Raw genomic sequence first — 72,089 nt, forward strand, 5'->3', positions numbered from 1 at the left:
GAGAAGAAATTTAAGTGTCGGTGTGATTTTTTTATGGGCACTGCGCAAACCGAGGTTGATGAGAGAGAAATAAAAGGAGGAAATCAAACTAGTACCAAATCAAGCATAATCACCATACACGCACCGTTCAAAAAAAAAAGAGAATGTCGAGACATATCAAATGACACAGCGAAACAAATATTTTCACCACTGGAGTCAGCAACATGCATCGCTTGAAGACAAAAGAGTGGTTGAAGCGTGCTATTCATTTTTTATTTTTTAATGTATCAAAAAATAACATCATCTCCAGGACCAAATAGTTGTTACTAAGAAACCACTTGGAAATGATGAATTCGCCGTTGAAAAGACGCTTTGAGAATTTTCATTTTAAGGATGGTAGGGTCATTGCACTGGTCTTAAAAAGAGTGAAAAATCAAGAATACCCCTGGTTATAGATAAATGGAATTTTGTTTTTAAGGGTACTAAAGTAAATTCATTATATAAAAAGTTTATGAAAAGACAAAAATGCCCCTCAACAATTGTTTAATGACAAATGTACCCTGTAAAAATTCAAATCTACCTCTAAGCCAGTTCATATGAATTTTTTTAGGGGCAAAAACATAATTCTAATATTATAATCCATGGTAAATCACGTGGTGCTTTTCGCACATGTTAATGGCATAAAAATGCATCTATTAAATTAATGTATCATAGGATGAACTACTTTTAATAAAAAGAATAGCCTAGTTTTATTTTAAGAAACAATGATTTAGCTTTCGATGATTTTTAAAATATATTTTTTTAATGAGTTTGATTGATAGCTTACACTTTTTTTGTTGCATGTAATCTTTATTTTAACATATATTATAATATTTATTAAGAATATCTTTATATTTATATTTTTAAATATAAACGATACAAGTGGTATCATTTGAGTTATTTAGTTAACAATATATTTAATCTCATCAAACTAATTTTAAAAAAATCACGTGATCAAGTTTTATAAAATTTGAATAAATGTTTTCACCAATAGATGCTTGATCAAAACCTTATGAAAGATAAAAATAAAGATCTTTGTGTTTTTTTTTTAATTATTATTAACATAGGTGTTCGGGTCAGTTTAGGCGCATCTCGACTAATTTTACAAACCCTGAAGTTAACGATCATGTAAGTTTCTAGTAGTTTTGAGGTTTATGAGACTCGAACCGGTGATTTTTAGAAAACAAACTTAAATCTTGACCGGTTGAACTACCCTTTAAAATTAAATCTTTATGTTTTTCAGTGCACTTATTGTGCCTTTTATTTTATTTTAAAAAAACTATTATTCTATGAAAAAAAAACTTTTAACTAAGAAACCATTGCTCCTCTCCCATGCCTGTTCAAATTATTCCATTGAGCTCTGTATTAAAATATATAGTCAAATTCTAAGCCCGAGGTATAGTAATAGTTTTAACAAATCCTTCCCCTCGATTTTTTTTTTTTATCAAATCCCATGGAGGAAATATTTGATAACCAAACCCAACCACATCTGGCTACAATATAAAAATCCTCCCATGGCCCACCCAATCATTAAGGTTATGATTTCTTACGTCCAAATACCATGGTTAATAAACCAGGTGTCAAAAAACTGGATCTCGGGTTTCATAAGTTAACTCGGATCAACTTGGAAAAATTAAAATTAAAATTAAAGTTTTAATATTTTATATGAAAAAATTAAAAAAAAAAATCTATGTAAATATAAGCTATACATATTGTAAATATTAAAATTTAAAAGAATATTTTTTTAAAAAAATTTATTCCACATTAAAAGGATATCATGTTAAGCTTTTAAGTTAAAGTATTTAAATAATTTTTTTTATCCTACATTGAAAAAACATAATTTTTTTCTTGGAACATAGAGTATATATACTAATTGGTTTCAAATCCCACATTTGAAAAAAAAATCGAGTCTAGCCCGGGTCATGGGTTGACCCGTCAGGTCGTTGCACAGGCCGATCTTTTGACAAACCCGGACCGGTCCAGCCCCCGGATCGACCCGCCGGGCCGGTCCAGGTTTAATAACTATGCCAAATGCCCTCTTATCATTTACTCAAGTTATTTATGCCTTTATTTATTTTTGTGTTTTAAAAATATTTTTTTAAAAAAATATTTTTTTAGTATTTTCAGATCATATTGATGCGCTGATGTTAAAAATAATTTTTTTAAAATAAAAAAAAAATATTATTTTAATATTTTTTCAAGTAAAAAATATTTTAAAAAACAACCGCAACCACACTCTCAAACACACTAAAAATAATAATTTTACATTCTAAAAGATACATAAATCATCATTAAAAATTTAAAATTAAAATTAAAATGAATCTGGTGTTATTGGTGAAGGTAAACAAATCCTAAAAAATGTAAATTAATTACCCTTTTTTATTCAGAGCTTTGAAAAAAAAAACAAAAAAAACTTTTGCATTATCATTCTACTTAATGTAATCACAATAAATTCTTTAATTTTGGACCTATATGATTTTTATGCTTATCATTATCTTAAGAATCAAAACAAAACAAAACAAAACTAGTGTCAAAATACCTAATGGCTAGAGGAGATTTCCTTGAACATGCAAAACTAAATGATACATTTTTTTATTTTTTTATAATATCGATAAATAAATACTTGAAACCAAATTAAAATTGTTTAGATAATTTAATTTATATACTTAATAATCCGTTGGTTTTTTGAGTTTAATTTATATACTTGTTAATTAGATTAAAAAAATCAGATGCAATAAATTTACAAATGACATAATCTTAAAGAAACTAACAGAAATCATGTTACAATTCAACCAAAGGTGATTATTATTAAAAAAATAATATGAAATTACCCAAATCAATTTGAATAATGTTTTTTTAAAATCTCAAAAAATAATAATTAATCCAAACTTTTTTGGGATAATTCAAATAAGACTAAAAAATATGGAAAATTTGCACTATAACTCTTTTTTTTTTAATTCTTTAAAATTAATGAGTTTGTAATTTTTCTTGTACCCAATATTGGTTACTTATCATAATTGAGTTTTTATTTTAATAGGATAGGAGAAATGGATTTAGTGTTGGTGTAAAATTAAGAGATAAAATTATTAAACCAAATTAGAATTATGAGTTGAATGTGTTAATCTAAGTTAATTTAAATAATATTATTTTATTTTTTTAAAACTTAAATTAATATATTTTTGAATTTTTAAAAAAGTCAAAATAAATTTTGACGGGTTAATTACCTGAATTTATATAATTTAATAACAATAAAAAAAGAAAGAAATAATGCAGAACCCACCTCTAACCAGATAATAGTAATTTAACACCTAATCTTTATGACAGTATACAATCTTCATCTTTCTGTTTCAACATCTGACAGACACTTGGTTTTCTTTCTTCACAAACTTGTCTGACTTCAAATCTATCAATCTTCCTCCTAAATCCTCTTTTACTTATACCTGGAAAATCTGTTGCGCCTCAAAACAGAAAACCCATTTTTATGATCTCCAAGACTTGAGATTCTTTAACTCATGGCGGCTGCGACTATGGCGACGGCAGCGGGAGCAGCGCTGCTGCTGTATTACATATTAATCCGGAGACTAGCGGCAGCGAAGGGCGGTGATTTATCGAAATCGAGGTCGGGGAGGAGGATCCCCAGAAGACTGGTACAAGCGCCTGCCACTTGGCTGGAAACAATATCAACATTATCAGAGACGCTTAAGTTCACTTACTCTGAGACTTTAGGAAAATGGCCCATTGGTGACTTGGCTTTTGGCATCAATTATCTCTTAAGAAGACAGGTATCTATCTATCTAACTATCTATCTATCTATGTATATAAAAAGGAGTGTTTTTGTTTCGATTTATATGGGGTTGTGTTATATTTGGGTTTTGCTTTAAAGTTTGAGTCTTTTTGATTGAGTGTGTGAAGTTTAAGATGTTTTTATGCTTTCAGGTAATTTACTCGTGTAATCTTTTGTTGGTGAAGAGACAAAAGAGATAATTGCTAATTAGTATGTATTTTGTTGAAAATGTGCGGTCCATTTCAGTTATTTTTTGCTTTTCAACTACATTCAGTGCTTGCTTAGGGGAACGAAAAGTTGTTGTCTTTTTCATATTGTGTTAATTTCTAGGATTTTCGGTGTGTTGAGTTATATTTTACCTTTTTGTGCAAGAATTTAGAGTTAACTCGTTATGTAGTTGCTGGTTAGTGAGGAGAAAAGGAGTTAATTAGTGTTTTGGTTGCTGCTGTAATTAGTTATTTATACATTGCTTGGCCTTTTGTCTAAGATCAAGTGTAATTAGTTATTTATTTGTTGAAATTTGTATATTGAGGGAAATAATGCCAGCAGCACTGGATGCAGATGAAATTCCTTAATGTGAAACTTTGATTTGTTTTAATCTTGTCTTAGGCTTTTGGGGTTTGGTTAATGTGTTTAATTGATGATCTTTTGTGTAGGGTAATTTGCAAGTTGCAAGTGTATATGCTGGTAGTGATTCTGTACAGTTGAAAGGCCCGGAAATCATAGCAGAGATGTATGATCTATTGAGATTGTTGACCCTTTGCATGTATTTTTCGAAGAAGCCATTCCCAGTTTTCTTAGAGTTGGCTGGATTCTCTCAGGAGGATGTTCTTATTCAGAAGCCAAAAGCAGGGGTTAGTGACCATCTGTAATGCAATTTGTTGGGGTTTGCTTTGATTTCTTTATTTAAATGTCATGTAAAGCTGTGAACTTCTTTTACTTAGGGTTTTACATCTCGGTTTCTTTTCCTTTCTTTAGATATAGTTTAGCCTGTATTATGGGTGGTTATCGATTTTAAGTAGCTATTGCTGCATTTCAAATTCTGGCTGTTCTTTCTAAAATGGTGTGCATATGCTGCAGTTTCTTTTACATGTGAAGGATCTTCATTTTTCACCATGAAGAAGATTCCTTTACATGTGTAAGATCTTACTTTTTCACCATGAAGAAGATTCCTTTCATGATGCCCCTTGTGGAAATAAATTCACAGAGTCAGGAAACAAATAGCTGACTTTAAGCACCATGTTTTACTGTTTATAGCAATTACCTTTGGAAAGGAAAGAAATAGAAAGGTACACTAGTATTTGGCTTGCTCCAATTAGGAGACAAGCTGGATTACAGCCAGAACTAGATATAGCTGAAAATGCAAGACTGCTACCTTTTACCTGTACACTTCTCTTAGATTTACCTGTTCCTGAGAGGTCATGGCACTAAATTTATCTAAGATTCTTTTACCATGTTCAACTCAATTTTAAGCATCAACATGTGCTTGAAACTTTTTTCCCAGTGTCACAGTATATCCTGGAAGAACTTGTTTAGATAATGGTCCTCCCTTGTACTGCAATCTCTTTAGGATCCTACATTCTGCTTTATTTTTGTTTGAAATGTTAAATGAGTATTCCTCTAATTTCCACAAGTTTGGATGCAGCTTCTGAAGCCTGCTTTCACAATTATACATGATAGAAGGTCAAAATATTTCCTTCTACTGATTCGTGGTACTCATAGCATCAAAGATACACTAACAGCAGCAACTGGTGCAGTGGTCCCTTTTCACCATTCAGTTTTACATGATGGTGGGGTTAGTAATTTAGTTTTAGGATATGCACACTGTGGAATGGTTGCTGCAGCTCGTTGGATTGCCAAACTGATCTCCCCTTGCCTGCTTAAAGCACTTGGTGAATATCCTGACCACAAAATTAAGGTAATTGAATATACCTTTGGTATGAATTCATCTTACTCATATTTCTGTCTCAGGTATACTCTAACATGGTATTAGTGTAAGATGCTAATATGAGGTAACTTCATTTGATAAAGTCTACCTGTCTTTGAACCATGCTCTAATTGTTTGGTTATCATTTACAGATTGTTGGGCATTCACTTGGTGGTGGTACTGCAGCATTATTAACATACATTCTTCGAGAACAAAAGGAGTTCTCTTCTAGCACCTGTGTCACATTTGCCCCAGGCATGTAATTCTGACTCCTCGTGATCTTTCATTTTGTTTTGAAATTTATGTGGTACCATTTGTACTGGATTGTATACTTGTAATGCTTGCCTTTTGCATTTGCATACCACTATTAATTTCTGAAAAAAGAGATTCTGTGCAATAGATGCAATATTCTGTTATTAGGATCAACCTTTGGATTTTGTTTTTGTTACTTGTGAAATACTCTTTTAATTGTGATTCTAATGGAATGTCTTATTTGGTTGAAGAAGTGTATAACTCAGGGTTATATTGATATGCTCCTCTAAATGCCTTTCATTACTTTATTTGCAGCTGCATGTATGACATGGGATTTAGCTGAATCAGGCAAGCATTTCATTACCACTGTCATCAATGGATCCGATCTGGTGCCTACATTTTCTGCTGCCTCTGTTGATGATCTTCGCTCTGAGGTTCTGAAATTTGCTCCTGAGTCGAATATCATGTTCATTCTCTACCATCCACTGCCAAACTCCTAACTTTTAAATGTTTGTCATCCAGGTCACAGCATCTTCGTGGCTAAATGATTTGAGGGATCAGGTTGAGCATACCAGAGTCCTAAATGTTGTTTATCGCTCTGCCACTGCACTGGGATCTCGGCTACCATCCATAGCTAGTGCGAAAGCCAGGGTCGCTGGTGCAGGTGCACTTCTGCTACCCGTCTCCAGAAGCACCAAGGTAACATACATGTGCTTGTGAATTTATGGTCTAGAGACTTGTAGTCAAGCCCCTCATTATTTCTTTTAATTTGGAACTAGTAAAAACACTGGAATTTGGGTGAAATTTTTCTCTACCTTCATACCTCACATCATGTCTTCTAATTGATTCAGGAATAAAATGGGGTTTTCTAAATTTGAGAATTGTTTAATGTAGGTTGTGATGAAGCGAGCACAAGACGTTGCCCAAGCTGTCGTCAGAACACGCTCATCCCTGACATCATGGTCGTGTATAGGGCCACGTCGACGTTCTGTGGGCCCAACAATAAATTCTAATTCAGAGGATTTGCCTGAAGGGACTCTAGTATCTGGAAACTCTGAAGCTCTTGCGACTGAAGTCCAGACAAAAGACTCAGTGCAGATCAAACTTGAGAGTAGTGCAAGCAGTGGTTCAGGTCATGATGATACCGAGGAAGATGAGCCACTTTTATCCGACAATGGAGTCATAGCTTCATCAGTCATAGAGGAGGTTACTGAAGGTCAATTGTGGTATGAACTGGAGAGGGAGCTTCAAAGGCAAGATAGCGAAGTTGATATCCAAGCACAGGAGGAAGAAGCTGCTGCAGCAAAAGAAATTATTGAAGAGGAGAACGTTCTCGCCAATGCAGCTGAAGCAAAAAATCCCATCACTTCAGAGGACCTGTCAGAGAGCCAACTGTTATATCCTCCTGGCAGAATCATGCATGTCATTTCCATATCTTCCTCAGATACAACCAACTTAGAACTCGATGGACAGACGGAAGAACATATAGGTTTATATGAGACTCCTAGAGAACTGTACAGTAAGATACGACTTTCAAGAACGATGATCAATGATCATTACATGCCTATGTATAAGAAGATGATGGAATTAGTAATCCAGGAACTGGAAAACGATGAAGACTGTAGTTGTGCTATGTTACAAGATTAAATATATAATTGAAAACGAGTTTCAAATCAAGGTTATCAAATATCTATGTTTCTTTGTTCCTTGAATCGGTTGACATCAATAAGCTGACAGATTTTCAGCACTATTCTTACTACAAATTCCCTAGCAGCATGATGCGAACTCAAAAGAGATACTTTACTGGAGTTCGTGCGCCTCTCCCGGAGGCGAGGCTTCCAAAAATTAACGGGCAAGATCCACCGGATGTGAGGCGGATATCGCTCCCCTAGAAGATGGTGTTCGTTGCACAAGGTGTCGGCACGACCTGCCATCTCTGAACGATCATTGACATGTCGCCTTTCACCCCTGACAAGACAGGCTAATCTCATGTGTGTTGGAGTGCTTAGAACAAAATGTTTTTTCTATTTCTTTTTCCTTTCCAATAATAAATTGAAAAACATTTTTATTTGTTAAGATTGAAAATATATCAAGATTACAATTATTTTTTTTTATAAAAAATCAAAGCCATAACTTCACTGTGATAATCTAATTATAGAAAATTAATTTTATTTTATTCAAATTAAAAATTATCACGAAATAATTATATTATTAAATAAAAAAATCTTTATATTAAATTTGTAAGAAAAATTACATAATGATATTGAATAAATATGAAAATATGAAAAAGAAAATCTTTTACATTGTTATAAATTTCCTGTATATTGAAAAACAATGAAAATTTATAAAGACTAAGAACCTCTAAAATATGTCGTTATAAATTTAAAAATATTAAAAAAATTTATTTATTTTTCTAGATGGAAAAATACTAAACTTGAATAAAACATTTCAGGTATTTTTTTTAAATTGAAGTATTAAAGACTCATAGCTTTTTTTAAAATAGACATGACATAGGGATAACTCCATAGAAAAAAAAGTTCAAAAAATAACGATTACTAATTTCAACGAACCCAATGATAAATAATGGAATTAAAAAATAATTTTAAAAAAAATTAATTTTTTTTTTCAAAACTTGTGACACGGATCATGAGGCTAGATTACAACATAAAAGACAAACCCTAAAAAATGATAATGTCATTCCCAACCAATCAAAATAATTAGGGATAAAAATTGAAAAAATAAATTAAAAAAGGGATCGAAAAGAAAAACATTTTAGATTTGAAAAGAATGGGGATCAAATTTGATACAAAAAGAAAATCAAATAAAATCACAAGAGATGAAATTAAAAAAAATTAAGAAAAGGTAAAAACAATAATAGAAAGAATAAAGACTAAATTTGATATAAAGATCAAATGTCAAGGGATGAGATTGAAAAAAATAATAATTCAATACAAGATTCAAGACCAAATGCATTGAAATTAAAAGAATGAAAACTTAATTTGATTCAATAAATAAATAACAATTTTTGTTTTTTGACAACGGGCAACACATTTTTCTATGGAGGAGAGAGGAAAGAGAAAGGTAAGAAAAAACAGGTGTTTGAAGCTCAACCACTGATCTTCTGGTGGCACATATCCAACCACCATGACAGGGGAGGCAAAGCGCATTGAATGTCGCTTCTAGAGGTGGCATTCAGAGTTTTTACAGTGCCATACTCACCACCCGAAGAGCAAGAACGACGCCTATTTGTTGGCACGTGCTAGACATATGCTAGCCAACTTTTTATTTAAATTAAACTTTTTTATATATTAAAAGATCCAATAACCAGAATAACAAAAAAAACTAGAAGAAAATGATGAAAGTTCCCTTGAGTTCAAAGCCAAGAAAGTTTAATTTTGAGGGGCATTTAAGTCATTGTACTATACAAAAAATTAAAAAACCTAAAAAGCCTCTTGACTAATGAAGAATGTTTTTTTTCTTTTAAGAGTAATTTATTAATTACATTTGCAACAAAGATGTAAAAATACCGTTTAAACCTGTTTATTTTTGTAATAAATAAAGGGTCCCATGAAAAAAACCTTCCTACCTCTAAGGACAAGTTAAATAAATTTTTCTTTCAAAGATAAAATATTAATTTCATTGTGTGAATACACATTAAAATATGAGTGTATACACAATGAAATGTTGAGTCCTTTTAATTTTATTTTTTTGTAATGTGTGGTACCTTTTAGTCAAAGGTTGTGGGTTTGAGTGTCGAGGGGCAAACACTTTTTGTATTGTGACATATGTCTTGTCATCTATGAAATTTTTTTAAAAAACAAAAAGGTAGTTTGTTCGTAAGATAAAAAATACAAGTCCAGGCAGCCCAGATACACAAGCCAAGTCAACATACCTGGGCTTTTGTGTACCAGGCCATGATTTTTTTAATTGATCATTTGGTTTTTTTCTTCTCATTTTTCTTTTGTTTTTTTATTCCATCATTTAATGTTAGATTTTATCTTATAGTATTGAATTGATTATAAATTAATTTTTGTATTTTTTATTATATAATAAAATAAAAATCAAATTCAACCCAGTAAAGTCTATAACCCGGATTATAAATTTGGCAGATTGACAAGGGTGAACTTCGCTTATTTCTTTTTTTTTTGTTTGATTTTTTTTCATTGAACCTGTATAGTCAACAAGGTCATGACAACTCTTTCATAATTTAATTTAAAATATAGCTAAGTAAAAAGTCGGGTCAGAATTTTCTAAATTTAAAATATTCCATACTAAAAAAATTATAATAATCTAGATATTATCTTTTTTATATTCTGAGAATTTTTAGTCTAAGCAACAGCGATAACATGTGCAATAAACTAGTCTTCATTATACATCATATAAGTTTAGTGTGTCAAAGGGTTGTCTACAAAACATAACACTTAAAACCAAACCGTGGAGAATTGGGATTTTCTTATTCTATATTCCTTTCCAATTTGAAGATGTCACACTCACTAACATAAACTACAATACCGCAATGTCATTTCTTCGACTTAGAATTGATGACACGTCTATGACCTAGGCTTTTGAAAGCTTCATTTTAACAGGACATTAGAATCGGTTTAACTTGGTAGATTTATCTAGAATCTAGCCCGATCTAAGTTTCATAATAAATAAAGGGTTGATTTGGTGTGATTTAATTAAAAACCTAAGTTAATACATGACTCGATAAAAACCTATTAACTTTAAAAAAAAATTCAAAACAATATTCTTTTTATTTTTATTTTTAAAATTAACCTAAGTAAACCTAGGTTAATTCACCTGACCTGTGACCTTGACCTTGTCTTGAATTGACCTCAAGTGGGGTTTAATAATTATGATTTGGATAAATTACTCTCCGTATTCTTTGGCTTGATTTTTTTTTTTAAAACTTTGCAAGTAATTTTGTGAATATTACACTTTATATAATCTAAACTTTGAAGGCGAGTAACACTTTACATTCTCAGGAGTCGGTGCTAGAAAAAAATAAAAAAATATTTATTTAAAAAACTATCATTATATTTGAAATAACAAGTAAAAAATCCTCAAAGCCTAAAAATAACAAAAATATCACTAAGTTCCCTTTAATAAGCATATCCATAACTCAGCGAACTTCTTCGCCATTATGGAAGGCTATTATTTCCCTCAAGGATAAGATAGTTGCAGCCTGTGGCATCCAGCATCAAGCAATTGCTTTAATGTCCACTTGGGGCCGTGGTGAACTTTCTTTCACTGCCCAATCCTATGAATTCCTGCGTATCCGGTTCCTTGGGCTAAGGTGGTATGAGAATCTTGGTCTATGCCCAGATATAACTTCATTTTATGGCTGGCGGTTGTGGGCAAGCTGCGAACTTGTGACAGGCTTCGCTTCCTGCAACTCGACTCTTTGTGTGTTTTCTGTCTGGTTGATGAAGAGTCCCACAATCATCTATTTTTCAGCTGTTCATAGACCTCTCTTCTTTGGAGGATGATAAAATCTTGGCTTCATCGGCATAAAAGAATGTCGACCATTAATAGTGCAATTCATGATCTTTCTTCTAGCAAAAACAACACTGCTAGCAGAATGCGAAGAGTCTCCCTTGGTATTCGTATCTACTTGATTTGGGAAGAGAGAAACAAGAGAGTCTTTGATAATTCTTGCAATCCAGTCCCTTTTGTTTTTCACAGATTCCAAGTTCTGTTCTACATGATTTTACACTTTCATGAATAGTTTTTTAGCTACTGGTGTCTTTTGATTGGGCAAGCTTGTTTGTATGGCTGTTGTGCATTATTTTGGAGTTTGACTGTGTTACTTGTCTTGCTTTGGTGCTGTAGCTAAGAGCTCTTTTTTGTTCTGGTTCTCGTTGTTTATATTTTTTTGTGCTATGTGTTAGGTTCGACATTTTGTCCTTAATTAGGTTCCTCATCTAACCATTGTCAGCTAATAGATTCAAGGAGTATGTTCCCTCTTTTGTAAATATTGTATATGAACCTGCTGGTTTTCCAGCCTTGTATATTTTTTGATCTGATATATATTTACTTACCTTTGATAAAAAATAATAATAATGTAACATGTAAATAGATAAGCAATCCTCAATCCACCCTGCAAGATAATTTCCTATCTGAGTTGTGGAAAGTTAGCATGTAAAATTAAAAACATTTTGCAACAATAGCTAGGAGAAAGTTTTTCACTCAATTCAAACCAAAAGTGACTTTCTAGGACAAATTATGAATATTCGATTTATTCCACCATTTATTTGTATGCCAACAATATTTGCAACAACCAAGCACTTTCTTCAGCCCTATAAATTCTAGTTATGCTTGAAATGTTAGTAGAGAAACTCACACTACACATGTTCCATATTAGAGAATAATATAAATTATATCCTGAGACCTTTCCTAACAGCTTAAGCTATTGGGTTGAGTTAGTTTTTTGACATGGTATCAGAGCCTTAATGACCAAGCGGTCACGAGTTCGAATCTCACCATCCCCATTTATTTGATAAAAATTAAGCACAAGGTAATGTGGGCCTGTGCAAGTTTCAAGCCCAAAGGGCTTTCACTTGAGGGGGTGTGTTAGAGAATAATATAAATCATATCCTGGGATCTTTCCTAACAGCTTAAGCTATTGGGTTGAGTTGGTTCTTTGACATTCCATTCATACGAGGATGAAGGTTGGGCTGACATGGAGAAGGGTGGTGGATTGTGATTGTTGGGAGTTGTGGGCAGTCTGGATTTACTTAGGTTTTCTTGTTATTCATGAAGATTCATTGCTAAGGTTTGGATCTGCTGGGTTTTCTTGTTTTTTTTTTTTTGTTTTCTTGATAACTAATTGTTGATTTCTTACATTCAAAGGGGGAGAGTGAGAGATACTTTTGTTTTTGTTTTGTGTAGGCACATTCATTGGAGATGTCATGATATAATTTTCGATTTCTTCAAAATTATCTTTTTTCTTTTAAAATTCATAATAATAATAATAATAATAATAATAATAATAATAATAAGAGACTAACAACTTGACAAGAGCAGATTGAGAAGGGTTTCAAATGCATGAAAGAATGAAGCTGGAGTTTTGGACAAAATTAAGAGTCTAATTGTATCCCAATATATGCAAGACTGAAAAGACAATGAAGATTCAAGGTAAAATTAAATGATTATTAGACGAATCTGCAAAAAAAATTAAATATGAGGACTTAATAGGTCAATTTGATTTAATCATGGATCCAATTAAAGGTTTAATTATGTCTAAGAATTAATTTAGATCAAATCAAAAGATTTAATTAGGTGCAATGACTTAATTATATTTTTAATAGGGCAAATTAATTTTTATTAGGGACTTAATTTGTGAAAAAATAAGTTTGGAGGTCTGATTTAGTCTAAATTGAGAAGATTGAATTTTTAGAGGACCATATTTAATTCCTATAAAATCAATTAGGTGTAATCAATGATATAATTACAAGAAATCAAAGTTTGAGGATTAATTAAATGTCAAGTTGAAAAAAATTCAAAAAACACAATGAAGTTAGGGGACATTTTCAAAACTTTGCAGGTGTGAAATTGAATTAATTTTTAAAATTAAAATTTAATTAAGGATGGAATTAAATAAATTAAAAGATTAAAGACTAAAATAAATTTTTTTTAAAAAATTTAATTCAAATCTAAAGCGATAAAATAATATTTTTTTATTTAAATAAAAGGACACGTAATATTAATAATAATAAAAATATATAAAAAACAATATTGTTTAAGGAGGTATGATGAATTGTCTTCAACCTCTCCGTGAGAAATAACAAATAGGTGCTGATATTTCATAATTTTTGCAGGATTTAAAACTCTTTTCTCTCTCCTTTACACAAGACAAAAAAATACTCCCATCACACGCTGTCACTTATACTCTTGCCTATAAAAAATAGCCTATTTTACAGCATTGAACATGCAGCTACATGGAGCCAAAAACCCATTATCGAACTATTTTCATGTCACTATTCCTGTACTATGGTAACATCAAGGGAGGAGATGCAATGGGGATATATTAACGGCTGAAACGGGAAGTGAGGATTTTCCAAGACCGCTATAAAAAGAGAAGAAAATAAAATGGGGGAGCTTTTCTCTGGCATCAATTTTCTTTGGTCCAGAAAATAAAAAACACCATTAAAGAGACCCTCAACCTCTCATCTCACCATGAGCCTTCATTCCTCCATTGAAGCAACTTCCTGTTAGCTTTCTGTACCAACAACTTCTTCTCTATGGTCTAACACTGTGAACAACAAGTCTTCAGCTCAACATCGTGCTCCAGCTGCAACTCATCTCTTCTTTTTTTCTAGTAGAGCAACACTAGAATCACAAGGTAGCACAGATCCACTCCACATAGCAGCAGTTTAGTTGGAGCTCCAAAAGCAATAATAGTTGTTCTCAATCACACCATTAACAGCAATAACAGTAGAAGATCTTCCTCTAGTAGCAGCTCTACACCAACGTTGTGGACGAGAGCTACATCAGCAAAGTCTTCAGCAGCCCCACTGTGACCTCCTGTTCCAGCCATGAACGACAGCAACGACACCGTGAGCAGTGGAGAGCACCATGCCAGTAGCTTCTCTCTTGACTGAACCACCAACGTTGCCAGCAAGAAGGCCAGACCACCAGTTCCAGCGATATCTTGTCCAACAGCTCTCTTCTTTCCCAGCAGTGACAACACCGTGGACAGCATCTTGACCCATCTCCTTAAATAGCAGTATAGCACCTGAGCAGCGGCAGTATTTTGAAAGAGGAGCCCCACCGTGCACTTACGATTATGAAAAATAGAGGAACCGGGTCTCCGGTTGACAACTAATCAATTTACTGGAATAAGTTGAATTGATTGACCAGTTTAGAAATAGTCGATTGATTCATTCAGCATAATACAATTCATATTAGAATTAGAATAATATATATTAGTTTAATTCTTTGATTTTCTAAGACTTTATATCTATAAAAAAAACTTGTAATTCAGCATTATGAATAAACACAAAAAAAAAAGAGAATATATAAGAGAATTTAGAGAGAAACACTTGATAAAAGTATACCTTCCTATCAATCTTTTTCTTCTTGATTTTTGACTTTGCATTACTATTTTTGATCTTCTATAACACTCATCCTTCTTCCAACAAGAGGTATCGGAGCTTAGGTTTGATTATTTGATATGACTAATCCAAACTTCCCACTTCAATGTCCTAGGTTGACAAATGACAACTATGAAACTTAATGTATTTGAGTAAAAGTTTGGTTAAGTTCCCAAGATGTATGGAAGACAATTGAAAAAGGCTTTGAGAAACTTATAGATGGAGCAACATTGACTTCAGCCCAAATGAAGGCCATGCAAAAGGCACAAAAAAAGGATCAACAAGCACTAACAATCATCCACCAATATTTGGATGATGCCACTTTTGAGATAGTGGCCAATGCAACCACTGCCAAGCAACCATGAAAAGTTTTGCTAGAATCAAACCAAGAAGCTGACAATGTGAGAAAGGTATGTTTATAAAAGCTACGTTTATAAAAGCTACATGGTTGCTTTGAAAAGTTTTACATGCTTAAATCAGAGAACATGTCAAAATACTTTGCAAGGGTATTGGCCATATATAATCAAATGAAAAGATATGAGGAGAAGATGAAAGATACATATATGGTAGAGAAGATCTTATGCTCACTGCAAAAGAAGTTCCATTATGTGGTGGTTGCGATAGAAGAGTCGCAAAATATAGATGTTCTTTTAATCCTAGGTCTCATGGAAAAATTACAAGCCCATGAGAAAAGAGTCAATAAGATTCAAGAGGATGTGAGTGCAGAAGCACTTTTTACAAATCAAGATGGTTATGGATATTCTTAAAGGAGTAGAGGACATAGACTAAATAAATAAAGAGGAGGTTGTGACAGTCTCAACAGGTCAATCGGTCGACCGCATAAAGTAAACTGGTCGACTGGTTACATTGATAGTGGCATCTGAAATCCAGGTCTGACAAATCAAAAGTTAAATGCTATAATTGTCAAAAGGTAGGTCATTATGCTAGGGATTGTTGGAGTCCAACCAAGAAGGTTGAAGATAACACAAATCTAGTGATATAAGAGGAGAAGGAAGCCACCTTATTACTAGTGCATGATATGATAATGCAAGACAAAGAGAACATGTGGTATCTAGACAATGAAGCCAACAACCACATATGTGAAGACAAAGACAAGTTCATAGAGCTTGATGAAGTAATTAGAGGTAATGTCACCTTTACGGATCATTCAAAAGTTGTCATCAAAGGAAAATGTACGATTTTGATTAAATTGAAAGATAGAAGTCATCAATTTATTGGTGATGTCTATTATATACTAACAAAGAAAAGCAACATATTAAGCTTAGGATAATTATTGAAGAAAGGATATGAGATTAAAATGAAAAATCATATTTTGACATTACTTAACACTAAAGGAGCTATAATTGCGAAGTAGTCATGATAAAGAATAGAATGTTCTTGCTAAACATAGAGACAAATGTGCCTAAATGCATGTGTGAAGGATGAGACTTGGCTTTGGCATATGAGACTTGGGCATGTAAACTTTGATAGCTTGAAGATGATGGCACAAAAGGAGATGTTGAAGGGTTTGCCATCCATTATACATCCAAATAAGTTGTGTGAAGGATATTTAGCGGGCAAACAATTTTGTAAGAGCTTTCTAAAAGAGTCCACATCAAGAGCAAGTTAACCCCCACAAGAAATACATGTTAATATTTGTGGTCCTATCAAACCATGTTTGTTTGGTAAAAAAATTGTAATTTCTACTTTTTATTGATGATTATAGTAGAAAAACTTGGGTATACTTCTTAACAAAAAAAGTCTAATATGTTTAGTTGTTTTAAGAAGTTTAAGGCATTAGTTGAAAAAAAAAGTTATTCTATAAAATCATTTAGGATAGATAAGGGGGTGAATTTTGTTCTAATGATTTTAATGAGTTTTGTGAAGATTATGGTATAACGAGACTTCTAACGGTGCCTAGATCCCCACAACAAAATAACATGGTGGAGAGAAAAAATAAAAGCATACTTAACATGGCAAGAAACATACTCAAAACCAAGAAGATGCCTAAAGAGTTTTGAGTCAAAGTTGCAGATTGTGCTATCTACTTGTCAAATAGGTGTCCTACTAAAGGCTTAAATGACATGACTCCATAAGAAGCACGGAGTGGAAGAAAACCAAATGTCTCTCACTTGAAAAGTTTTAGGAACATTGACTATGTGCATGTAGATTATCAAATAAGGACCAAGTTAGATGATAAGAGCAAAAAAATGATCTTTATGGGCTATTATCAAAAGTCCAAAAGATACAATATAAAACCTCACAAAAATTTAGTCCTTGGCTAACCAATTTTAGGTAGAATTGAGAGATATAAACCGACCAACCTTAGAGAAAAAACATGGAGGAGGAAGGCCGACCTATCCTATGGGAGAATGGGAATAGAAACCAACCTAAAAAAACCCTAAAAAAGAGATAGGAATAACCTTATCCAACACCCAAACACCCAACCTCATTTAAAAGGGGGTATAAATACAAGGAGGAGAGAGGGAAGGTGACCCTTCCTCTTCCCAAAGACCGGTTACAACAGTTGCATGTGTCCAGCTGCATGCTTTTGCTCCTCTACCTCTTCTCCAAAGAAAACCAAACCCAGTCCAGCTGCATGTTCCCTTCATTGATTGTGTGAGTAAAAGGAGAGCTAGAGAGTAAGGTTAATGGCTGAAACCATGGAAGAGAGGGGGTGTAACTGATCGGCTGAACAATATAAGAAAGGAAGAAGAAAACCGAATAGAAGAAGAAAAGATACCATCGAAATCTACACTAGGAGCCTGTTAAAAATATGAGGTAAGGTTAACTTCATCTTTTGACTAAGGAATACCTCACAGTTTGGACAAGGAGAAAAGGGGGGCAAACCTAGATTTAGGAGATAAATGTTCTTGCACTTTAGCTCAAGAACTTGTAACCAAGGAGAAATAAAAGAGACCAAGATAAAACATTAAGGAAGAAAAGACTCATTTATAGACCATTTTTCAAAAAAGAAACATGATTGAAATTAAATGTCGAAACATGTGGAAGGGCCGACCAAGATGAAGGAATGATTAAATTCTGTATGAGATGAAGTAATTCATGAATGATGATGATTTTATTAGATTCATAGGGACAAATTGAAGCTAAAACATAATTTAAATTAATGGCTATGTCTGAATTCTCATAAATAATTGATGTAATTGTATGATATATGAAATGAAATGATGAAAATGATTGGTTGATGATCTTGTAAGATGTCTAGGGATATATTTGAACCAAAAATAGAATTATACAAGTGACAATGATGAAATTTCTGCATACTTGGTTGATGAAGTGATATGGAAATGTGTTGGAATGATGTGAGTGCAAATTTATGTTGTTATTAAACTTTGAGAAACAAGCTGCAACATGAACAAGAATTTCACTAGATAATACTTATGTTTTGTTGAGATGATGAATGGACATGTATGGGTGTGAATAAAGAGAATAGATATGTGTTTGTGAATTATGGTTGTGAGCATACTTATTATAAAACATGAAGAATTACATGTACTAATTTGGGAATAATGGGTAGCAATGTTTTCGGTCAAGGGGGGGAAGTAAGCCATATGCGTTGACGATTTCAACATCAGCTATGAAACTGTGTTGCATTGATGATTTTTTAGTCGGGAGCGACTCAGTTTTCGTCAATGATTTCTGAGTTAGCCGTAAACCATATGCGTTGACGATTTCAACGTCAATTATGAAACTGTGTTGCATTGATGATTTATGAGTCGGCAGCGACTCAGTTTTCATCAATGATTTCTAAAGTTTGCAGTAGCCTATATGCACTGGCAATTGCTGCTGAATTATGTGTCAACAACGAACCAGTTTTCGCTGTCAAATTTTGTTTCACCAACGAATCGGTTTTCGCTGCCAGATTCTGTGTCGGCAGCGAACTGATTTTCGCTGCCAAATTCTGTGTCGGCAGCGAACCATCTTTCACTGTCGATGTTCTGCGACAAACCTCCATAACAAAATTGACTTAAATGCTTGTAACGATTTCATGGTATAATTGTGTAATATGTGGAACACTTGAATGTGAACATGTGTATTCTTGAAATATGTATGGTGATGAGTTATGTGATTATTGAATACAAATATGCTAATTTGTGATCATTAATATGTTAGGTGGTACGACTAGGATCGATCTTCCAACCAGGCAAGGACACCCCACAGGGAGAACAGGTAGGTGGTCTTCACCTTCCTCTTATATAATGCTAATCTATGAAAAAAAATTTATTACGAATGACATAATATCGCGTTAGTATGAAAACCAAGTCGTCAAGGAATTGCTTGTCTTGTGATTAATGATTTGCTTCGGCTAATGGCATCCTAAATGGATGGTCGGGATGAATAATTGATTAGCTTCGGCTAATGGCATCCTAAGTGGATGACCGAGATGAATAGATGATTAGTTTTGGCTAATGGCATCCGAAGTGGATGGCCGGGTTGTAATTGATGATTAGTTTCAGCTAAAGTCGTCCTGAGAGGATGGCCGAAGTTGAAAGTTATAAGTTGGTTCCAAGAATTGATGCGCTCATGTGTACTACGTTTTGTATGTACCAAGTATATGAAAGAACTATGATTATGATGCTTTAAATAGAAAGTAAGGATAATGCTTTCCTTTAACTACTTATTTGCTTATCATTAATTATTTATAATTCTTGTAAATATTTGTACTACAGCAGGGACATCACACCAACAAGGTGTCTACAAACCCATTTCACGGGACCCTACTTTTGCAAAGAACATGTAGTCGTATTTTAGATCATGATGTATTTTGTATAAACAAAATGTAATAATTGTATAACTGTTATTTGATACTTTCATTTAAACTCGTAATGACTATTTTTAGTATAGGAATGCAAACTTGTAACTATGTACATATATTATAATGTAGACTTGTAATTAATTATGCAAATGTGATGTTATGTGTATCTGTTAGAACTACTTTTTATGAATATTGTTCGATGTTATTGCATATGGATTGTGCCTCGATAATGAGTGGAAATTGGTTTATTAATTTTTGGAATGATATGGTGGTGAACAACAAAACATTTACTATTGTTTTGGCTTTGAAAAAACCGAGTTGTTACATACAAGCCTTACAACCCTAATGAAAAAAAGATGGTGAGTAGTAGAGATGTTGAGTTCGATAAAGAAGGAGCATAGGATTAGAAGGTAGATGATGGTGAGAAACATGACTTCCTACCGATTATTGATGAAGAGGATGAAATATATGAAGATCATCAAGAAGATATAGTTACACCTCTACAAACATTAATGACCTCAAATTTCTTCTCTTTCTTCTTCTTCTTCTTCTTCTTCTTCTTTTTCTTCTAATGGAAGCTCATGTAGTGGCACTCCACCATGTCCACTAAGAAAGATGAAAAGCCTTGATGACTTGTATGAGGTAACTAATTCTATTGATGATGATGTAACACTATATTGTCATCTTGCTACATGTGATCCTATAGTGTTTGAAGAAGCAATAAAGGATGCAAAATGAAGAATTGTTATGGATGAGGAGATTGTATCAATTAAGAAGAATGACACATGGAGATTGGTTCCTAAACCAAATAAAAAGAAGCCAATAGGTTTCAAGTAGATCTATAAAGAGAAGAAAAATGCCAAATGAGAGGTGGAGAGATACAAGACAAAGTTAGTGGAAAACGGATATAGCCAAAAGCATGAGATTAACTATGATGAGGTTTTTACTAACATTGCTAGATTGGAGACCATTTAATTAATTATTTCCACCACTAACTAACATAGATGGAGAATCTATCAAATGGATGTCAAATCAGCCTTTATTAATAGTTTTCTTGAAGAGGAGGTATACATTGAGCAACCTATGAGATATGAGATAAAGGGACATAAAGACAAGGTATTAAAGTTGAACAAAACCTTGTATGGATTGAAGCAATCCCTAAGGGCTTGGTATAGTCGCATTGATGACTATTTCTTAAAAAATAGATTTGTTAAATGCCCTATAAATATGATATCTATATAAAGATCAAAGAGAGTGGTGATGCTCTTATTATATGTTTGTATGTGGATGATTTGATCTTTATAGGAAATAATCCAAAGATGTTTGAAGACTTCAAGCAAGCAATGATCAAGGAGTTTGAGATGATGAATATTGGTTTTATGTTCTACTACTTAGGGAGTGAGATCAAACAAGAAGAAGATGGAATCTTTGTAAGTCAAGAGAAGTTTGCAAGGGATGTTCTCATGAAGTTCAAGATGGAGGATTGTATAAGAGTAAATACTCCAGTTGAGTGTGGAGTAAAGATGTCAAAGAATGATGAAGGAGAGAAGATAAGCTCTATAACATTCAAGAGCTTAGTTGGGAGTTTGAGATATTTGACATACACTCGTGTGGACATTCTTTTTGGCGTAGGACTTGTGAGTAGATTTATGAAGACACCAGTTATGACACACTTCAAAGCATTGAAGCGAATTCTTTGATATATCAAAGGTACTGTTGATTTTGGCTTTTTCTATGGTTATTCTTATAGCTTTGAACTTGGGGATCATAGTGATAGTAATTGGGCTGGAGATATGGATGATAGAAAGAGCACTAAATATATTTTTTTTCTATATGGAAGACACAACATTAATATGGAGTTTAAAGAAGCAATCCATAATCACTTTGTCAACATGTGAAGCTAAATATGTAGTGACTACATCATGTGTTTGTCATTCAGCTAATGAGATTATTTAATGAATTATGAATGCCACAAAAGAAGCCTACTGCAATTTTTGTGGACTCATTAACCATTGCATTAGCAAAGAATCCAATATTTCATGATAGAAGTAAGTATATTGACACAAAATTTCATTAATTACGAGATTGCATTGCAAACTAGAAAGTTGAAGTCAAGTATGTGAAGATACAAAACCAAGTTGTGGATATATTCACAAAGCTATTCAAATATGATGTTTTTATCGAGATGAGTTTAAGTTCAAAACCCATTTTACTTAGTCCTTTTCTCTCTAAAAAATGATAATCAATTTTGATCAATACCAGAACAAATTCCCTTTATAATCAGCTTTGATTACCTATCATAATACTATAATTAATCTTGATAGTTTTGATTTTAAAGAGCTCGATAAATTATCCAAAACTATCTAGGTTTATGAAGAATCGATTCTGAAAAAATATAACTAAAGAAACTGATCAGACTTAATCCGTGGGTTAGACAAGATAATCTTTTATGGACTAGACCCGAGACTAAAATTAAGTTAGCAAAAAATAATTTTTTATAGTTCAAAAAATTATTTTACTTAAACCTAGACATCATTTATTAATTAAACCCAAGCCTAAAATTAAGTTAGAAAAAAAAAATCTTTTATAGCCCAAAGAGTTATTTTACTCAGACCTCAACTCAAGTCTTGTCATGCGTGTGTGGATTTAAACTCAAAGCCATAAATAATTAATTATGGTTAATCTTTTTGCTTATGTCATCTACTCTCTAAGAACTGATAAGAACTAGTTATGATTAATCTTTGATTACCTGCTATGATGCCATAATTAATCTTGATAGTTTTGGTCTTAAGAACTGCAGAAACTATAAAAAAACTATCCAAGTTTATAAAGAATCAGTTCTGGAAAAATAAAACTGAAGAAACTGGTTAGACTTAATCTAGGGGCTGAATAAGATAATCCTTTATGAATTAGACCCAAACTGAAAATTAAGTTAGTAAAAAATAATCTTTTATAGTTCAAAACATTATTTTAGCCAAATCCAGACCCTCATTTATAGACTAGTCGCAAGCCCAAAATTAAGTTATCAAAAATTATTTTACCTAGACCTGACCCAAGCTAGGCCATGTGCGTGCATGAGTTTAAGCCCAAAGACATAAATGATCAATTCTTATTAATTGTTTTTTCTTAGGCCCTCTCCTTTCTAAAAACTAATAAGAATTAACATCATAATAAATTTCATCCATAATCAGCTTTTTTAGAGAGCTTTGAGTTTTTTCAAAAACATATAAATAAAGAGCTTTGAAATCAATTCTTTATTTACTCATAATTTACTTTAATCATGTTAGTATTTAATGTTAAAAAGCTCATGTTACATGTTAAATTTCAATAAAATTGTAACCCAAAAAGTGAGTGTATTTCATTTTTAATTTGATATCAAATATACTCATTAATCATATTTTAAAAAAAATCCCAAGAGAATTAATAAGATGAAAAATTTACTCATTTATTATACATGTTAATTTTTTTTTGTTTTATCATAAAAAAAAAATACTTAGATCAACGTTTATATCAATTTAAACGGTGTAATTAAAGTAATATTAACTTATGGTTGGGAGTGCAGTGCTTCTAGTGCATTCAAAGCACTATGATTCAAGTGATTTTAACAGGAACAAAATGTTGGTCGGGCAGGGATCTTCAAGTTTGTCTACTAATACCATTTTATGATGGGTTTCACAACCTATGGAATTTTGCTAGAATTAGCTTAACCCGTTAAGGTTTTACCAGTTTGGTCAATACAACTATAGAGAATAAACTAGAACTCCTACTTAAAAATAAATTATTAAAAATAAAAATAAAATTTATCTCCCTCTCTCCTTGTAAAAAAATGATAATAAATAAAAAAATACAATAGAAACCCCCATTCTCTCATAGGACCGACCATAGTTATAAAACTCATGAATTGAATCGAGTCATAGATTGATCCGGGTTGGAAAAAAAAACATGAATGACTTAATTAAAAACTCAGATTGACCCCTATTAACTCGATGAAAACTTGCCCTCAACCTATTAGTTTTTTTTTTTTAAAAAAAGTTGTTTTCTATTTTCTCCACATTAAAGGATTGTGAATCTTTATTGTGTTTTAGTATTTTATGCTTCTTTTTGTTCCTCTACTTTTGTTCTAAAATGTGTCTTTTAATGTAATATATTGTTTTTTTTTTTATCAATATTTGTTTTTAAAGTTCGTTGTTGCCTTTCGATGTTTTAGATGATTTTCCTGTATGCTTTGTTGTTCATTGCTTCTCTAGGTTGTTTTTATTTGGTGAGAGTTTGTTTGTTGTTGGTGAATGCATATTAAGTTACTTGGTTGGACCTGATATTTAGAGGGTGTTTGAGAGTGTGTCAATGATTATTTTTTTAAAGTGTTTTTCGCTCGAAAATGCATTAAAATAATATTTTTATTTTTTAAAAATTATTTTTAATATCAGCATATCAAAATGATTTGAAAACATAAAAAAAATAATTTTAAAAAAATAATTTTAAAACATAAAAATAAATAAGTTATTATTATTATATTCACTTGTTTGGTTTTGGCTTTGTTAAAATTTATGCTGACACACGGCTTGCCTCTGCGCTATTTTTTTTTGTAGTTATGCTGCTTGATTTCAATTGTTTTGCTGGTGGAACTTCTTATTTATCACATCACTCTTCTTTCATTATCTGTTGATACCTTTTTCCCTTATATATATATATATATATATATATATATATATATATATATAAAAGAAAAAAATTAATGTGTTCTCTTCAAGAGAGCGCATTGTCGATGCTAGGCATTGGCTATGTTCTATTCTTTTATTTTTGTCATTCCGCTTGTATTAGGTCATATATCACCCTTAAAAGTTGCTTTCTTTTGTAACTCCTTTCTCTATGCCACTTAGAGGTGGCTTCGTTAAAGGACAATATTCCCAGCACTAGTTCTTAGAGAAGCATGACTTTCTACTTTGGATTTTACTTAAGTTGAAGTCTTGCAATGTTTCATATTCTTATTTTATTTTTTACAATTGCACTTTCAGCTTGCTACTTGTTCTTGTTTGGGGGTCTTGGTTTGCTGTCGTGTTTTTGTTCTATTCATTAGTGCTCTATTTTAGCTTTTTCAGTTTTTTTTTTTTTTTGATTTCTATTGAATCTTCAATTGAAGTTTTCCCCCTTCCTTATCTTGCCTTTTTACTGCCTTCCTTTTCTGATTGTGATTTCCAGTATCTTCTTTTTCTCGTGTGTCATTGTGCTATTTCCAAGTCATGATTAGTTGTTTCATTTCTTTTTTCACTTTCCTTTATTTAGCTCAGCCATGACCAATACAAGTAAGGAATGTGATTGAGCATTATGGATTTAGTGTTAACGATGGGGGTGATTTCAAAGGAAGAAGCTTGCAGCGCGCCTTTCCAGCGAGCACGCCTTCCCCGCCCTTGGAATCAACCGTCTTTGAGGAGAAATCCTTTCCTGAAGTTCAACAAGCTATTCGATTAGGGTAAGATAAGAAAGCTATAGGGTTTGGCATCTAAAGAGAGATCTGCACATGGTGCTTTCCTTCTTTCCATCGTTACGCAACTCACAATTAAAATTGAGATCTGATTCTAGAAAGCTGAAAGAGATCTGATAGGAGTGACACAATAAAAACCTGTTCTAAGACACAAGCACTATTGAAATGAAATCGAATGACATCACAAAGCCAGTTAATCTTTAATAAGTCAGATTCAATTCGTTCAAGAAACTTTCTCACATGTTAAAATTAAAAAGTTCAGAAGTATTATTCATCAATGACTGTCGAAATTTAGGCTTACATGTGCTTAAATAGTTCTGAAAAATTAACTCTAATGGATCTACCATTATGGACTGAATTGATCCACATACAAAAACTGATCCAAAACCTTTACTAGTAAGCTCAAATTTTGATCCAAATAAGCTTTAAGTTGTAGCTAACAAAATAAAAATAAAGCTTATAAGTCTTAAGTCTTTATCTACCATGAGATGAGAATAAAAAAAGAAAACATTGTAGGTCTGATACAAGACTTATTTATAGCCTATAATGTTGCTTACTAATCTTAGGAACTAAAGGAGAAGTTGTCGCCCCTTTGATTTCTAAGTTAGAATAGGATTCTGATCTCAACCTTATATTTATCATTTTTTTAGAAGGATAAGGAAGCTGTTTTAAATGCTCCTCTTTGCCACCTCTTGGTATTCCCATTTAGTGCTTTTAAAGTAGGCCTACTATTGTTTTAGTTTGTTTTCCATTTTTTCCTCTTGCTAGAAGCAACTGCTTCTTTTTCACTGATGTTGGTTTCTTCTTCTTACATTCATTTGGTAGATGCAATCTAGAATTTCATTATTTTATCTATCTTGCTTGTGGTTTGACTACTATGTTTGTGTTGGTTTTAACTTCCTCCATGCATGATTTTTCATTTTCCATTCCCTTTTTTTTTTGTCCTGACTGTTTTTTGCCCATATGGAACTGCCTTTTGTTTGATTGAACTTTCTTTTTTGTTAGCTGTGTCTTACAATATAATTGCTTTTGCATTACCTTGCCACATTTCATTTCCTTCGCTTGCAAATGCATCCATTTTTATTTTTTCATTATATATATTGGTATTTATAAGTCGTTCATTAATGCTTCTATCTTTTTTTTTGTATGCATCGATTCTTTTTTGTTTTGTTTTGTTTTCATAACATCTTAGCTAGAGGTTTGTTGCTCCTTTTCTGGTTGAATTTCATGTTAAACGAGTTAGCTAGCTTTGCTTTGTTTTTTATGCTTTTGTTAGTTATCTGCTAGTAAATTAACATGCCTATTTTTCTTATGATCCCGATGGAATTACATTGCTTTCATAAGGTTGGTTTTGACTTATCAATGACCCTTTCCATCTCCAACTTTGATCTCTATGTATTAAGAGTCTGTTTGAGATTGTAGTAACGGTTGCAGTTCAAAATATTTTTCATTTAGAAATGCATCAAAATAGTATTTTTTTTATTTTTCAAAAATTATTTTTGAAATCAACACATTAAAACGATCTGAAAATATAAAAAAAAATAATTTAAAAAAACACGAGCATTCCCAAACAGTCTCTAAGTTGATAGTTTGTATTTTGTTATGATATGGTATTTGTAATCACTTGTGTTTATCTATGTTGGCGAAGTCCATCTTTTATTTATTTATTTATGACAGATCTTTGTTGTTGGTGTTTTTTATCTTCTTTTTTTAAAAAAAAAAATTTATGCTTCTCGAGTTTGTGTATCGTTGCAGTTGTTTCTACCTTAAACTAGCTTTTCTTGGGCTTGGCGCTGCTTCTCACTGGTAATTCTGAATGACCTTCCTCTTCTTTCCCATTTCTGCTTGTGAATTTTTTTTTTGTTTAGAGTTCTAGCCTGCCATGGGATTAATCCATTTTTTTGGTCTTTTATTGCCAATTATTTTCAAGGATTGCTCATTTCCTCTTTTTCCTTTTTTCATCTACCTTCCTTATTTTAAGGTTTGGAGCTTTATTGCAGCCACCCTTCAAATTTGGGAGGAAGGATTTTATGCTCTTTCTTTGCTTTTTTGTGTTTCTATAAATCTACGCAGTCTTTCCTTCACTACATTATTGAGTTCCTAACTAGGTGTTTCATTAACTTATATTTTATTCTTGGAGGGGGGATTTTTTATTAGGTTTGGTTTTTTATAAAAATAAAACAACCGAACCAGAATTTTTTTTATAAATATTCAGAACCAAACTGTACTAAAAACCAGTCCAAACCAACTGATTTTGATTGGGTTCAATTTAGATTTTAAAAAGAAAACCTACAAAACTTTTGGGATTTTTTTGGTTTTTAAGGCTTTTATAGCCAAATTAAGTTGTACTATTTGTACAATCCAAAAAATAGTGAATTAGAAACTTTGATGGATTAATTTTCAAAATTCAAACCACATTCATTTTAAATTAGGTTTCATGGAGGGAGTTCGACAATGATTGATATATGAGAATTTGAGGTGTTGTGTTCAACTAAGAAGGTGGAAAAGAATAGCTGGAGGTTGTGTTGTTGGGTTTCGTGAAGAGAGATCGATAAAGAGTAGGAGATCAGAAGTGATAAAGATCAAGGAGATCAATAAAAACAACTCCTTAACAGTTTCTGCAACTCCTATCTACAAGGTTATTTTTTTAGCAGTCAAGATATAAATATTATTTTACTATGCAAATAAAAAAAAAAAAAAAAAAACCCTAACAAAATACTTTTTTTTTCTCTCTTCTATTTCAAGGGCAAAAGAGTATTTTTGTTGTGCATTTTCAAAGTTGATCGATAAAATTGACCATGTTCAATCCACAAATGATATTTGAATCCCTTTAAAAAGATGATTTTACACTCAATATCAAAGCAATTATTAAGAGCAATAAAGGGTAAAATAGTCATTATAGTACTTACATCCACAATAATTCTCTACTTCAAAAACGAGTGAGTTCTTTTAATTTTTTTTAATTAACTCTTTTTTTTTGTTTATCATTATTATTATTTGTTTTGTTAGGTTGTCAGGATCCGTAGATGCCTAGCCTTTCCCAACATGTCAGTTTTTTTGTTTTTTTAACGCTACCAATCTATGGAAGCTTATGCATATATATGATGTACCTTAGTCTATGATACATCAAAATAGTACATCAGTTCCCACCTTGTTTGTTGGACTTCTTATTGTGACGATGTGTTTTTTTTTTCAGACCCTAATTTTAGGAGATTTAAAGTGTGTTTCAATGAGTTTGAAATGTTTTAGGGCAAAATAGAAGCTGAAATTAGATTTGAAAAACAAAAAAAAAACCAACTATTGTGACCTCTAATTACGGGAAGTTGCAGAGACAAGCATCATGTTGTTCTTTTCCAGCCCCCTATATATCCAGCCCATGCATGCAGGCCTGATTCTCCAGCTCCATTGGCATGTATAGGCGTCATTTTTTTTCAATTTTAATTTTTTAGTAATTTAGTTTTAAAATCTTTTGTTCATTTGATTTTCTGCTAAGATTATAGAAAAATAATCATTATTTTTTTTGGATTTCCCATAAAAAATTACAATAAAGAGATATTTATGATATATTTTCTTGTTTTGGACTAAATATATATGTGAAATTATATTAATCTTATTATTTAAATGTTTTTCATTTTTTATGTTAATTCCCCATTCAAAAAAATCTTTTCCTTTGCAGTGGAATAGAAATTTTATCTTAAAAAATATGATCACCTTTTCTTATGGAATAGATTTTTTTTTAATATATTAATTTTTTGTTTTTGCAATATAGTTTATATGAGAGATTATTATAAGTTTTAAATGAGGATAGCATGATTTTAAATATATATCATCAATATAATTTCACTATAGTGAAACAATGTATATTACAATGTTTTGCTACAGTGAAATCTACTGTTATTTGCAAAAAATTCTAATTTAGCCTTTGAAATTTTCATTTTTTTATATAATTGATGCCTATAGTTTTAGGTTATTACATTTCAATCCAAAACTTTAATTTTTTTTCCTCACATTTTAGTCTCTAGGATAGCATTTAGTTAGTTTCTCAAGATAGAAGAGACGAAAACAAATGATATAGAGGAGACAAGATAAAACAAGAGATGGTGATAGAATAAATCTATTTTAGACAGAGTAATTGTCATTATATCTTATTTGGTTAATTATGAACAAGACAAAAAAAAATATTAAAAAAAATTATTTTATCTTTAATATGTATTATTATCAAACTTGACATATTTGAAAAAAATAATTAGATAGTATTTTTTTTATTTTAATTTATATTGAGTGTTGAAATTAATTCTCTTCTAGTAGAATTTGAAAACAACTTGAAAGTTAGCAGAATTAATATCCTGTATCATATCCTTGGTTTCTATGTCGGAACTAATTGAAAATTGATTTAACTTTTTAGGATCAAAATAAGTAAAGTGTGCTATTATTAAGGTAGCATTTGGTTATTCTCCTGAAACAGAAAAAACAAAAACAACAAATATAGAAACAAGTTTAGTTGAAGAGACAAAGACAAAAACATAAAAAAACATATGTCATTGAGATAATTTTGGAGTGAATTTTTATACTTTCAAAATATAAAATAAACAAAGGACACATCTCCAAAGGCAATATTTTTTTTAATTTTTATTTCTAAAATATCCCTGGAACAAATTCTTAATTTTAAAATTGTCAAATTAATACATGTAAATATAAAAATGGTTATTATCATAGTTTTAAAACTCAACCTAGAGCAAGTCCAAGATCATGGAGTGGGAGGGTCAACCCTTGACCCAAGTTAACCCAAATTAAAAATTAAAAATGATTAAAATGATGTTATTTTGATAAAAAAAAAATAAATGGGTTTTTGACTCGTGTTTTATCTCTAGTTGACCATATCACGAGTCGAACCAAGTTTTTGATAAAGTCAAGCCAGGACACCCCATGTTTTTGATAAAGTCAATATTATTTACAATAACTTTGTTAAAAATTATAGATGAGCATAATATGCAATAAATTGTAAGAAACAAATCGCACATAAATATTAATTGAGTAAAATAAATATTTTTGTATTGTTAATTTTTTATATAGTTTTCACAAATTAATTATTCTTTTATTTTAAATAAATTCACATAAAAATTATGAAAACATGATTATTTTCTCTCTCTTTTTTAGAACTTGATTTTTAGATTATGATAATTTTTTTAAAAAAAAACACACTACTAATAAAAAAAAATGTTTTTTTTTTGTAAAAAACATTAATAAGGAAAAGGAGGTTTTGCCTAAAGAGATAAACTTTATAATTATTGAGATTCTTATGAATATTTATTTTAATTATCTTGGTTTTTTTTATTAAAATACAATATTGTTAATAAAAAAGACATTTTTAATCAAAACTAAAAAATACATAAATAAAGAATGAGAACTTTGACTTAAGAAATACATTTTTTCCTTTAAAGTTTAAATTTTAAAACTCTTGCGGATATTTATTTTAATTTCCTTGAAATTCAATAAAAATTAACTTTGAAATTCTTCTCAGGCATCATGTGAGTGTAAAATCTAGTTTAATCTAAAGGAAAAAAGTTCATTGCAAATAATATGTTTCAAGTTTTTGGGAAAAAATATTTTAAAAATAATTAATTTGATCTTACTAATTAAGAAGCAAGATGATATTATTTTGTTACATAGTCAATAGATGGTTGAAATTAAAGAATGAGCAAGGAGTCTGCGTAATGGTGAAAACTTGGGAGATAAGATGCAGGAACATCTAGTCGAGGAAGCAAGATCAGATGGTGATGAAGGAATCAAAGTGGTGATGATTTTATCAGCATAATCAAAGGAAGGAAGAATTAGACACGTGGAAGTGTTGAAATTTATTTTAAATAAACAAATTATGGGTGAATAATAAATTAATCTTGAAGAACCCTTGTTTTTTCCACTCAAATAACTCATGATTTTTGTAGATTTAATTCTTGATTTACGGTGGTTAGTCAATGATTGATAATGATAAAAATTAATTTTTATTAGTTCTTCAACGTTTTAGCTTCCAAAATTCACTATAAACAAATGATGAACGTAGAATAGTTGTATTTTCAGATTTTTCTACTCTTTCTCACCTTATTTTTAATGTTTTCTTTTAATTTTTATGATTTGATTTTTCTTAATTCCAGAGTTTAGATTCATCTTATTAAAAGATATTTGAATTACATAATCTTTGGTTTAGATATCTTATATAGAAAAACCAAGATAGTGGTGTTAGAATCTTGAGAGACGTATTGCAAACATCCTAGTTATACTAGTGAAAAACAATAAACAAGAACAGAAGTCTTATTAATTTAAAGTGCTTTAACAAATAAATATTTTTTTTATTTTAATTTAAGTATATATATTTTTATTATTAGTATGTATATTAGAATCTTAAATTAATATAATTTATAAATTTGGATACACATGTTAGTATGCATGCATGCTGATATTATATTTGTTTTGAAAATATATTTGTTATAAATTATTATTTTGTATGTTTATAGATTAAACTTGAATGATTTTTTTATTTTTCTTGAAAATTTTCTTAGAATTAATTAAAAAATAGTTATTTTGTTAGTTGGGCTCGTAGTTATACTGAATAAATAAGAGGAACCATTATTTTTCTTCTTCTCTCTGTGTTTCTAAAAGATTTCTCTTATTTTGTAATAATCTTAGCTTAAATTCACTTCATCGATATATCTTTTGAATATCTTTTAATTGATTTGAAAAAAAAACTAAATATATAGAAAAAAAATATCTTGATTGAAGATATTTAAAAAGTAATATTGGCCTTAAAATAATTCATTTGATAACTACAATTATCCTAAATTTTTTCTTAATCCATTTTTTAATTAAAATTTAAATTTAAAAACTCTTTTGTGACCTATTTTTCCTATGCATAATAAGCAAGTTAGTTGGGGATTTCCTTTATTAAAGTAGTTTCTTCATCATTGAGTTACTTTCAACATGTTCATTATAAAAAAATTGAATTTTTTTTACTTTAAATTAATTATTTTTAAATATTTTTAAATCATTTTAATATATCAAAATCAAAAATAAATTTTAAAAATACAATAGCACCTCTCCTTTGCTACTTTGTGCACATTAACTTTCTATATATTTCAATTTTCTCTTCATACTTAAATTGCAAAGACCAGGGACCCAAGAAAAAATTGACTGATTTAATAATCTTTTCGATGGAAAAAAAAAAAAAAAAAAACTTGAAGAGCAATGCTGCTGAAAGTACGTATACTTGGTTTTTTTTTTTTTTTTTAATACAACAATGTTCAAGATACATCACTTACAGATATAGCTAGCTCTCTTTTATCTCTATCCCTCGTATTTTTCTGCAAGTTCGAAAAGGAAAAGAAAGAAGAACAAAAAAGATTTAAGGATTCTTTTTACGAATTGATTTGAACGCTATAAAACAATGGCTGATGACATTATCAGGAATCATCACTGGTTCGAAAACCAGTAACCAGTGACCCAGCAAAGTAAAAGACTGGGACTTGGAACGGACCGACCCTCTACTCTTAATGAAAAACTTGGGACGCGTAATACTCGCTCTCATTAAACACAGGTCTTAAGTCTTCCTTGCACATGAACTCCAAAGGGAAAGAAACAAGATGTCCTCGCGTCGACTGTAATCTCTCCAGTGGATCGGTGTTTTTTATGTCTCCGTTTTGGTAAGATTCAAGCTTTTGGGGGGCTATCCCTAAATCGATGGTGGTGTGACCAAGCCTATCCTTCCGGGACACCATGCTTTGTCTGAGCGCGGCTCTGCGGGTGTTCGGGGACAGAAAGCAATCAGTTAGCGCGCGTGCACGCACCCAATTAGAGAGCATGGTAGGGGAGATGATAAGTGAAGTATCATACCTGGTATGTATAAGATCATTAGGCACGCAAGAGAAGACGTCCTGGTAGATCATGGTATTTGTCTGTCAAATGAGAATCATCAATAAATCGTTAGTTTACGTGCCAAATTCGAGGCAAATGCAAAAGCACCAAGCAGACAACCTCATGCAAAAAGCAATTCTTATAGCCGATACGATACAGAGAATCATTTTTACCCCCCTTATATCTGGTTTACAACAGAGGAAGAATTTCTTTTGCCCCTGGAGTCTTGATACATCTACTCAAGTTTACAACAGAGATGGGATATATAATACTGTAGTTCACTTTTTGCTAGTTTTTAGAAGAAAAAAACACATCTAAAGAAAGTAGATGAGTCCAATCGACAAAACTATATGAACTAGATCATCCAATCCAATTATCATGAATTAAAAACCTTTCAAGCAAAAGTGAAAGGAGGAGAAAACGCAAAATCTATCTACACTCGAAGAAACTAATACATCTTTTAATGGTTTCACTAGAGAGGAGACAGTACAAAATTGGGTCCTGTTGCTATTGATGGATGGCCAATACTTGAATATAAATGAAAAGATTAAGTTCCAGTAAAATTACAAGAAAAAAACTTTATTAATCAAGTAATTTATATGGATGCATGTGATAATGATTTCATTTTTTAAAACAAATTACTCAAGTAAGGAAAAATTGGTCATATATTTACTAATTGATAAATTGGAAAAAAGCATCGCAGATGAAGGGGAGCATGATTATTTCAAGTACATAACTTGACTTGATATTTTAAATATTTTGTTAATGTGTTTTACAAGTTATAAGAACAAGAAATCTATATTTGTTGATATTGTGAAAGAAGAGTGCAAAGGTTAGGTTATCAATGAAAGAAGTCGATTTTTTTTTATCAAATGATTTAAAAACTAGATGAAACTAAAGAAGCAGATATTCGTAAGGAATTATTATGGACAAATCCTGAAAGTTCAATTAGGATCATAAGATATTATCATAGACAGCGCAGAAAATTTTAATAGACTTGGAAAAATATTTCAATCTATAATACTTAATTATATTGTGTTAGGTTTGAATATTATCACAAATCTATCACATAAAAGCTGGTTATTTTTGCTTATATTGATAATTCAAAAAATATTTTAAGACCAACATGTATTCTAGCATCAAATCCAGGGATTAAAATGAAATTATCCGATAAAGACAAAATAAGCTAAAAGATTCAGCGTGTTGTAAAAGGGTGTTATACAAATGTGGCACTATTAGGTTTTGTTTAAGAACTTGGAAACTACACAAGACAATGCCTAGCAACTTACACCCTATTTTAATGCAAGCTTTTGAACCCCTGAACTCAGCCCTCAATACATATGGGAAGACCTCCAGATTCAGCATAAACAAACAACATACATCTTATCTGACACTATATATATATATACATGGGATATTTGAACAAACAGGCAGCAGTTCCCAAATGTTCTTCGCATTGAATCTAAGTTTTGAAAAAGAAAAGGTACTGAATTAAATAGTCTGCTAAAATGAAACCATTTTTGTTCTCACCTTTGCAGTTGACATCCATATGTCTTTGTAGGTTGAATCAATTACTGGGTCAATTACTTTATTGATCTGAGATTAAAAGAAAAAAGAATGTAAAGAGTCAGCTGGAAAGCAGCTAGCAATAATCTATCAGTGCTGTGATTTCCTCCACTGTGGAGCAGTCAATATTTCTACAATCACAAACACTAACCGCTTTGGAATGAAGACCAAGGTGTTCAGACCACAATGAAAGGCGAAGACTAAGAGTAAATTTTCCAGCTTTCCGAGGCTTCCCTCCCATTAACGAGTCCACTAACTCTTTGTCTTCAATAAGTACCCCAATCTAAAAAATATTGTCACAAAGAAACAATGTAATAATATTCCTTCATCGTTAAAAGTTTTACTGCCCATATGCTATAATATCAATTCTCATTCTCTTTCACTCGTGCTCACTTACTCATCATAGATCCAATTTTATCGTTGTTCTTTTCCAGTGACAAACTTTATCAAGGGCACTCTGTTTAAAGTTTGAACCGGGACAGATGATCATTTCTTAATTGTATCGGGCATGTTTTAACTTTGAGAATCAAAATTTCTCAAAACAGTAAAGCTTGTAGAAAAACATGGAAAAAAGTGACACCTCAGAATCTCGTGACCCAAGCAGACTCCTGTCATTGATATTGGCTGATCCAATCAAGGTTGTACGGTCATCTATTATCATGATTTTACTATGGACATACACCTGTAGGTACAGTAAGGATCAATAAGCATTGTGTCAAATGTAAAGAAGCTTGTACATTAATAGATGAAGTGAATAAATCACCAAATATTATAGATTGAGGTGAGGTGCTAACAGCATTTTGTCAATGACCGTGGAGCAAAATAAAGATGAAGTTAATGAACTGTACAATATCTATGCATCAAAGAAAAAACCTGACTAGTGGCCACAGGACCACCATCAAAAAGTCGACCATAAGATCTAAGGCCATAGAAAGAAATGTAATCATGTGTCTTGGGACCGAGATGATCATAAAGATTATGCAATATTGAATTCTGTCCTCTGCAAATAGTTCGATATTGCCAATGCATTATGGCTCTGACAGATGCTGCACCACCATCATCTACACCACCCTGTGAGACTAAAACTTGAGCCAACAAAAGAAAAAGAAAAGGAACATTCAGATTTCAAATTTCAGGGAATGAGCCAAGAATTAGAACCTGGAAACCTGGAAGCAGCGGTATGACAATTATGACCCTGAAACATTTCTTATCATTAAATGCTCGCATAATACGCCGATACAAAGCTTCTAACACACGATTCCGTATAATATCATCTCCTGAAAGACCTGATATAAGAAATTGATTCTGGGAAACCCAGCAATAAAGCAAAAGTCAGGCAAAATGAATAACTTCAGACTTTAAAAAGCTGCTTTAACATTAAAATATGAAACTTTCATGGTGATTAGAAAGACAGCAAAAATAAAGAATAATTACAGTTAATAAAATTAATTCTTTTACTCTGCTCATTCACATAACCATCTGTTAACCAAATTATTAAAAGCTTATGGTAAAATCTTTCTTGATGCTTTTGCCAGCATTAAAGAAAACTCTTTAGAATCATTAGAAAGTGACATCCATTAATATTTCCCCGCTGTTTCCACATAGATGAAAAGCTATTCTTCTGTATAAAGTTTATTATTCTTTCTCTCTAAGCAGCAATCAATTCACAGCTTCCAACAATGTATAACACTTCCCCTCTAAAACTGACTAAATCCACTTCCTGTGGCCTAAACCCATTCATCCTAGGCCACAGTTCTACAGTCTTGATTTTTCCTTTCCTTAGCCTACCCAGGGCCCAGGCTCATATACATGTCTTTCAAGATGCAATCTTAGAAAATGTAAATGAGCAAGTCCATAATGTAATATCAAAGTGTCTAAATGAACTCATGACTCTGGATAACAGATGAAACTGGAATCAATTGCCTTCGCCTGATATTGAGGAGATGGTGAAGGGTACCGAGTGCAGTTGGGTAGTTTAGTGATGGGATTGCCCCTGTGCGAATACCAACCCTCTATATTACGAGATAAAGCTTGAACACTTATAGTTTGTGTTGGATACAAGTTTCTCCTTGCCATTCTACCCTTTGCTCTATCTAAAAACCATTTAGATAAATACTTAGCACTTGAAATCTTTTGTCACTGCACCATTAGCATCAAGTACAGCCCCTTTTTTATTTTGTGCTTTAAACCAAACTCATGGCACTCTTCCTTGCCAGTGATGCAAGATCCCACTCTCGGTGACTGAACCTATATAATAAGATGGTAATTTTGCAAGCAGCTGTTCGAGATGACTTGAAAAACTCAATTCTAGTCGATATGATTGTGAGAAGAATGAACAGCACACAATCTTTTCAATTGAGTGGCTCAAAATATAATTCCACCAAGGAATCTATTCAAATGGAGCTGGATGTCCTTGTCCTTGAGTTCTTCGATAGGCAGCTGGTTCCATTCACTGAAAGAAACAATAAATAATGCATAATAGTTTATACCTCGATGTAGACAAAGTGCTCTGCTTTCTCAATAAGAGAACAATAAGCACAGTGAATACTCTCTTCAATTTGGCTTGTTCCAGCAGACCACTGACTCACACTCCTTATGACCTGGAAAATGAGAGAAATCATTGATGCCAGAGGATACAGATTAAGTTTTAAGGATTATATATAAACATAAAAAGTGCTAAATAATAATGGTAAAGTTAATGGAAAAAAAAAACAATTGTATTGTCTTGTAGAATGTGAAATTAAAACAGAAACACATATGCTCTTCCAATTATACACATTAATCACCAGCAACAAAAACACCAAATAACTTGTTCTCTACCAATTGTACAACATTCATCATTGGTCATGTACCAATAGAATTCCTGGGTGAGATTCAAAAGCATATAGTAACAGATATTAGACCTTCACTTTTTTCTTTCCAAATGCAGAATTCAAGGCTGGCACCAGTTTTAGATTTTCACATTTCTTCTCTTTTTTTTTTTCAATAAATGGACAGACCTTTCAGTTCCTCTAAATTTGTTTTACATCCAGTAGATTAAAATAAGAATTAGATGCTTCTATGGCTAGCCATAAGGCGTGCAATACTTAATCTACACATATCATGAACAGTAAGAAATTTGGGGCAAAGTATGTTAAATAAGATCCCATGATGGCATTGAGGACTGAGATTATCAGATGACTCAAGGTAGGTCTCTTATGCTTTCTTGGTCATGTTAAATAAGAATTGCATAAAACATCATGAGTTGTAACCCACCTGACAATGACAAGAAACACGAGGACCAACTTGGCCACTTTCATCTGGAGAACCAACCTGATCAACCCTTTCTTGTGTTTCCCACCACTCCAAGTCTGAAGCTTTGGTGCCAGGCTGCGCCGAGAAATCTGATGACATTTTCACATGAAGATCTGAGCCATTGTTATCTACGAAGCTTGTCATTGAAATATCTGGAACAACCAATTCAATTTTGGATTTCCAAAAAGCATGTGGAAGGCTTCTGCCAGGGGTAGAGTCCATCCCGTTTAATTTTGGACCTACACCAGAATCATCAGGCCCCTCAGCTTCCTGAGGCAAAAGAAGAGGGATGTCTTGTAAAGATGATCTAGATGAAAATGAATCTTGCCGTTTGATTCCTTTTACATCATCTTTGATACCCTTTCTTTCAACTTCCATCTCTCTGTTTTGCCCCATATAGTGTGGAATAACCATGTGCTGCTGAGGCATAAGTAGTGGAATAGCTTCTTCATATGGAGCTTTACTTCTCTGGAAAAGGAAAAAAGTATTTTCATGTTAAAATTAAAAGCTTTCCCCAACCAGCAGCACAACCATACTAATTGGTGCTAAACTTTGACCTTGGCATAGTTCCAACGCTGTACAAAGTGCCTAGCTACATCACGGCAAGGTGGTCCCCAAAGAGCACAATGGACATCATGCCAAGGCATGCGAGGATATTTGCCACGATCCAGTTCATCTTTCATCATATCTTCCCATGAATTTGGTTCAGATTCCCTGGAAAATGAAGAGAAAATTCATTTCATAAATCCAGCAAATGCAAACCCTACTTCTAATCCAGTAAATTAATATGCTGATTGCACACCACACTAATCAGTCATAATTTTCAGATGACTCATTGAACAGAAGTCTTTTTATGATTAGAATGTGTTTGGTAATGAGTTTGGGCTGCGTTTGAAAATGATGTTCAAAAAACTTTGGGACTAAAACAACATCAAAATGTTTGCATGCTTTTGGATGGTTTTGATATGACAATGTCAAAACCATTTAAAAGCACCAAAAAAAGCTTCAAATTGATGCCTTTTCAGCCCAGATGCACTTTTGCAAAAGCACATGCACCGCCTTTTCAAACACAGTAAAACATTGCACAAAAATGCTATTGGCAAACTGTTGTAAGATTTACTTCAAGTACAATAACATAAGCACTTCAATTGATTGTCTTTGATTGAGCATCTATTTGTGTTTATTACTTTGAACAATCTTGTAGCTGCAATTAAGCATATAGTACGTTAATTAAACAGCAGAAACCAGTGACAACAGATATAAGATGGAATCAAAAGATAACCAAAGTAACGAATCATTCTTATGTTTCATCATCTCTCAACAGATGTTCATTGAACATTCTAAGAAAAGGCATTTGAGTTTGTATTTGGTAATGCGGTACAAGGTGTTTTTCAATTGAAAATATATCAAAATGATTTTTTTGGATTTTTTTTATTTTATTTTTGACATCATCATATTAAAACAATCAAAAAGCATATAAAAGCATTGATTTAATACTTTTTCGGACAAAAAGTAATTTGAAGAACACTTTGAAAAGCAAATCCAACCACAAAAATAAACACTCCTTGAGTAGAGGAAAAACGAATTACCTTGGATTATAATAATCCTTTCCTGGCCATACTTGAGGAGGGCAGTCACCCACTCTGTGTTCACAAGTGTCATAACGACCAAAGCACAAGTCCAGTCCTCCAATAAAGCAAATCTGGTGATCAACAATGACAAGCTTTTCATGGTGGGACCTAAACATAATCAAAATATATATCAGAAACTGAAAAACTCATTGTCATGAAGATAACTCAAATTTGGTTCTCACTGACACTGTTTAAGCCTGTCCAATAATGCATACCAAAGGTAAACACCTGTAGAAAAGTGGTCAGGATAGCGCAGCACTCTCACATTCTCATGGATACTAAGAAGCTTTGTCTTGCTATAGACACTATTAATTTTCAGAGCAAGAGCCACCTCTTTATAGAGAAGAATATATATCTGCAGTGAAAAATTAAGATTACATCAGTGGTCATCCATAACCAAAGCAAGTCAGAAGAATTCTTGCCAAGGAATCTTGATAAAATTCTATTTTATTTGTTGAGGGTTTTCCATAATTTTTAAAACTTTATCAGTACCCCAAAGTTTATATGTAATTGTACCATTTAACCAGGAAGCACATGTGCATGTGGAAAAGAAATGTAGTGGGATACAGTTCTCACAGAAGCTGTCTTTTTATTCTCCCAAAGTTCATGCCCCTATTTCCATAAATCCAGAGAACATCTGCGCCCATGAAAAAGATTCATGGCCTATCCTCCATTTTAATACCTTTAGTTATGCTTTAAAAAAATAAAAGAAAAATGCTCCAAAAGTTTTGTGCATATTATAAATAAAAACAAATATCACATGTTTGGGAGTGTGGTTGCGGTTGCTTTTCAAAGTGTTTTTCGTGCCGAAATGCATCAAAATGATGTTTTTTTATTTTTTTAAAAATCATTGTTTAGATCAGCGCATCAAAACGATCCAAAACATACCAAAAAAATTAATTTATAGCAAAAAACAAATTGAATTTTGGGGGAACGCGGTTTGCACCGCGATCCCAAACGCTCTCAAATCAACCATCACAAGTAACAAAGCGTCAAAGCAGAAAGAAGAACAATAAACAAGCAGTTTGCACCTGAACCCCTTGTTTAGCTTTGGCTTCCAGCAAAGAATCAAGTCTAGAGGAGGCATGAGCACGAAAAGGACGTCGTAGATAAAGCTCTGGGCACAGCCACCAGCCACAAATAAATATCTGCACAGAATTTCCAAATATAAATTATATGGCAGAATAAATACTAATGAGTAGTGCTGATCCTAAGTACTGGAGCTGACCTCAGATTTAGCATCCTCAATTGATAAAGCAATGGCTTCAAAAGCTGCCCTACCATCTACAAACCACTGGGCCTGACTACCATCTTCAGACAAACCTCTAGGAGGAGCAAAAGAGGCAAAACGATGAGGATGACACCAACCCTCAGGAGGCCTAAGTCCAGCATCATTAATTGTAGCAACCCAATCTTTAACTCTAGCACCATTTTTAGATCTCAAGTCTATGCTTCTGTTTCCACATGCAACCTTTAAAGTTTCCAATCATCTGTTAGCGAGTGAAATTATCTGATACAATTTCCTCATCTCTAAAAATCATTAATAAATTTAACTGTAATGAAGAGGAATATCCATCACAAATTTAAACAATTTCCTCAGACACCACTACTTTGCTTCAAGAGGCACTAATGGCACAGTATTTTGTCTAATAGTACAGCCCACTGGAATTTTTTGCATGAAAAACAACGAAGTTTCCAAAAATTTCTTTGTTTCTTTCTTTTTTGAATAAAACTGCACTTCAATTTGTTTGGATGTATTTTCACTTTACACAAAACATGAATTATTAACCCTGATTTTCTACCATCCAGGTTAAACTTACAATTGCAGCTCTGTCTCCTTCCCATGCAAGGATTTTCTGTTCTATCAATCTCTTCTAAACGAGAACTAACCAAAATGGAGACCAAGAAGTAGATCCAGGTATGAAAGGAAGTTGCAGTTTCCATGATATTAGGTGATATAGAAAGGACCTCTAACTTGGTATTGTCTTGAAGATTGTAGCTGGAAGTTTTTCCTCATTTTGATTCAACTATGTTTGAGTTTTGTTTTGCTGTGTTTTTTGGATTGTAGTAATTTTAATTTAAGTGGATGGACTAATTGCTTGGAAGAAGCTGGTTGTACTTCTTTAATGCTCTCCAAACACTCGATCATGGTCCAATCAGAATGCTCATTGTTTCACGATGGTTTAGATTTTAGTTGTTGAGGTCCTGGCTTTACTGTGAGCTTCTTGTTCTTAAAGTCTTTTGTTCAGCTGTTTAGGTGGTGGTATTCTCTTGTGTAATCTCATATATGATTTGGAGGTCATTTGGTTGTTTAAGGATCCTCTATCATAGGAAGACATAGTATTCTTAAGGCAAGCTCAGATATCTAAATGAAAACCAGTCAGCAAAAAAGAAAATGGAGGTCAGTTTTGTAATTAAATCAGCAAAAACTAATAAAATGTCATGCAGCAAGACAATATGATACACTGATAGCCCTTCCCCTTTGTTTCTTATTCTTTATTTGTGAGGATTTGTGTAAGCACAAAAAACTACTTTTGAAAAAGCTTAAAGAACTTTTAGAAGGAAAAACAAACTAGAATATCTAATGTAATAACCAGATTCGAAATGAATTTTTCACTTGTTCTGAAGTCATTCTATAACTGGAAAAAGAAACGGTGAGTTTTACTTCAAAAGTTACAGAAGGCTTTAGAAAGTACGAGGAAAAAAATTAATTGGTACTGACAGAACTGGAAGTCACTGATAAAAGTGAACTAAGCAATTTAGCCTGAATTATGATAGCTGGGATTCACTATTAATAAATTGAACATATAGTACCTAAGAAACTGTTGTATCTAGAGGCATCTAGCATAAATTGACCTATATTTCTTTGCTAAGTTGTTTACTAGACATTTCCTAAAAATACCACCCATGTAATCAGTCAGACTTTGACATACAGGGAAGGATCACTCACTTTTGAAAATGTAATGGCTATCATCTAGGCTGCCTTACCATTAAAACAGTATTGTACTACAATAGCTTTTCGGCTTACAATGTGCTTGTGTGTGGTAACTGATCCTTAAACAAGTAAAGCAGCTAACGCCAAAGCCAGGATATGTCATCATCAGCAAAGCATAAGGGCAGATCGTGTACAAAATAATGTCATCAAAATTTTAAGATTACATGTTACAAAAGCACGATAGAGAAACCACCACATAAGAAAGAATCTACACGCTGCTTACCTTAAAACCATGTCGTAAAGGATTCCGCTCCTTTATTTCCGCTGCTAATGACACTCGGCCTTCACCACTTCCATCTGAAGCAGGTAATACATCAAAAACAATTATATCCAAAAGCTTGGTATCAAAAGGATCAGCCAGCAGTGCCAAGAATCCTGGTTTCAAAACAGCCCACACCTGCAGAAAATCAGAAAACATGGACAATGCTGTGTGACTCTTAATGTTATGGATAAAATTACAGCATTCTATTGTTGGTGTACCATCAAGAAGCCCCCAATTAGACCACAAAAGTTGTCATGCATCTCCAGGGGAAATTATTGTTGAACTTATCTTTTCCCTTGCCACTACTTGCAAATTCCCTCTTAGCTTTAGAATGATAAACAACATTTGTTCTATCTAAAATTTTGATCCAATTATCAAGTTTGAATGATTGCAGCAATATCCAATAAACTAGTTGTGATTTTGTAAGGAAATTGCAAATGCTGGATCTTAAGGAATAAGATACATAAAGGGTAAAAATTGTGAGATGCAATGCTACAGCATATTCTTTATCTTGCAAAATGAATTGAGGTTATCATGTCAAGGACTTTCAGATAATTTGGCAGAATTATGTGCAAGGATCAGGCATTTCACCAAGTCTTGTCCAGCAAACTGTATGGACATGACGATGATATTTTGTTTAGTTGCTTCTGCATATACCTTAGGCAGCATATGTGGTGCCCCTTTTACATTTGAGCTCCACAATACAAGCCAATGCATAAAGAAACTCTGCTTTTATACCAGACTTCAAGTCTACCCAACAAAATTTGACTTTCTTCTCAAGAAGATTTCTAATTGGAATATATAGACCAGAAGTATTTCCAAACCATCTAAATCAATAAAGGAGAAAATGACGAGGTACCTGCACAAATGCACATGTTTGTGCAAACATTTATTTGTGAGGTCTTGTATGTGCGTTCTCAGAAGAAGATTCAGTGTTAAATACTCATAATATCATTCAACACTGTCAATAAAACTAAAAGTAATGATGAAGAACCCTACACAGAAACCTTCATTTTTTGCACAATTGTGCACGCACAAAAATGACAAATTACCTTCTGCCAGGGGCAGACCTAGTTTTGGGCAAGATTGCATTACCTTCTGCCAGTTGTCATTACAGCAACTAAACCAACTGCAAGCACAACATTTCCTGGAATCATCATCCTTCACTATTCGTGGTAGATGCTTCACCATAACATATTCTTCTTTCAGCTTAGGGCCATATTCTGGTGAAAATGACAGCTTAGAGACCTCCAAAAACTTGCAAACCTACAACAGCATGGTGAAATGCATGCCAATTAGCAACCAAGAAGCAGTAAAAATTAAAAGCAAGAAAATATTTTTAATTTCAAATCATCAGGTTTCAAAAACCAAGACTTTGGGATTATGGATTGAACTAGGAAGCACGTGTTATTCAAATTGTCAAAGAACCATATCAACCCAATAGCTTAAGCTATTACGTGAGGTCTCAGGATATGATTTATATTATTCTCTAACAGACCCCCTCAAGTGAAAACTTTTTGGTCTTGAAACTTGCACAGGCCCACAATACCATGTGCTTAATTTTTATTAAATAAATGGGAATGGTGAGATTCGAACTCGTGACCGCTTAGTCATCAAGGCTCTGATACCATGTCAAAGAACCATCTCAACCCAATAGCTTAAGCTGTTAGGTGAGGTCCCAGGATATGATTTATATTATTCTCTAATACAAATTCTCAATGATAGGTTCATACAGTTCATCGTCACACCACGCAAACAGAGAAAGTTCTTGACTTAAATAGATATCAATTGATTCAAGCATTCAAGGAAATGATGTTTCTAAAAGTTGCACAGATGAATGGCAGCCTAGCAGTTCAAGTGATGCCTCATGTTTAAATGAACTGCCGGCATGCTTATGATGAGTTCAAAGACCCATAAAGTAGTCAAACTCCATCATAGATACACAAGAGCAGAAGACATGAAGCACCGATTAGGACATGCAATTGAGCAAGGAAGAGAAATTGATGCTTCCATGAGATGCTTGGTGCGTTGCTTTTGGCTTGAACATCACATAACAAATTCAAAAGACAGTGTGGAACTTAATTGATCATTGTCAGATTCTAGAATATTAAATTAACAAATTCCTAAAGCATCATGGAAGAAGAAAAAAGAAAGTTGGATTTGATTTTTCTTAAAAAAATATTCACATCTTATATATAGGAGGACAAGAGAAAAAAAAAAGAAAAAAAAAAGAGAGGGCATCTAGGACCTAAAACAAATAGGTTGAGCTGGCCCTCACATTGGATTTCATAGAAAAAGCTAGTAGAGCTATCAGATCTATCTATCTAAAATTTACATTTTTCTGAAGTCACCACCATATAAAAGTTAATCTATGATATGCATTTAAATGAGAAATACTTATTCCGAAATAACAATAGCAACAAAATTCAACAAGAACCAGAAACTTGAAAAAGAAGAAGAAGAATACCTCTCGGGAGTTCACAATATCCATGTTCCCTAAAAAGTGGTTTAAATATTGTTGCATTGTAACCTTTGCACGGTCCGACATTGAATTCTGTCTTCCCAACGCTGGACGGATAACTGGTAAAGCAGCACTTGATGGAACATCTCTGAACAGAAAAACCACCTGTAAGAACTATGAGAATTACTGAAGACAAGGACATAATTCATGTTTAACAATTACACAAACGTGTAAGCTGTGACCTGTTTTTGGCACTCTCATCATGATGCAATGGAATGGTCTCATCGTCGGCATCATCATCATCATTAACCATTGGTGTATGATCTCCTATTCCTAGATTTTGAAGCCATTCTTTAACCTTTAATATAATTTTCCAATAAAAAGCACATCAAAACCACACACCTTCCCAGAAAAAAATCAAATTACCAACATAACAACCTCAAAGAATTCATTTACAAAAGTAACAAACACAACCAATGCCATCCACCACACACACAGACACACCTGCTCTTGCTTCTCAAGAATTTCCTCGAAAAACACCCGTTTCTTCAATGCAAAATGTAAATAAAACACTTGTGCCGCTTTCTTCAATAATCTCCACTTGAACTACATTCACCAAAATAAAATTGCACGTTAAAAATTTCAAATTTATTTGCCCCTACTAATTCCAAAAATAAAATAAAATTGTACAATACTGTTTCTTCAAGAAAACAAGAAAAGAAATTATAGTCAAAAGATTCTGTACAAATTAGAGGATTCAATAATGTTTCAATACCTAATGTGTAGCTTCAAAAAATTACTTTTTACTAGCTTTTTTTATTAATATTTAGAGCATCCAAACACGGCCTAAAGAATATTCAAATTCAAATTCAAATTCAAATTGAATAGTCAAAATTCAAAACCTAAAGAATCAAATTCGCACACAAAATTTAGAAACCTAAAAACAAAATCTAGTTCAAATTCGGTTAATTGATCGCGTATCGGTACCTGCTTATATTGAACTTCGATAGTATAAGATAATTGAACAGGACTAATATCGCTGGGGTCGGGTCGAGAGACGGATACAATAGTAGCTTGTGGTAATTCATCGAAAATCCGGCCGGATTCCGGTGTCGAACCTTGACGGAAAGAGAAGAAGGAAGATATGATTGAGGATGATGGTGGTTGTAACGGCGTTGATGGCTCTGATTGCATTTGTACGTAACGGGGACCGCCGCCGCCAACACTCCCCCCTCCCATTAATTGCGCTGACGATGCCATTGATGTTGATTATGATTTAAATTAATAATTTAGCTTTCGAGATCAGAATTTTCTGGTGTGAAAAGGAAAAAGGGAAGGGAAGTCGAGGGAGAGTTGGTTTGGGGTTTAAATAAGTGAGCGCCGTCGACAACCAGCCAACGTGGTCAATTCTGGAAAGTATTGGAAAGGTCGCCTTTTAAAAAAAAAAAATTGTGGGTTAACGGATTCTCCGAACCGAATAAGAAGCGACCGATCTTCTTGTACTATATAATTTATTCATCTACCCCGTGTTCGGTCCATGCCCATAGCTTAAAAATTAAAAAATTCTTAATGCATGTGCTATAATTATATTTTTTAAACTCGATTCCAGAAAAGCCACCGGTCAATATTCAAGTCAATTTATTTTTTAATTTAAAAAAAATCAACAATATTATTAGTTAATTTTTTTCTAGGTGAATTGAGTTACGAGTTAATTTAGATTTTTAATCAAATCATACCATATTAATTCTATTTTTATTTTTGTTAAAACTCAATTCAATCTAGATTTTAAATTATTTATTCATGGATGAACTTATCAGGTTAGTTAAAGTTTTAAAAGTAACATGAATGAAAAGAAAAAATGTTGTATGTACTAATTTTTGAAAAATCAATGATGTATTGCTATTTTATTAATGATTTAAAAAAAACACACAATTATTGGAACTACTAAGATTAATTTGATTCGGTTATCAATTCAAAAACACAATATTTAAAACTCGTTTTATAATCTTATTTAAAAAAATATGACTTAACAATTTGATTTCCGGCATATGTTTGGAAACTAAATAAATAATAAAACTAAATAAGTGGATGTGTTGGTTTTGTATTTAAAGATAATTCAATTTGCTCTCTCGGCTAATGTTATAATATGTCAGGTAAATGAAAGTATTAACCTATAACTAAAATTGATATGCTGTAGCGTGGAATATTGTACATTATGAGTGAATTTATTGTGGATTATATTATTCTGCACTGTAGCACGAGTATTGTAAACTATGAGTGCTTTCACTATAGACTACACTGTTTGGTGAGGGTATGTGTGAGGCTGCAGCCAGCAGGTCCCAAGCGCCAAGCTGGAGGCGCGTCCTCTAGGGCTGCGCACATGTGGCGCATGGGCTCCTGCCTGGGGGCTGGGCACTCACAACGCATATGTGACGCTTGGGTTGCCTACCTGTGTGCTGGCAGACCAAGAGCACAAGTGGCGCTTGGGCTCCTGCCTTAGTGCTGGGCACACCCCTATGCCCATATGGCGCTTAGGCTCCTGCCTTAGTGCTGGGCACACCCTGTGCACACATGGCGCTTGAGATGTCTGCCTGGGGGCTAGGCACCCCCAACGCACACGTGACGTTTGGGCTGCGCTGGGAGTGAGCCATGCTTGTGCCCCACTTGGGGACACCTGGAGCTTGGGTCATGGCGCTGGGCCCAAGGTTCCTAGGTCCTATGATTCGAAATATTATTGTTTCTTTTAGAAATATTATTATTATTATTATTATTAATGAAATAATTAATAAATTTGAAAGAAAATATTATTATCAGTATTGAAAACACATTATTATTTATATTATAAATTTTTATGATATTTTTTATAAAAATAAAAAGTGAGCCCGCGGCGCAGTATTATTAAAAATAGTCAACAATTCTAAGTATTAATATAAAAAAATATTATAATTTGAGTTATAAATATTATTATTTTTCTTATAATACAAAGTATTCATATAAAACATATTATTATTTGTGTTCTAAATATATTTTTTATATATATAATTCAAAGTATTCATATCAAAGATATTATTATTTCTTTTATAATATTATTATTTTTATAAGAATTGAAATTTTTAATAGAAAAAAATATTATTATCTGCGTTCTAAATATTCTTGGAATTTTTATGACTTCAGCAATTGTGTTCTCGATTCTTTGTCTGAAATATACTTTGTGAGGCTCATTTGGGAAATTTAAAATCTGGACATACCCTTCAATGGTAGGGGTCATGTCAACGTCTCCAAATGTGAAACATCTATAACCTGGATTTCATAAATGCATTAAAGCCTTGACTGCTAAAATATGAACTGGAATCCTTATTAGATGGGAAATTCTCCCGTACTTTCTTTAAAAAAATGTTTCATCCTCTGCCTAGTGACTAGCTTTCATGAAAGCAATATAGAGGTTTGCAAGGAATGGTTGGGATATAATGTGACCACCATTACCGAGTAAAGGCTCAGCTTATAAGGCAGGTCGCTACTCCCCACCTAACTTAGAATTGAGTTTATTTGAAAATCAAGATGCGTGAAGGCATTATTCCACACCCGATATTCTTATGCATAAGCAATATATATAAAAATGCATGGTAAAGCAATGAAAGAAAAATATGCTAAAATAAAATTAAATAGACCAAAATAAATAGGAAAACAATCAAACAAGCAAAGCTCAGTCCAACAAAACAAGGCTTCCCCAGTGGAGCCGCCATCCTGTCGTGACGTACATGACATCGTGTGGTAGAGCTGCCTCTTGAAAATTAAAGGGGGCTTTAGGGTTTAATCATAAAGTTGTGATTATGGGTTTAGGAGTCGCCACCTAGTATTATGGTCACTAGAAAATCTAATGGTCTACGAGAATCTAGGTAAGGGGATTAGTTATGTAAGGGGAAGACGCTTCACTCACAATACACCTTACCTCAGGTAAGTTGCATTGCTTGTTGATTGTTTTTCTAGGTCATGTTTCTATCCGTTGGTCTCGTTTAAGGTTCAAGGCAGATCTCCCTTCGTGAGGAAGTTTCTCCCTTATTATTGGATTAAATTCTAACTATTCAAAGGTCCATATTCAACATCACATTTATTTCTTAGATATAGTTAATTGTTAACATTCTGAATAACACTATAAGACACTTCCCCAATATAAGCATGATCACAATATTTCTTAGATATATGAAATATGCATTCAAAACCTTTAAGATTTGGTCGTATGCACGAAAATAAAACATCTTTTTTTTTTTTTGAAAATAAATTTTATCTTTGAGTTTTTGGATTTTTTTTTGTTTTGGGGAAAAAATCAGTTATTTTTTTTATCGAGTTCGTATCCTACAGTGTAAGTCTACAACTCAATATTAGACAAAATTATTAGAAAAAATGTGCGGCGGACCCACAAATAATTTTAAAATGATCTTTGAAAAATTTAATTTTTTTTTATTTGGGTTGGACCTGGCCCAGCCATTTGGGCTGGGTTGGGTTGAGACGGGTCCAGTCCGTCTTAGTTTTCTTCTGCAAGATGTATAGGAAGAAAAAACCACGGGAGGGAAGGGATGAAGAAGCTTACCTAGGCTGGATGAGGTGTTATTGGCTGGTGGGCCTGCTGACGGCTCACAGTGGAGCTGTTAGTGGTGAAGCTAACAATTGGTAGGGCTGGTATGAAGAGGTTGGCGCTGCTAGAAGAAGAGGTTGGTGTCGGTGAGATTATTCCTATTACCAGTGAGAAGATGAAGTTGTAAGGGTGTTGGGCCATTAGTGGTCATGACGTTGAGGCTGAAGCTACTAGGATTCACGACAGGGGAGATGGTTGCAACGACGATGGAGAGAAAAAAACAATGTTGAAAAAGCTAAAAAAGATGGTTTTTTGCTCACCTTACACTATTCTCTCTTTCTCCTTAATACCTGAAATCCACTTCTATTTATAGAGGGGAAGAGGGACATCTTGTCTTTATTGAGGACCATTCTTGGCTCTTGATTCAATCGAGAAGGATCTCAACCATTGGCTCAAAGTCATCATCATGAGCTGCTAAAATTCAGCTACTAAAGGCTAATCCAGTTACTCTCTTTAGGGCAGCACCGCAGGAGCTGTAGAGGCAATCAACTAGCAAGAAATTATGTTGAGGTGTAGTACAATGTCAGGCCATCATAGTAGTGTATGGTTTGTCCGATTTTGTGGAAAGATGAAGCATTGAATGCTCTGAAAAAGTAGCTATTCGAGCAGCATTTCAAGTTCAAAATGTTGAAGATGATGAACAATAGTCAAATGACAAGTCAATTGACATCTTTTTTTTTTATGTGCTGGTCAAAATGGTATTGTTTTGTACCAAAACAAACCGTTTTGGTCAAAATACACCATTTCATTTAAGTGAAATGACATTGTTATGATTTTCTTAGGGTTTAATTAGGGATTTGACTAAATTTAATTTAGTCCTTCGACTTTTGATTTCTTTTAATTGCATCCCTAATTGACGTCGAACTTTTAATTTTATGCGATTTTACTCTTGCCAAACTCCAATATCAACCCTGAATTTTAGCGCCTTTTTTTTGTCATTGGTTTTAAATTTATACAAATTGACCCTCAATTAACCATTAAACTTTCAATTTATTTTAATTTTACCTCTGTTTTCAAACTAATTGAGTCTCCGAAGTTTAACGCCTTTTAAAAAAAGGTCCTTGGTTATGAATCTCTTCAATTTAACCCTTAATTGACCCTAAAGTTTGTTTTTCTTGCAATTTTGTCCTTGATTTCAATTAATTGACTTCGTAAAAAATAAGTTTGGTCCTCTAAAATTCCAATTTTCTTAATTAAGCTCAACTTGGGCTCCCAAACTTAATTTTTCACTAATTAAGTCTCTAATCATTTAATTTGACCTTGTATCTGCATTACCTCTTTAGTCTTAGGTACAATGAGGCATAATTAGTCTCATAATTCCATCCAAAATTTCAGCTTGATTCTTTTACATATCTGAAACCTTTTTCAGCTTGTTTTTGCCAAGTTGTCAGTCTTATTGTTATTATTGCTTTTGTTTTATATTTTTATTTTGAAAGGAAAAAGGTAAATTTCGGGGGAAGAACCAAAAAATAGGTTATATATACAAATTAGAAATCAAGGGTTAAATTGAAAACACATAAAACTTTAACAAAAAAAAAATGATAAAAATATAGCAATCAAAACTAAAAGGATTGAATTTGAAATACCAATAACACTTAGGACTATAATGTATTTATTAGGGTAGGAGAGAGAAATGAAAAAAAAAAAGGATCAATATCCAAAATAATCTAAAATAAATCATGATAATAAGGTGTTAGATTAAAAAATTAACAAGCTAATTTGAAGATTACATGCTGAATTAGCCGGGTTAATAACAATGATTTTAATTCATATCCTCCATTTGTAGTTGTATCCCAATTTCTAAACTAAAAACATAAGATTTATGGTTTGAAAACACGAGAGCAACCATAATCGTCTTCGAAGCCGTTTGTGAATGTATTTGAAATGATGTTTTTTTAGAAATTTTAATTTTTTTTATATAAAATTAATTTTTTAAATTTTTTTATGTACTAATATTAAAAAAAATGTTTTTAAAATAAAATAACACAATTCTAAATCACACACTTCCTAAACAGGACATCAGTTCGTTTCAATATTTCTTACGTTGTTACTTGTGAGTCCAAAAAGAACAGCCAGCACGCTACGCCACGCGTTAATTCTTTGTCCGTTTCAGTTTCAATTTCAACATTCCTTCCCATTAATCTTCCCGGAAAATCAAATTCCCAAACCCTAACTAATTGGGAAAAAAAATAAATTCACGATGAACATCTCGCTAATCGCCGATACAGCTACCATAGCTGCACAACAAACCCTATGTTCTGGAAACTCGCTGTTCCTCCATCGCCAAAACCGCATCAACCTCGCAGATCAATCCTCCCAAATCTGCGCCGTCATCGTCGATGTCTTGGCTTCGCCGCCTGTCAAATCCAAAACCTCCCGTCGCACCATCCTCCGGAAACGGCGGCGGACCAGGAGTAGATCGAAAACTTATGGAGATGCCGGCGATTGCGGAGAGGAGTATGGTTTTTTTGGCGGTGGAGGCGGCTGGGGCGGTTTTGGTGGCGGCGGCAGGGGGTGGAATTTCGATAAATTCGGAGGGCATGATTGGGATGAATCTTCGGGGTGGTATTCCTCGCGGTCTTCGGATTTTGCTTACGGGTTTGTTTATGAGGTGATATATTGGATTGCCTTGTCGAATTGCGTGCATTTTGCGTTTAAGAAGGTTGTTAGGCTTGTGGCTGATGGCATTGGTGATACCGACAGAGGGAAAGTGGTGCCTTTGAGATTGGGTACCATTTGCTAATTCGGTAACTGAAAGGGTATTATAGAACATCTTTTCTACAATGCAATGTACATATTGTATATAATTCTTCTCATTTTTTTAAATGAATAGTTTGTGATTTGGTTCTATGCGTATGACCTGCCTTTTGATTATTAGATGACTGCATGATCTGTTTGAGGAATGTTTTCTTTGTTGAATGGATCATTGGTTAGTGATTAGAGAAAATTGAAAGTTTTTTATTGTGTCAGTTAGAAGTGGATAGTAGAGGATATGTTTTTATTTTTCCTATGTTCAGATTAATGTTGGAGATGATGGAGTCTCATATTTTATGTTTATTTGTTGGTTGCATAATTTTTGGTTAATGGTGTGCTATCTCATCTGCAATTACGGGTGACTTGTGCCTGGATGTCATTGAAATTTTGAGGGAAGAGTAGGAAGTCCTTTTCTTTTATAAACTAGCTGTTTGATGTTGGCTGTGGTGAAAGGTAGAAACCGAAGTTCATTTATTGTAATTCCTTCCTTTTATATGGGCATGAATTATGCTTGACATTGGTTAAGAATTTGCCAATACAAGTCTTACTATTGGATACAAATGTTGTCAACAAGGGCTATTAACTGATGTGGGAGGATATTCAAGTAGTATCTGGCACTTGTTCTATTATCTGTCATGAAGAGTTAGACAGTGGTTACTCAAAGGTGAACTGAAGACTTATGTGCTATTGATGCAAATTAAAACTTACATAAAATTTTCAACTCCTAACTCTAATTTTGTAGGCTACAGAATTAGCATTTCCATTAGAATCTTCCTTTTTGATGCTGATTGTATGGAGTTTCTTTAGAGGTTCTTGCTTCAGATAGTCATACTCTACGCAAGACCAGTGGAAAAAAAATAGAGGTAGCATAGGTATTTGTTATAATGTTGCGTTCCATGGCATAAGGTAAACTGCCCTCGTGTTCAAGTTGATAAGCTCCGCTCAAATAATTACATGCTTGAGTACAAGGGGTGAGGGCACAATTGTGAGAGGGGAAGTAGGGTGGTTTTCATTTTCACTGGATTATCTGAATGGTGTCATGAATCTAACAGGCTTGGAAGAATGGTAATACAGCAGTTGAACAAGAGTTGAAAAACCACCCTGGCCTCTTAACTGTCTAACAATGCTATGTTGCAGCTATGACCGCCCGATGCCTGTAGACCATGGCATTTGATTGCTCTTTAATTGCTTATGTTACTTTTGCGCCATAGCATCTCTATAGTTTAAGATGATGTATCAGACGCCTTGCCGCCTAGAGGTTCTTTAATTTCTTATGTAAAGGTAGTGACATGATTTTGATTTCCTTGTCTTCAGTTTTGAATTTGCAATAGAGGTACCCACCTTTATTGAGATCTTGTTTCCACAAGTGACAATCTATCTGATGATGTTTTGGATTGAGGCCTTTTGATAATAAGATATCAATCAGCTTCCATGTTGGAAATTGGAGTGTTTTAAATCTTGTGAGAGAAAGATTCCCATGATTGTGGGGCAATAAGAAAAAGTTTTTCATGCTAGACGATTGCAGTGAATGGTATGCATCTGACCAGTTAGAACCATTCTAAGACACTCAAAAGGCTGTTTCAGTAATGTTCTATTCTCCAAACTCCATTCTTTGGATTACATATCATCGCACATTTTCTTTCATGAGCTGATGGGTTTCTGCAGTTTTGTTCTCAAATGTTCTCTTTTTTCTGTCGTGTTCTCTTTTTTTTTTTTTTTACTATTGTGAACTGTTAATCGCATTTTCAGGTTTCATTAAAGTGTTGCACGCTTGCTCATTGTGTGGCGTTGCACACATATGCAGGTGCAGATGCATGCACTAATTGGCTTTCATGTGCCCTGCGCGATAAGACCAAATGGTCTTGATGGATTTTGTTGTGGTAGATGCAGACAGTACAATTTCACAAGTTTATATATTCTGCTTAGGAATTGAACATAAATGTGGTATGATTGACCTGTTTGGAGCTGGGAAATACTTGGTTACGCTTACAATCCTGAATAAATGACTTTAGAATTCCAGGTCTCAATTCTGCATAGTTTTGATGGAAGGAGTAAGCATCAAATTCGTGGCAGTGATCTACGAGATGGGTTTTTGCAGTGGGAGCTCGCTGGATGCTGCCATGGAGAAATATCAAGGATTATCTCATAGCAAATAAGCAATACTATCAATTGATTTCCAGAATGATAATAACTTTATATTGATATGGGAGTTTTAATTAGGGACAACAATGATTGGGTTGGAGTTGGATTTTGCTCCGTCCATCACCTACTCGAAATATCTAAATCCATCGCCTATTTGGATCTCCAATCTAGTAAGATTTAATTGAGTGGATGACTCTGTCTATCCAGTTGATATAGGATCTGAGTGGTTTTTTTTTTAATAAAAAAATCAAATTTAAAAAGAAAAAAATCTAAATTAAAAAAACAAACTATATTTTCATCTAAGAATCATAAAAAAAAAAATTACAGTTTAAAGGATTTTCTCATAACAAATAAGCAATACCAATTTCCATAATGATAATAACTTTATATTGATATGTGGGATTTAAAAGATTTCAAGAATGATAATAACTTTATATTGATATGGGGGATTTGATTAGGGATGGAATAATCGGGTAGGAGGTGGATTTTGCTCCATTCGTCACAAGTGTTGAATTTTACATCATTTTCTATTAATTTCTCTACGTTTTTTTTTTTTAGCATTTTGGAGGGAATTTTTTTTTTAAAAAAAGAGTTTTAAGCTTAATTTATACCATTGAACCTAGGGGTGATCATTTTCGGTTCGGTTCGGTTTTTATCAAAAAAAAGTAACCAAACCGAATTTTTTTTAAAAAAAAAACCGAAACCGGTTCAAACCGACCGGTTTCGGTCCGGTTCGGTTTTTTTAGGACAAAAACCGGTTCAAACTGGTTTGGCTCGGTTTTTTCGGTTTGGCTCGGTTTTGGCTCGGTGTGGCTCGGTTTTTTGCCGGTTTGGCTCGATTTTTTTCGGTTCGGGTTCGGTTCGGTTCTATTTTTTTTGTTTTAGGCTTATAAAACCAAAACCGAATCGGCCGGTTTTTTAAAAATTTTAATCGGTTTAATCGGTTTTTTTTTACGATTTGGTTTTTTCAGTTATTTTTTTCCGGTTTTCTCGGTTTTTCAGTTTTTTTACTCACCTCTAATTAAACCTAAGACAAAATAGCTTAAAAGCCCAAATGTTGTCTCTTAATGGATGGATGAAAATCCAATGCAAAACATAAGGAATTAGTTGCCATATCATCTGTTTATTTTGTTTGTTGATGAAGTTATTTAAGCCATATAAAATTATTTTATTGGTTCAATAATATCATTTAATCATAAAATTGAGTTATGAAAAGAGATAAACATGAATGTTAGTTTAATTCAACTTGAACTAGGACTTTTAGAAGATAAACATGAAAACCACTATAAATAGAGGAGCTGGTAAAGAAACAAAGTGAAGAACGCACATGAAAATTAAAAGAGAGGCAGAAGCTTTATAGAGGAGGTTCAACCACCATAACCAAGTTTCATCCAATTCTTTTCTCTTTTGCTTTTTGTTAGTTTTCTCTATAAATTTGATGTTTAATCAATTAAGCATGTGTAACTTATTATTTCTTTGGTTAAGGTTGGTTTCAAACTTTCGACATGTTTATTTTCAATCAATAAATTTCATAATTTTCTTTTATCTTTTCCATTGAATTTGTTTATATTCTACTCATTTCGTAATTAAAAATTACTATCTTGTTGATTTAGGTGAGCAATAATGTCAATACGATAGTGATTTGATTGGTATTTTAAAATTTTGATTTGTTTTGTCAATAATTCTAAAGTTAAGCTTCAAATTGTGATAATAGATTATGGTAGATATTCAATTGATTGCATGTGTAATAAAACTTAAGACTAATAAACCAAGCTTATTTGTTTGTTTCTTGATTCAACCTATATCTTTCTCGATTTATCCCTTTTATTAAGTTGAATTTAGAGAGCTTATTCTATGTTGTTTAATGAGAAAAGATAAAGTAGAGAGCTTTTTTTACTTGATAACAAAGCAAGAAAAGATCGAGATAATCAAATTTATAATTGTTGAATTTAAAAGAAAGTGAAAGAATAATTCTGATTATTGGTTGTATGTCATGTTTAAAAGTGCAGAGTGATTCCTTAACCATGTTTCTCATCAAGTTTTAAACTTTATTAGAAACTTGTTCTTGAAATTTTTTGTTTTCTAGATATTTTTTAAAATATACCAAATCAACTCCAAATCACCCTAAATTTTATGTGCAATTACATTAAGGTGTCTTTAATGTGTCTGCAATTTTTAGTTGATTTATTAAGTCTAGATAGGTTTTTGAGTTTTATTTTACTTACTAATAATATTAGGGTTTATATATATATATATATATATATCTTGAGACAATAACTTGTTAATTATGAACAATCTTATGTCAGAATGACCCTTGTTTGTTATCATACTCAATAACTATATTATTTAGTACAAGGATTTAATTTATGTAATTTTTTTAGAGCATAGGTCTTGGTGTCATGTTGTTGAGGATTGTTTTTCCTAATTAATTTGTTATTTGTCTAGTTTTCTGTTTTAAATTTGTCTTAATTAGATTTTAGTTTTATTTTATTGTAGTATTCTATGAATGTCTGAATCTACTAAAGAAGAGATATATCATTGAATTAAGAGAGTCTTGAGATTCACATCATCTACTCAAAGATCAAGCGAGCAATTAGATTATTTTCCACTACATCATTGTATTCTCGAGCATTGCATACTGCCCTGTAACCTAGTCCACCAACAAAGCTAGAAGAGAAAGAGATGGAAACAAATAACCAAACTCGCAAGGAGATGGCAACACCAGCTCTCGACCAGTAACTTCTTTGATTATATATCTTTAAATTAAAGTTGCTTTTGAACATAAATTATGAATGATTCATCTTTTACCAACTTTTCTTGGTTTTGCAGCTGAAGATCCAAACAAGCATCATAATAAGTTCCATGTAGTATGTTTAAACATAAAACCAATTGAAAACTCTAGAAAGAAAAGTAAAGTTGAGAGCTTTTCCATTCTTTTTAGGGAATAACATGAATGAATGGTTGTATTATCTACCATCTAACACATTACCAGGTGAGATGAGATGAAATTAGCACCAAGAAATGTGAGATGAGTGGGTGTGATGAGTGATTGTTTATGCCCTTGGTTTTTAATATGACGATCGATTTATAATAGCTTAATGACCAATCAAAATTAGCACCAAGAAACGTGAATGAGGTGGGTGTGACATCTATTATTGAGCAGCAACTTGCTAATCTTACTTCTCAAGTTCAATAAATGGTCATAACTACTATTAAATAATCAAGGATGTGTGGAGATTGATCTTTGGTAAACCATTTAAATGACATATGTCCATCTTTGCAAGGGGATAATTTGGACCAAGCCAATGCTTTAAAAGGGTTTCAAGGGTAACAAGTATTAAAAAAATAAAAATATTATCATTTCTTTAACATTTACAATGTTGGATGAAGAGATCATCTTAATTTTAACTATTAAAAAAACCATCAACAAGTTACACCTAATGCTAATTTCAATCATCCAACGGGTTTCAATCAACCATGACCACAATCCATCCCTTAAGCTCGAAGTATGTATCTAAAAGATATAGTCAAGTCTTTGGCTACCACATCCTTATAATTTCATAAAAAAGTAAGAACAACTATAAAGAATTTGAAAAACCAAGCGAGCAATTGTCTAGTATCATGGGAATAATTGAAGCACAAGGACCTGAAAAGCTTCCTTCCCAAACTATGATCAATCCAAGAGAAAACGATAATGTTATGACCTAAGGAGTGGGAAACAACTTGAGGACCTACTAAAAGCACCAAAGAGGGTGATGGGTGAGGGAATTAAGAATAAAGCAAAACAACTAGAAGGCTTATCTCTTGACGAGAATGAAAGTCATCCATCATAAAAAAATACTCCAGCCATTAAGGGTGTCGTTACTTAAAGGAATTTTTAAGGTTCCTATTTGTACTAATGTTTATTTTCCACCTTGTCCAAACATGTTTTCAAAGTCTAAGAATGAGGAATATGAAAAAGAGATTTTTTAAAAAAATTACCAAGTTCAAGTCAATGTATCTTTTTAGATGCCATTAAGCAAGTATCATGTTATGCAAAGTTCCTTAAGAAGTTGTACACCACTTAACACAAGCTAAAGGGTGATGAGATTATAAATATAAGGGACAATGTATCCTCTATTTTGCAAAGAAAGATTCCTTCAAAATGTAAAGGTCTAAAACGTTTCACTATACAATGCTCAATCAGTAACACCAACTTTGAAAAAGCCATGCTAGATTTAGGGGCGTCTCTTAATATCATGCCTTAATATATTTATGCTTCTTTAAATCTAGGTTCATTTAAAGAAACTATTGTAGTTATTCAACTCGTTGATCAGTCTAATACATATCCAAATGGAGTTTTGGAAGATTTTTAAGTGCAAGTAAATAAGTTAGTCTTTCTTACTAATTTCTATATTCTTGATATGAAGAATGACCCATACTTTAGGTTAACACCATTACTTCTATGAAAGCCATTTATAAAAGCTGCCAAAACCAAAATAGATGTTCATGATGGAACCTAACAATGGAGTTTGATGGTGAAGTTATACATTTCAATATCTTTGAGGTAATAAGGTATTTAAGTGTTTTACATCCTTGTTTTTTAGTTGACATACTTGATTCTTTAGTGTAATAACTCTTTGAGTTAACTAGTAAGGATGCTTTGGAAACTATTATTAATAAGAGCCTTGAGTTAGAAGATCCAAAAAAGCTAGGGGACATGCAATTATGTTACAATATAGAGGATGTTATGGAATCTTTAAAGTCTTTTCCAAAAGCTTTAAAGAGGTATAATGCTTATTTTATTCTTTGCCTTTATCTAATAAGAAACTTTTATCTTCTATGATAGAAACCCCCACCTTGGAACTTAAGCCTCTTCTTTAGTGATGTAGCCAAGCTTGTGAATACTAAAGGTTTCAAGCATTTAGATGAGGATCTACAATAATTAGATAGGGATCCGTCATAGACAAACTATATGAATGACCTAACAAATGGTTTTATAGACCAGTGAGATAAGTTTAAGCTTAAGAGAAGGTTTGGTCATTCCAAATCAGAGTAATGGCTTAAAAAGACCAAATAAGATATTCATTGTTGTATCGGGCTCAAAATGTTCCAATCAATTCTACAAGCAGTTTTCTTATAAAAAATGGCTTTGCATTGATTGGATTGTTGGATATTATAAAATTAGGTCTAAAAGATGTTATTTGGGCTAATTTTGGTATTTTCCTTGATTTTTTATTTTATTTTGGATTTTATGTTAATTTCCTTTATGCTTTTGGATTTTGATTTATTTTCTAGTGAAGATAGGGTTTTCTGATCTATTTAAAGACCTTGTAAATCTTAAGGAGGAAGATATTATTAGACTTATATTTAAAATAAAATTATGAATTTAGGGTTCACATTTACAATCATTTTTGTTCTCTCATAAAAAGTCCATCTTTTTTATGTTTGTTTGTTGTCATTCTAGCTTTTACCTGCATCATTGAGCAACTTAAATATATGTACTTAGGTGAGAGAGACATTTATCCATGATTAATACAAAAAATCCCACAACTTTTTAAAAGAAAAAACTAAAATAGCTATTGATTAGACAATAACTAACATAAAAGAGATTAGTCTTTTATGTGCATGCACTTAGAATGAAGGAAAGTCAACTAGAGAAGCTCAATGTCGATTACAACCTCCTATGATAAAGGTTGTGAAGAAAGAAATTCTAAAATTTCTAGATGTTAGTGTGATATACTTTATTTTGGACAACAAATGGGTTTACAGGTGTAAGTTATTCCAAATAGATTCAACATTACTATGGTAAGAAATAATGAAAATGAGCTAGTACCAACTCATATCCAAACTGGTTGTTGGTGTGTATTTTTTTTTATCTAAAACTTAACTCTACTACTCGTAAAAGTTATTTTTCTTTACCATTTATTGATTAAATGTTAGAAAAGTTGGTAGGTCATACCTATTATTGTTTTAATCAGATCATGATTGCATTAAAAAACTAAAAGACAACTACATATCATTTGGCCTTTGCAATGCCTCAATGACTTTTCAGTGATGTATGATGAATATATTTTCAGATTATATTGAAAACACTATAGTGGTTTTCATAAATGATTTTAGTGTATACGGTGATTCTTTTGATAAATATTTAGATAACCTTACCCTTGTTATTAAATGCTTCATGAAAACTAATCTTGTGTTTAAGTAGGAGAAATGTCATTTCGTGTTTGATTAGGGTAAATTTTTATTCCATATCATATTTACTAGGGGAACACAAATAGACAATTCTATAATAGATCTTGTACGTTCTTTATCACTTCCCATAAATATGAGAGAGGTTCATTCATTTCTTTGACAGGTAAGTTTTTATCAAAGATTTGTTTAAGGTTTTGCAAAGATTGCAAAACCTTTATACCAATTATTATAAAAGAAGGTATCACTTGATTTCAATGAAAAATACAAGGAAGCATTTGGGAAGCTTAAAGAACTATTAACCTTAACTCCAATTATCCCACCACCTAATTAAAGTCTTTCATTTGAGTTAATGTGCGATATGAGTTATTATGTTGAGAGAGTAATTTTAGGGTTGAGAGTTGGCAAGCTTCCTCATTATCATTCATCAAGAACCTTGAATGATGAACAACATAACTACTCCACAACTGTAAAAGAGCTGTTAGCAATTGTTTTTGCTTAAAAAAAAATTCATTATTATCTAATTAGTATTAAAGTAACTATATTTTCATATCATGCAACTATTAGGTATTTGCTCACTAAGAAAGATGTTAAACTGAGATTTATTCAATGGATACTTCTCTTATGAGAATTCAATTTAGACATCAAAGACAAGAAAAAAAGTGATAATAAAGTTAACAACCACCTTAGTTGCCTTATTTATAATGAAAAAGCTTTTCCATTAGATGAAAACTTTATGGACAAGGAACTATTTTCCTTGGAGATATTAGCCCCTTGGCATATTGTGAACTATTTAGTCACTTAAAAGATAGATGATCCAACTCAAGCTTAAAAGAATATGCTAAAAAGATTGTAAAGCAATAGGTATGGAATGATCCTTCTTTATGGAAACATCTTGTTAATAAAATGATAAGAAGATATGTATCTAATTATGAATTCTTATCTATACTAACATTTTATCTTTTTTTATACATGTGATGGATATTTTGGAGCAAAATAATGGCTCTTAAGTTACTTAAAAGGATTTTATTGTTCTACCTTATTTAAAGACACATTCTTTTTTTACAAGTCATGCGACTGTTATCAATAAATAGGTAACTTAGATGCACAAAATCAAATGCCTCATATAACCATACTAATTGTTGAAATCTTTGTGGTTTAGGGCATTGATTATAAAGCTCTTTTCTTTCTACATATGATAGTCTCTGCATATTTCTTGTTGTTGATTATGTGTCAAGATGAGTGAAATCAAAAGCCATCTAAATTAATGATTTTAAAGTGATTATAGATTTTGTGAAGACTAACATTTTTGCGAGTTTTAGAACACCAAGAGCTATAAAAAGTGATAAAGGGAGCCATTTTTGCAATTGATCATTTGAAGCTTTGCTTAGGAAATATAACATTACATATGAGGTTACCACATCATATCACCCACAAATTAATGAGAAATTTAAAGTGTCAAATTGAGAGTTCAAGTCTATTTTAGAGAAAACTATGAATCCTAATGGGAAGGATTAAAGTGTACGCCATAATGATGCAATTTGAGCATATAGAACAACATTTGAAATACCAATTGAGATGTCATCATTTTAACTTGTGTATGGTAGGTAAGTCATATCACATTTTGGTTGAATTAGAACACAAAGCATTTTGGAATGTGAAACAATGTAATATAGATATGAATGATGCAAGTGAACAAAGAAAACTTTAACTAAATGAGCTTGAGGAAATTAAAAATAAAACTTATGAGTGTACAAGGACTAATAATGTAATATTCCAGTTTTTCATAGCCACAATTGATGGTAAATGTTTTTTTAGCCATTACATTCTTGATACTTCTCACAATAATATTCCAGAAATTAGTAGATATGTCCCATTCATTAGTATGGTACAATACACATATGATTGTGTAAACCAACATCTCCATAAAAGTGCTAAATGTATATACCCACAACATCATATTTACATATCCATAAGTTTGCATCATATCATAGTTACATATTACTACCATTACGAGTTTATACAAAAGTGTCGGACAACAATTACACACTTAACACATTCGTTCATACAAAATACATAATAATTTAAACATGTGAATATACACTTTTTTTTAAAATATATGGATCCGTGGAACGGGTCTCCTACGCACCTTGATAGTGTGATGTTCTTGTTACAAAAGCAAAAAGGATACTATAACAACCCGACTTTTTTATAGCAAAAATCAGTGGAATTTTTTTTTTGTAAGTCGTTACGTTCTCGATGCTTTTCACAATATTATTTTGTGAATTTATAAATGCATTCCATTCATTAGCAAGGCACAACCCACATAGGGTAATGTAAATCAACATCCCATAAAAAGTGACAATACGCATCCCCGCAACGGTATCTAGGGTTTATTGTAACATAATTTATCTCGTAGTATAGTGCAATACTCATATGATTTCACATTACAACATTCTCATAAAAGATAATATCACATACATTCATTCACCACATCATGTTTACAAGATCGTACTTTCACATCCATATTCCACTACAATTTTTGATATAAGTCTTTACAAAAGTGACGAAAAGCAAATGTTCAACTAGTTTGTTCCTTCTTATCAAATACATAACACCTAAAAACATACTATTATATACCACCTTTCAAAATATATGAACCTGTGGAACGAGCTTTATTACGCACCTTGATTGTGTGATGTCCCTGTTAAAAAAATAACATGGATACAAGAATTGTAAATAATCTAAACATGTTTATAAACAACTAGAAGAACGTTATCGTTACTTTTTGTTTTAACCTGAAAATGAGGACATTATTTCATTTACTTCTCATATGCATTGTACAATCCTAAAAACATACTATTATATACCACTTTTTCAAAATTTATGAACCCGTGGAACTGATTTTCCTATGCACCTTGATTATGTGATGTCCCATTAAAAAAACAACATGGATACAAGAATTGTAAATAATCTAAACATGATAATAAACAACCAGAAGAACGTTATCGTTGCTTTTCGTTATCAACTGAAAATGAGTACATTCTTTCATTGAAAACCCGGTCATCCATCTTAGATGCCATTAGTCGAAGCTAATCATCAACGCAACCCAACCATCCATCTAGGATTCCATTAACCAAAGCTAATTATCAATTCATCCCGGCCATCCTCTTAGGATGCCATTAGCCAAAGCTAATCATCAATCACAACCCAGTCATCCTTTTTGGATACCATTAGCACAAGCTAAGCATCAATTCATCTCGGCCATCCCCTTACGATTCCATTAGCCGAAGCTAATCATCAAACACAACCCGGTCATCCATCTCGGATGCCATTAGTCGAAGCTAATCAACAACTCAAATCAACATTTCATAATCGGTTTAACATTCATCAACAACTCAATCCACATTTCATAATCGGTTTAAAATTTATCAACAACTCTATCAACATTTCATAGTCGGTTTAACATTCATCAACAACTCAATCAACATTTCATAATCAGTTTTAACATTCGTCAACACCTCAATCAACATTTCATATTAGGTTTAACATTCGTCAACAACTCAATAATATATCATCCTTAAACAAGTCATTTCAGAACATTAACATTATAAAAGAAAAAGGTGGAAACCACCTACCTATTCCTCCTGTGAGGTGTCTTTGCCTGGTTGAAAGTCAAATCCCGGTCACATCACCTAACACATCAATGATCACAAATCAACACATTTGCATTATGAAATCGCATCACTCATCACCATACATATTTCAAGAATCCACATGTTTACATTCAAGTATTCCACACATTACACAATCATACAATGAATTCATTAAAGGCATTTAAGTCAATTCTGATATGGAAGTCCATCACGGAACATCGATAGCGAAAACTGATTCGCTAGTGGCATATAAATCAGCAGCAAAAACTAGTTTGCTGGTAACACATCAATCCGCAATGAAAACTGGTTCACTGGTGGCACAAAATTCAGCACTATTTCGCTGGTGACATATAAATCGGCAGCGGAAATTAGTTGCTGGTGGCATAAAAATCGGCAGCGAAAACTGATTTGTTGGTGACACAGAATTCAACAGCAAAAACTATTTCGCTGGTGGCAAAGAATTCAACAGCGAGAACCGATTCGCTTGATTCGTTGGTGACTTAGAATTCGACAGTAAAAACTGATTCGTTGCTGACACAAGAAATCATCAGCGTATATAGTCTATTGCTTATTTGGAAATCATTGACAAAAACTAAGTCGTTGTCGACCCAGAATTCATCAACGCAACCCAGTTCTACGGTTGCCCTTGAAATCATCGGCGTGCATAGGCCTCTGCTGACTTAGAAATCGTTGAGGAAAACTGAGTTGTTGCCAACCCAGAATTCGTCAATGCAACCCAGTTCTACGGCTGACGCTGAAATCATCAGCGCACACGTCCTACTATCAACATAGAAATCATTGACGAAAACTGAGTCATTGCCGACTCAGAAATCATCAACATAACCCAATTATCAGTACACATATCCTGCTATCAACGCAGAAATCATTGACGCAATCCATGTCGCTGCCAACCTAGACGGCAGCGACAGTCAAGTCATTTCTGTCTTAATCTCTCCATCATTTACGCATAAGGTTTACGCTAGGCTTTCCCCTTATCTTATAACACTCCTAAATCAAATTGAACATAGACCATAGCCAACCACATTCAATCTATCACAAGTATAATCACATCAACATGCCACAATTCATATCATCATTCACTTGATCCATATTCATGTAAATTTATCAAGCTCATAAAAAATCAAAGCATGAACACCAATATAATTTCAGTTCCAGCACAAGGATGTTCCTAGGAGTCCAACAAATCACAATCCAAGCATTTTCATCATTCCATTTCTTATCTCATACAAATTCATCAATCATTTATGAGAGTTAAGACATAAACATCAATTTAAATTCTATTTTAGCTTCTGCATGTCCTTTAAGGCTTAACAACACAATTCTACACTCATACTCATTTCATCACCTTTTCACATAGTTTCTTCAATCATATATGTAAAAGTCAAGGCATTAACATAGTCAAGCAATTTTGTTTTCTGGTTCCAACATGTTTTTTAGGGTTTAACAAGTCATTCTTCATGCATTTCCTCTTTTTTGCATAATATTTTCAATCACACATGCAGAAATTAGGTCATTAACATACACCTGGATTCTGTTTTGGGTTCAAGTATGATTCTAAGAGTTCATCCAAATTATAATTATGCATTTCATCATACAAATTCGTAATCTGCCCAGCCTATCATCTAGCCGACCCTCCTTATGAGTTTATTCATTCAATATCTTCCATATGTATTCAGATTTCTTTTGTAAAAACCTGCACTTGTGTCCTTTTGTTCTTTATCTTACTTTAATCTTTTCAAATTTTTGTTGAATTTAGAGTTAGAGGTGTAAGAACCTTAGCTAAGCCCTTGAGGTTTTCTTCTATTTTTTTGTCCGAAGTTCCAAAAAACAAGTAATGAGGTGATGTTCCTTTTTTTCCGTACGATCTTGGGTAGTCTTAGGAAGGTTTCTTATGCAGTTGTTCTTCTTCTTCCTCTTTACCTTCGGTTTTCTTCCTTTTTTTCTCCAGCTGTACTAGCCAGCCTCCTGTACTCCTCCTTTCATGGTTTCAGCCAACGATGTTTTCCTCTAGCTCTTCTTTCTCTCTCACACCTAAGGAAGGCACATGCAACTGGGGTTTGGTTTTGCTTTTTTTGGAAAAGAGGAAAAGGAGTAAGATTATGCAGGTGTACACATGCAGCTACTGCAGTCATTTTTGGAAAGAGGAAGGGTCACCTTCCCTCTCTCTTTTGTATTTATACCCCCTATTAAATGAGGTGGGGGTGTTTGGGTGCTGAAAAAGGTTGTTCTTATCCCATTTTTGGGTTATCCTGGGTTGGTTTCTATTCCAATTCTCCCCTAGGATAGGTCAACCCTCTTTCTCCAGGATTTGCTCTAAGGCTGGCCAGTTTATACCCTTCAATTCTTCCTAATATTGGTCGGCCCAAAGACTAAATTTTTTGTTAGGTTTTACAAAATGTATGGATTCGTCAGCACATACAACCGCCGTTGACTCAGAAATCATCAATGAAAACTGAGTCACTGTCGACTCAAAAATCGTTAACAAAAACTGTTTCTACAACTGACGCATGGATTTGTCAACGCTCATAGCCCTTGTTGACTCAGAAATCATCAATGATAACTGAGTCATTGCAGACTCAGAAATCATCAACAAAAACTGTTTTGCTGCCGATTCAGAAATCGACAACGAAAACTATGTCCCTATCGATTAAGAAATCGACAGTGACGATAAAGTTGTTTTTTGCTTTTTTTTTGTTGTTGGGTGTTTATAGATACAAGAATTATAAATAATCTAAACATGATAATAACCAACTAGACAAATGTTATTGTTACTTTTCGTTATCAACTTAAGTGAGTACATTCCTTCATTTACTTCTTATGTGCATAGTACAATCCTAATTATTTTGTCAATTGTGTTATCCTTACTCGTATGCCCTAACCTCCCTATAGGAGTTGTGGGGCCGGAGTTAAAACATTAGCCGAGGTTAATTACTTCATTTTAACCGATCATCCACCCTGAATGCTTTTAGCCATAGCTAATCGTAATATCCAACTCAATCATCTGTCTTGGATGCCATTAGTCGGAGCTAATCACCATAATCAACCTGACCATCCATCTAGGATGCCATTTGCCAAAGCTAATCATCATGTTCATCCCGACCATCCATATAGGATGCCATTAACCAAAGCTAATCATCAACACAACCCAGACATCCTTCTAGGATGCCATTAACCGAAGCTAATCATCAACATAACCTGGTCATCCACCTTGGATGCCATTAGCCGAAGCTAATCATAATATTCATTCAACATTCCATAATAGTCTAGTATTCACTACAACACAATAATAGATCTTTTATAATGAATTCACTTAGGAGAATTCACGTTATACTAGAAGAAGGTGAAAACCACCTACCTGTTCCTCTCGTAGGGTGTCCTCGACCAGTCGAAAGTCCGATCCCGGTCGCACTACCTAACACATCAATGATCATAAATCAGCACATTTGCATTCGATAACCACATAAATCATCACCATACATATTTCAAGAATACACATTTTCACATTTAAGTGTTCCAAACATTATACAATCATACAATGAACATCATCATATCAAGACATTTCTCTTTACTTTAGACGTGGCCACTCATGGACGTCCTAGTGTTTAATTCCTGAGTTTTGTAGTGAATTAGATCAGATCGGCGACGAACTCATCACAAGCATTAAATCATTTCCGATATGGAATTTTGTTGCAAAAAGTCATCAGGGAAAACTAGTTCGCTGGTGACACAGACATCATGAGCGAAAACTAATTCATTGGTGACACATAAATCATCAGTGAAGACTAGTTTCATGGCTGACGTCTGAAATTGTCAGCGAATACATTCTTTTTAGTCTCGAAAATCATCATAAAAAACTGAGTCACTGCTTACTTAGAAATTGCTAACAAAAACTGCTTCCATGGATGATGCCTGAATTCGTCAGCACACATACTCACCGTTGACTTAGAAATCGTCAACAAAAACTGAGTTGTTGTCGACTTAGAAATCATCAATGAAAACTGAGTCATTGTCGATTAAAAAATCATCAACTCAATCTAGTTTTACTACTAGCGCATGAAATCCTTAGCGAATATAATTTACTATCGACTCAGAAATCGTTGATGAAAATTGAGTTGCTGCCGACCTAGAAATCATCAAAGAAATCTATGTCGCTGCTGATCAAAAAATCAGCAGCGATAATTGAGTCATTTCTGGTTTTATTTTTTCAGTATATTCTTTTAAGCATGAATTGGATCATCCAACACCTTTTAAGTGACTAAATAGTTCACAATATGCGATGGGGCCAACATCTCCAAGGAAAATACTTCCTTGTCCATAAAGTTTTCATCTAATGGAAGAGCTTTTGAGTCATTGAGTCATTTCTGGTTTTACTTTTTTTCTAGGTTACGTATAAGGTTCGCGCTATAACACACCAAAACCAAATTGAACATAGACCATAACTAGCCATATTCAATTTATCACAAGTTATCAAGCAATACGCAAACAAGTCTCAACATATACTTTCTCCAAATACTCTCCTAGTTAACGCTTCTAAATCGACATCTAGACTTGCCACAACCATACATTTTATGTTTTCAATTATATCATGGCAATAAGTCAACATAACTAATAGTGATTTCTTAATAAAAATTCTTCAAAATTATTCATATATTAACGCTAGGAACTCTTGTTTTTTCACCTTGTAATGGTACCTGGAATAGAATTGTTTCTCAAACTCTTACTTAAAGTCATTCCAAGTCAGTGTTTCAGTTGTATGCCTCAGTTGAACGATTTCCCACCATGTAATGGCCCCATCAGACAGTAATTGGGTGGCACAATTTACCCGCAAGCCCTCAGGTATGTTAATCTGGATCATAGTCTTCTCCACTTTCCTAATCTACCTCCCTGCTATCTCAACATCTTATTCTCCCATATACGGTTCGCATCAAATTTCCCTCATACTTTTGACCAATCACATAAGTAACACCACGTTGTTTGTGGTCGTGACATTCCCTAGGGAGGCCTGTAGAACTTGTGTGGCTAGAATCACTTGAGTTGTAGAGCCAGCCATGCCTTCCATCATTGCCTTAACTATTTGGATTAGGATTCCTGGATCTGTATAAGGCGGGGGTACCCCTATTGGAACGGTCGAGGAGTGTGCCTCTGTTCTTCCTTGCTATCCCACCCCTGTTGAGGGTACCTTTTCCATCCGATTTGGTACCCGCTCTTCCTCAGCTTCCACTGTTCTTCCTCGCAATGGCTCGAATGATCTTCTTGGAGCATGAGAAGCAATATCATCCAATTAGTCCTCATCCTGCCAATCTTGGGCATTTCGGTCTCTACTCCTCCTTTCTATGGAAGGTGGCTCAGTTCGGGTCCCTATTGAGTGCATACCATCCTAAAATAGATGACAACAACATTATTATCATCGATCCTCAAGATCCAAACCAAGTGCTCTGATACCAACTGTAATATCCCAGTTTTTCATGGCCACAATTGATGGTAATTTTTTTTTAACCATTACAATATTCTCGATGCGTTTCACAATAGTATTCCGAAAATTAGTAGATAGGTCTCTTTCATTAGTATGGTACAATACACATATGATTGTGTAAATCAACATCTGTATGAAAGTGCTAAATGTACATACCCACAACATCATATTTATGTATCTATAAGTTTGCATTGTATCATATTACATATTACTACCATTACGAGTTTATATAAAAGTGTGAGACGATTATTACACACTTAATACATTTGTTCATACAAAATACATAATAACTTAAACATGCGAATACATAGTTCTTTTCAAAATATGTGGACTCGTGGAACTGGTCTCCTACACACCTTGATTGTGTGATGTTCCTGTTACAAAAGCAAAAGGGATACAATAATTATAAATAATCTAAACATGATAATAAACAACTAGACATATGTTATCATTACTTTTTGTTATCAACTTAAATGACTACATTCCTTCATTTACTTCTTCTATGCATAGTACAATCCTTATTATTTCGTCGATTGTATTATCCTTACTCATATGCCCCAACCTCCTCATAAGAGTTGTAGGGCTGAAGTTGAAACATCGGTTGAGGTTAATTATTTCATTTTAACTCAGTCATCCACCTTGGATGCTTTTAACCATAGTTAATCGTAATATTCAACTCGATCATCCGTCTCGGATGCCATTAGTCAAAGCTAATCATCATAATCAACGCAGCCATCCATCTAGGATGTCATTAGCCAAAGCTAATCATCATGTTCAACCCGACCATCCATCTAGGATGTCATTAACCAAAACTAATCATCATCTTCAACCCAACCATCCATTTAGAATGCCATTAGCAGAAGCTAATCATCAACAACCCGAACATCCTTCTAGGATTCTATTAGCCAAAGCTAATCATTAACAACCCGGACATCCTTCTAGGATTCCATGAGCTGAAGCTAATCATCAACACAACCCTGTCATCCACCTTGGATGCCATTAGTCGAAGCTAATCATCAACACAACTTGGTCATCCACCTTGGATGTCATTACCCGAAGCTAATCATCAACACAACCCAGTCATCCTTCTAGGATGCCATTAGCCGAAGCTAATCATAATATTCATTCAACATTCCATAATAGTCTAGTATTCACTATAACACAATAATAAATCTTTCGTAATGAATTCACCTTAAAGAATTTATGTTATGCTAGAAGAGGGTGGAAACCACCTACATGTTCCTCCTGTGGAGTGTCCTCGTTCGGTCGAAGGTTCGATCCCACTCGCACCACCTATCACGTCAATGATCATAAATTAGCATATTTGCATTCGATAACCACATAACTCATCACCATACATATTTCAAGAATACACATGTTCACATTCAAGTGTTCCACACATTATACAATCATATAATGAACATCATCGTATTAAGTCATTTCCCTTTATTTTAGACGTGGCCACTCATGAACGTCCTAATGTTTAATTCCTAAGTTTCATAGTGAGTTAGATTAGACCGATGATAAGCTTGTCACAAGCATTAAATCATTTATGATATGGAATTTTGCAAAAAAAATTAGCAAAAACTGGTTCGCTTATGACACAAAAATCATCAGCAAAAACTGGTTTCATGGCTGATGCCTGGAATTGTCAGCGAAGACTGGTTTCATGGTTGACGCCTGTAATCGTCAGCAAAAACTAAATCCCTGTCGATTCGGAAATTGTTAACAAAAACTGCTTCCACAGCTGATGCTTGAATTCGTCAGTGCACACACTTTCGTTGACT

General features: G+C 33.0%; 4 protein-coding genes across 9 annotated transcripts; 3 read left to right on the forward strand and 1 right to left on the reverse strand.

Annotated features, from left to right (window-relative positions):
- Nucleotides 1–3,310: 3,310 nt before the first annotated feature.
- Nucleotides 3,311–7,658, forward strand: LOC18101893 (uncharacterized). Its single transcript, XM_006380174.3, has 7 exons — nucleotides 3,311–3,800; nucleotides 4,459–4,656; nucleotides 5,448–5,720; nucleotides 5,882–5,984; nucleotides 6,297–6,415; nucleotides 6,504–6,680; nucleotides 6,876–7,658. Exons 1-7 carry the CDS (start codon nucleotides 3,531–3,533, stop codon nucleotides 7,626–7,628), a joined length of 1,893 nt encoding a protein of 630 aa, XP_006380236.2. The 5' UTR covers nucleotides 3,311–3,530; the 3' UTR covers nucleotides 7,629–7,658.
- An 8,481-nt stretch (nucleotides 7,659–16,139) lies between these two features.
- On the forward strand, nucleotides 16,140–21,553 carry LOC112328489 (uncharacterized mitochondrial protein AtMg00810-like). Its single transcript, XM_024607559.1, has 2 exons — nucleotides 16,140–16,221; nucleotides 21,159–21,553. The coding sequence occupies exons 1-2, from the start codon at nucleotides 16,140–16,142 to the stop codon at nucleotides 21,551–21,553; spliced, it is 477 nt and encodes a 158-aa protein (XP_024463327.1).
- Nucleotides 21,554–32,578: 11,025 nt separating this feature from the next.
- LOC18101895 (phospholipase D zeta 1) lies at nucleotides 32,579–46,901 on the reverse strand. 6 transcript variants are annotated; one of them, XM_024607260.2, is made up of 20 exons: nucleotides 46,437–46,898; nucleotides 45,954–46,055; nucleotides 45,692–45,807; nucleotides 45,456–45,597; nucleotides 44,084–44,254; nucleotides 42,950–43,123; nucleotides 40,960–41,202; nucleotides 40,763–40,879; nucleotides 39,947–40,086; nucleotides 39,690–39,839; nucleotides 38,658–38,814; nucleotides 38,062–38,568; nucleotides 37,296–37,406; nucleotides 35,965–36,111; nucleotides 35,680–35,877; nucleotides 35,387–35,488; nucleotides 34,958–35,089; nucleotides 34,771–34,836; nucleotides 33,220–33,281; nucleotides 32,579–33,123 (listed from the first exon to the last, which is right to left on the reverse strand). In XM_024607260.2, exons 1-20 carry the CDS (start codon nucleotides 46,707–46,709, stop codon nucleotides 32,877–32,879), a joined length of 3,357 nt encoding a protein of 1,118 aa, XP_024463028.1. In that variant the 5' UTR covers nucleotides 46,710–46,898; the 3' UTR covers nucleotides 32,579–32,876. The 6 variants fall into 6 exon arrangements, with proteins under 6 accessions (XP_024463028.1, XP_024463031.1, XP_024463027.1 ...); XM_024607263.2 differs by having other exon boundaries at nucleotides 45,692–45,782; nucleotides 46,437–46,480; XM_024607259.2 differs by having other exon boundaries at nucleotides 32,579–33,281; nucleotides 46,437–46,901.
- A 5,381-nt stretch (nucleotides 46,902–52,282) lies between these two features.
- LOC18101896 (uncharacterized) lies at nucleotides 52,283–52,825 on the forward strand. The gene has a single exon (XM_006380177.3). The coding sequence runs from the start codon at nucleotides 52,283–52,285 to the stop codon at nucleotides 52,823–52,825; it is 543 nt and encodes a 180-aa protein (XP_006380239.3).
- Nucleotides 52,826–72,089: the final 19,264 nt, after the last annotated feature.

Source organism: Populus trichocarpa, chromosome 8 (genome assembly GCF_000002775.5).
Source record: "Populus trichocarpa isolate Nisqually-1 chromosome 8, P.trichocarpa_v4.1, whole genome shotgun sequence".
NCBI classification, from domain to species: Eukaryota; Viridiplantae; Streptophyta; class Magnoliopsida; order Malpighiales; family Salicaceae; genus Populus; species Populus trichocarpa.

Coding starts and splice junctions, on each gene's coding strand:
- LOC18101893 (XM_006380174.3), top strand. CDS start 3,531: ATGGCGGCTGCGACTATGGCGACGGCAGCGGGAGCAGCGCTGCTGCTG. Junction 5,985..6,296: donor CTGTGTCACATTTGCCCCAG/GCATGTAATTCT, acceptor CTTTATTTGCAG/CTGCATGTATGACATGGGAT. Junction 6,416..6,503: donor TTGATGATCTTCGCTCTGAG/GTTCTGAAATTT, acceptor TTTGTCATCCAG/GTCACAGCATCTTCGTGGCT.
- LOC112328489 (XM_024607559.1), top strand. CDS start 16,140: ATGTGGTATCTAGACAATGAAGCCAACAACCACATATGTGAAGACAAA. Junction 16,222..21,158: donor GCTTGATGAAGTAATTAGAG/GTAATGTCACCT, acceptor TGATCTTTATAG/GAAATAATCCAAAGATGTTT.
- LOC18101896 (XM_006380177.3), top strand. CDS start 52,283: ATGAACATCTCGCTAATCGCCGATACAGCTACCATAGCTGCACAACAA.
- LOC18101895 (XM_024607259.2), bottom strand. CDS start 46,709: ATGGCATCGTCAGCGCAATTAATGGGAGGGGGGAGTGTTGGCGGCGGC. Junction 35,878..35,964: donor CGCTGCTTCCAGGTTTCCAG/GTTCTAATTCTT, acceptor TTAGTCTCACAG/GGTGGTGTAGATGATGGTGG. Junction 34,837..34,957: donor TTGGTCTTCATTCCAAAGCG/GTTAGTGTTTGT, acceptor TTTTAATCTCAG/ATCAATAAAGTAATTGACCC.